Source organism: Nansenia antarctica, assembly GCF_963989245.1.
Source record: "Nansenia antarctica genome assembly, chromosome: 10".
In the NCBI taxonomy this organism is placed as follows: domain Eukaryota; kingdom Metazoa; phylum Chordata; class Actinopteri; order Argentiniformes; family Microstomatidae; genus Nansenia; species Nansenia antarctica.
In genome coordinates, this window is record NC_137680.1 from 31,360,235 (window position 1) to 31,431,150 (window position 70,916).

Here is a 70,916-nt window from a genome sequence, read left to right on the forward strand (position 1 = left end):
GATGTCTTTAACTTCCATCATTGCTGTGTAGTTAGCCATTTGACAATTGAGTTGGAAGGCAACTCATATTAGAAAGACAAAATACCATTTAATCTACTGTATGCATTTCCAGTGCGTTTCAACCATGTGTGTAGAAGAGGAAGAAAAGGTTTCTTATTATCTTCTTTTCAGATCAAGGAGATCTCTTGCCACACTCTCAACTGTTGCTTGACTGAAATGTACCTACAAAATAATGAAATAATATCTATTTCAGGTAAGGAGTTATGGTTTTATATATATATATATATATATATATATATATATATATATAAATGTGTGTTATATATATATAATATATTATTATTAATATTATATATATCTTGTGTTCTTATTCTATTAAAATGTGCTATTTGGTGCTTTCAATAAATTGAAGTATTAACCTTAAGTGAGGCATATGCAGTTCTAGGTATGACATATGTATATTCCATTCCAGGGGTCCTGAGTCACCTGACCTGTCTCAGAGTTCTCCTTCTGCACAACAACCAGATGAAGAGGCTGGAGGACTCAGTGGCTGAGCTGAAGCACATGCAGGATCTGCATACTGTTAGTGAGTGACCAATGTTAACACTGTTACTATTCACAATGTTACACAGTCATGTGAGGAAGAGTTCTGCAAATGTTATAGTTTTGATTCTGTAGTTTTGATTATGAAAGTATGAAACATTTTGTTGCAGCTTTTTTCCAGAATCCCTTCTCACAAGACCCTGAGTATCGTCAATACGTGATTCATCACTTGCCATCCGTGCAATTACTGGACAGAAGAGGTAATATACATTTCCAGCATTCGACTAAAGTAATTTACGTTCTACAAAAACGGAGTACCACTGCCCCCTCCTGGCCAGGTCGCCATTGTAAAATGGAACATGTTCTCAATAACCAACTCAGATAAACAAAGATAGCCTAATGAATAAACTGGTGTATAATCCTGTATAGCATTTCTCCTATAGAAGAATGAAACACAACTCAATAAATCTCTAATCTCTATACATCAAACTGTACATATCTACCTTAACTGTACGTAGATTACTGTTATCCATCTCTTGTATATACTACTGTACGTATCATACTGTACTTATCACTTCATAACTGTATATATCCTATTTTGTCTACAATATGTTTTGCACTATTATCTCTATTTGCACTTCTGGTTAGATGCTAAACTGTTTCGTTGTCTGGTACTTGTACTCAATGCAATGACAGTAACGTTGAATCTAATCTAATCTAATTAGCATTTCTCAGACTTGAACCTTAAGTAACTGCCTGTTTACAGAGGTGAAGCAGCAGGAGAGGAGGAGCTCATTCCAGCTGTTCAGTACGGAGCGTTATCGTGTCCTCCAGTCCTTGGCCTTTGGCAGGGGGACGGAGACTCCAGACTTGACACTGAGGGACACCAACGATGACGGTCGCCTACTGAAAGGTTTCGGTCTCATTGGTTTGCTGCCATTTTACAGTGTGTGTGTGTGTGTGTGTGTGTGTGTGTGTGTGTGTGTTGAAGCACTGGGACTCCTAGAATCTGACTGCCTTGATAATTTCACCCTGCCATACATGTGTCATGGGGGATAGGCTACTATATAGTCATCAAGTCTCAACTTGTCTCCACTATTACTACTACTACTACTACTACTACTACTACTACTACTACTACTACAGTAAGTGCCCTAATTCGATGCATGTTTATATCGTTTACATCATATACCACACTGTTTTAATTGATGATATGGCTTTTTCTTGCAGGTAACTGTGGCACAAGAAGACATTTCAACAGGTAAGTGGCTGTGATCTGTGCTCTCTGAATATTTAGTGCTATAAATCACTAAACGTGATACTAATGGTATATATAGTGTACTTCTATGTATTAGTAGTGATAATAGTGACATAGATTAATAGAAATTAGCTCTAAATGGTGCCTCTGGCTGCATTCTTTTGAATATTGAATTTAGGCACCGGAATCCGTTTGCTGAGATCTCAGACCCCAAGATGAGGAAGGCGATGCAGAGGTCCATCATGCAGTTCTCCACAGTGGACTGGAGCGCCTTCCCCACGGACCAGCAGAGACAGCTGGGAGAGTTGGACAGACGACCAGGGCCCAACCTCCGCACCGTCCAGTTCAGATGAGCGCTCTGTAGCAGCGCTCAATAGTGTAAAGTGGCTTCCTCTCTTCACCTCATTTCTTTCATCCCCGGCGACGGGGAAATGCAGGACAGGTGAAAGTAGCATCAGGCTGCCTGTTCACCAATTCAGTTTAGATGTAGAAAAGGAGATGAGTGGCAGAGAAATCCACTTTAGACTATTGAGATGCACCCACACCACGTGCACACCTCTCTGCCTGGTTTTATCAGTAAAGGATCAGCATCTTTGTTTCCTTACTGCTCTCAATTAAAAAAAATCCCATGCACGTTGAGTCCATACTACTTTATCATAAAATGCATTTAAAGTAATAATAAAAACAACGGTGCACAAAACATTAATACTGGGTGATGAGGTTTATGTTTATTTTATTGTATTGCAATCACAGTCGTTTGACATCCTTAAAACATCAGTATTCAACTTGACATACAGCAACATCAATAGAGGGGTAGCCTACTTGGCGTGAGTCATCTTTTCATCCAAGTCCTATGAGGGATGATGAGAGTATTATGGTGTAAAAGTCATTATTTTGGTGGGAATACAAACCTTAAATATACTTAACTGTATGCTCACAAATTACCTCCTTTATCAATGTGCTAACTAAGACATATACTTTATGCTAGAGTCTCTTAAGGCAGTCTTAAATGACCTGTACAATGTCAATCAAATGCACTACATACACACTCTTCACAACACACTCCCTGAAATACTGTCCATGTTCTCTAACAAAACCGGAACCCAAACATAATTACATTGGTCTATAGATATTTCAATATTTCACAGTAAATGTGGATAACTGACAAACAACCTTGAATTAAAAAAAAAAAACATTGACACTTGTGACCCATATCCTTCCCCGTGTGCAATAGTGTTGCGCTGCTTTGGTGGCAATGTCCGATCATTGATAAATAAGGGATCCTTTCCCTGTTGGATCAGTCCAGAAGCTTGTGTGCTGTCTCATACCACATCTCCTGGTTGGCTGTTGGTCTTGTGGGTAGGCCTTCCTTATAGGACCACAGTGTGAACCTGGAGTAGGAGATGTCTGGGTGTAGGTATTGTATCTCTATGGTTAACGTCCCCCTTCTCAGTTGTCGGTGGCTGGAGGAGAGTCAGGGCTCGGGGGCTCTCCCTGGGGGTCTGAGGGGGAGGAGGGATAGTCCTCACTACTCGGCTCCACAGAGAGGTCCTGCATGGAGCTAGTCACGTCCTCCGTCGCCTCACTCTCCTCTGAGAAAGCAAGAGAGCACACTGTATGACCGATGCCCAGGAGAAGGACAAGAGCCTATTTGATCAGCTAAAGACCACTTCAGAAGTTCACTGCAAAAGTGTCATTAATGAACAATCACATTGATCAGAATCAAGGTGGGTATAGATTACACCTGTCCGTTGTAAAGTGGGGCACCTTACATACCTTTACTGCGTTGTTCTATTAGCCTGGCTGACTCTTCTTCCTGTTTTTCCCTCTGCTCCTGCAGTTTCTTGCAGACCTTCTTGTGGGTGAACCAGTGCGTTTTCTGGCAGTCTTGGTCACAATATATCACCTGTACATAACAACGTATAAAAAGTTGTTTAAGTGGGGTTTGATTTGATTTGATTTATTAGGATCCCCATTACTATCCCTGGGGTCAACAGAAAACATATAACAAAGAAAAACCATTGACAAACAACAATAAATAACAGAAATGTAACAACAAATACTCAGCTAGGATTCAATGCGTATGATGTGCTGCTTCACTTGTTTTATTCTGGATACATCAATGTATTTAAATGTATTCTATATTCTGGTTGAACCATATCCAACACATTCCATATTCAATACATTCCATGAGACCACTGCTGATACTAGTCCTCTGTGGCTCAGTTGGTAGAGGATGGCACAAACAACTCTTAGATTGTGGGTTTGATTCCCGCTGGGACCATTTATACTGAAACATGTATACATACACTACACAATGTAAGTCACTTTGGATACAAGCATCGGCTAAATGGCATATATATGATTATATGACATTGATCCACAGCATGACACCTATGTGGCCTACCATGACACCTATGTGGCCTACCATGACACCTATGTGGCCTACCATGACACCTATGTGGCCTACCATTTTACAGATGGAGCATCTCTTCTCGGCTCCTTTCTCTCCACAAGTGGTACAGAACTCAGCGTCCATGAAGCCCACCTGACCTGTGATTGCCTGGGTCAGGACCGAGATAGCAGTTGGGTCGTTTCCCTGGAGGGGCAACAGCAGGACAGAGGCGAGATGAGAGGGTAGGTGCGAAAAGTAAACAATGCCAAAAAAAGACAAAATGTAAGTAGCAATACCACAAACCCTGTGTGAAAATGCCACAAACAGCAAAAAAAAAAATGTCTCTGACTCACAGGATAAAACCATCACGAGAGAGGCTTTACTCTAACAAGAGCTGACCTCTAACAATTGGATACAAAGACTGATTGAAAAGGGGTTTGAGTGACTTACTATCTCCACAGGAGCGATGCTCCTGACCAGCTGCTGCAACAGAGTGGCGTCTGAGTAGGGGAACTTGCGGATGCACTCTCGGACAAATTTCTCCTGGAACAACGGAAAGCCGTCATTCTCCCGACCCTTCAACATGCTGGGGGAGGGCAATGGGAAAGCAACGGTTTATATTCAATATGGCGGCCTAACAAAACAGGGTGTAGTATATCAGGGTATGATGACACTTCAGTGGCAGATATTCATGACAGCATATTGTGTCCATCTCCTCTACAGCTTACAAAATCGTGTTGTAGCTTTTTCAATAAAAGAAATAAAAGCAAAATATCATTAAGTTATCAAAAGTCCTGAATGTAGCTCACCAGCTACAGTGGCTAAACCTGCTGACCCAGGCCCAATTTTATCAACATAACATAAGAAACCGCATCCTGTATATGGTTAGCACGCACGCACGCACGCACGCACGCACGCACGCACGCACGCACACACACACACCTCTTGATGAGTCCATCAAGCTTGTCGTCACGGTCCTTGAGGAAGGAGCCACACTTGCTCAGCACACAGCTGATGTAGTGCATCTTCATGGCTAACACTTCGTTCATGTCCTGCTGCTTCACACACTTCTCGCAGATGAGCTCCATCACACGCCTGCACTTTTCCAGGGCCTCCACCTCCGCCAGCAGGGGGTTCTCCTTCACCAGCATCACCATCTGGGGGAGAGAGAGGGAGAAAAGGGAGGCAAAGAGAAAAAAACAAAAAGAGAGATAGAGAGAGAGAGAGAGATAGGGATGGAAAAAATTCCATCAGTAGTTTCAACAGTAGTGAAGACCTGAGGAAAGGGCTATTTCTGAGTATTGAGACAAAGAGTAAGTGGATCACTCACAGAGAGTCTAAAAGTGGTGCTCATGGTTTACCTTGACAGGGTTCAGGTTGGTGCTCATGATGATCTTATGGAGAGGTCCTGACAGTTTGAGCGGCAGCTTGGGTTCCTTCTCCAGTCCCTGGGCCTTGGTGTAGTACTCCAGCCTCGCCCGGGAGAAGAAGTTGTTGATCACCGTCACACAGTCATGCTGCCCTGAAGAGAGGATGGACGGATGGAAAAATGTGTAACTCAATCTGCACATTTAAAAGAAAAACGTTTTAGAAATATGATGAATAAATCAGAAATCTGAAGTATTCAGACGTATGTAACGTTTGGAACTTTTGTTTTTGTTTTGTTTATGCTTTTCTTTTTGCTCCTGTTTTGTTTTAAAAGATAACATGTAAAAGGGTAGGCACTATAAGCTATTTACTTCAGCCTACACCTTTTTGGTCATTTTATGTTTTTATTTTCCATTTCATTTAATGTAGTAGAAATTAACAACAACAACAACAACAACAACAACAACAACAACAACAACAACAGCTGCTGCTACTGGATAAGAAAACTTTAAATGCAGTTTAAATCTGAAAATGTATAATGTCTAAAAAAGATATATATGTTTAACTATTACAGGTGCCATCATGTCCATGCCACAGAACATGAGGATGAGGATGTTGATACACTATGTGTAAGGAGATACGCTCATGTTATAAACAACTACTGTGTGTCAACACACCGACAAACGCAGCCATCTGAGCTGCTGTGCGTCCAACAGAGTTGACCACATCTGTCTCTGCCCCTGCATCCAACATCATCCAGGTGATGTCAGTCTTCCCTACAGGTAGAGAAAAAAATAAGTCATTTCACACATTTAAAGATTTGTCTTTGGGCAAGTTAGACCCTGTTCTGTAACATGTACAATAATAATATAATATACTACTACTACTACTACTACTAATAATAATAATAATATATATATGCCATTTAGCTGACGCTTTTATTGCAGTGAGTGCATACATTTCAGTATATATGGTCCCAACAGGAATCGAACCCACAACCTAAGCATTGTTAGCACTGTACTCCAACCAACTGAGCTACAGGGATATCCCTCTCTAATTACCTGACAGCCCAGCGAACATCAGCGCTGTGTAGCCATGCTCGTGTTCATTGCAGTTCACATCTGCCCCATGTTGCAGTAGCAGTTTGCACATGTCCGCCTTGCCCTTGTATGCAGCATGCATGAGGGGCGTCATCCCATACTGAAGAAGGGAAACACACCTGTCAAAGACTTGTGTGTGACGTTTGAGAAAAGCATTTAAGAATTATAGAGACCCTGGGACTAAATTAGGCCTACGTCGCTGACAAGATATTTTAGAATAGCATTAGTGCGGTGGAATAATAATGATGAACCAAACATGCCTGTCACACACCTGATGTTGACAGACAGGCCTAAACTAGAACAACTGAAACTGCTGTTCTAAGAGAGCCACACTCAAGAGACCCTCCTTTAGCGCTTCGGCTAGATCTCTTAAGCCAGATGCACCTGTCATGATGAACAAAGGCAGCGTAAGCTCCCTGGCAGTGGGTTCAGCCCTACACAGGCCTACTGTCCAACTCGAAGGTCAATTGTGAGATAAGAAATCAACAGTGCCAGCGACAAAATGATACTCATCGAAACAGAATGAGACACGAGAGATGAGCACAGTTACATTGTTCATCTTTAAATCACTGACAGACACATCGACATTGTGGACATGTACCTCATCCAAACAGTTGACTCGTACATCCTTGCAGCCTAACAGTCTTGAGGCTTCCTGAACATTTCCTAAGAAATTGGGGATACAGTAAAGTTAGTAAAGTGCGAATTAAGCATGTATGACATTACTTTTCTGTGTGTATGATTACTTCTAACTTAAACTAATCGATAACCAAAGCTAAGCATGGCTTAAGATCAACAGTTGTCTTATACAGTACTATAGTACTAAAACAACATGAAGGTAGGTGAAGTATCCCCAGCTATGGAAGCATATAGCTGACATAATTCAAATGCCAATGCAATATGAGATTGCAATTGCATGTTCCACTTTTGCATGCATTCTGAATGCATGCAAAAGTGGAACATGTCATTGCAATCTCATATTGCATTGGCATTTGAATTATGTCAGCTATATGCTTCCATACCCAGCCAGCCTATGAGGACAAACCAGTGACCAGGCAAAGGGACACACATGAATGTCCATCACCTCCACTCTGCTGACATCACTGACTCCTGCTAGCATTGCTCGCCTAGCTGTGCATGCATAGTCCACATAGAAACAGCTAGCTACAGTTAGCTAACTCACAAAGTCATCAACTTGCAATCATTTGCAAAAAAAAAAATTAAAAATGTTGGTGACAGATTGCACATGCAAACAGCCACCACCGCGAGATGATGCATTGAGTCCATAATGATACTAAAAGTCAAGTAAAATGATCGGCAATGGAAAAGATTAGCTGTCAACATGACATTAGCATAAAAGGGTTGCTAGTAGCTAGCTAAGGAGGCTTTACCTGCAGCAATAACCTGGAATAACTCCTTCTCGGTGGAAGACAGATCCCCCTTCTTCGGTGCTGACATGTTGGTGACAAGTGTAGGTTTATAAACAATCAGATAAACACGGAGGACCGATAAGCGACACTAAACCACAACGACACGTTTGATTATTCTCATTGTGCAGTTTGCTGCTAGCTGACTAGCCGGAGGCTTAGGGTGCGTTCGTAAACACGCTCTGGAAATCTGATCAGCACTCATGGAGTGCCCTCTTGTCCAATCAAATTACTTGGTCCCTTTGTGAGGTTGAACCCAGTGTGCGCTCCGGCGCTCTCACAGAATATTTACGAACGCAGCCTTAGCTGTCACTTGGATTATACCAACATACAGTAAAGGGGTGAAGGTTGGAATATGTACACTATATATATTTTTTAATTGTATCCATTAATTCAGGTTTCTAAGTAAAATATGTAATATTATTTATATAGTTTGACTTTTATAAATTCTGAAATATGTACAATATCCTAATATAATTTGTTCGTTATAAATTCAACGTAAAAATGCAAAAATCCCTCGAATCATTCAACACGTCTTATCAGGGCCACAAGTCTAGAAAGTTCAGTCTTCCTCACGTTGGAGCACTTCGTACTTCATTATAGGGTTGATTTGATACTTTGTTGCTTAGACAGCAAACGTTATCCATGATTCACGCAGTTCACATCAATTAAATCACTAGATCAAATCATTGAATCTATAAATAAAATACAAGAACTTGCATGTACAGTGAATAGAGGCTTATTTCATAGGTAGATGTATAACATGTTTGTATTAACGTTAATGTATTGTAACGTCCCAACTTGGACAGTGGTGGAATAACAACAGATAGCTTCTCTCTTGTAACTGATTGTTTAATTGTTTAACTCGCATACCAACTTTCTCAATTAACCGGAGTTCTTCCTCTCTCCACGGTCTCAACACAACAACCCCCACACGCATGCGCCCACCTCCACCAATCACAGGGGTGCATTGGCACACATGACACAACACAGTAACAGGGTTGCTACACTGCTCCCCCCTTACAAAGGCCCTCGCCCCGAGGGCTAAACAAAGTCTCTGAGGTGACCCGGGGCCCGTCTCAGTCTCGGAGGTTGTTGTCCTGGTAGTGACACAGGCGGCTCCGCCCGTTGAGTGGGACTACCCTGCTGCATGGCAGGGACTTGGGGTGGTGAATAGGGGAAATGGGGGGTATCAATGAGGGTGGTATCAATGGGGGACATAGGCAGTGAATCTGGGGAATTGGGTTCAGGGGTACTGGGGCTCCTGCCCACTGCTGTTCTAAGGCCCGTTCTCCTTGGCCTGTGCGTGTCATTAGTGTCCCTGTCTCTCCTGGAGGGTGTCGGTGGCTCAGGATGCTGAGGGGGAAGAGAGTCCCCTCTGTATGGGGCTAACCTGTCTCTGTGAAGTACCACCCGTCTTCCCCTGGGTGGTAGCTGGACCCTGTACACTACCTCCCCCACCCTCTCCAGTACCTTACAGGGCCCCACCCAGTGACAGTCCAACTTAGGGCATCGGCCCCTCTTTCTCCGTGGACTATACACCCACACCAGGTCCCCAGCCTGGAAGTGCTTTCCTTTGGCCCTCACGTCATAATTCCTCCTCTGTCTCATACCCGCTTTCTCCAGCTGATTGCGAGCAAAGCTGTGAGCTGACTCCATCCTGTCTTGGAGTCTTCTGGCGTACTCCCGCCCCGGGGGAACAGTCGGAGTGTCCGGGGATTTGCCAAAAGCCATCTCTGCCGGCGTCCGTAGTTCTCTCCCCAACATGAGCAGGGCAGGTGTGCAGGAGGTGGAGTCCTGCACAGCAGATCTGTAGGCCATGAGGACGAGGGGAATATGCATGTCCCAGTCACGCTGGTGTTCTGCGGTGAGGATGGCGAGCTGCTGTGCTAAGGTCCTATTGAACCTTTCCACGAGTCCATCGCTCTGGGGATGTAAGGGTGTGGTCCGGGTCTTGTGCATGCCCAGACGCTCACACATAGCAGCGAACACCCGCGACTCGAAGTTCCTCCCTTGATTGCTGTGGATGGTCTCTGCTGCTCCAAACCTGGCAAACATGCCCTCTACTAGAACATCTGCCACAGTCTCTGCCTCTTGGTTGGGCAACGCGTATGCCTCTGGCCATTTTGTAAAATAGTCCATGGCCACCAGGACAAAACGATTGCCCTTGTCCGTGCGGGGAAAGGGGCCCATGACATCCACTGCTACTCTCTCCATGGGAGCGCCCACCGCCAGCTGCTGGAGCAGCGCGTGGGACTGATCCGGAGGACCCTTGTGCGCAGCACAGAGGTCACAGCGGCGACAAAAGTCTTCAACATCCCTTTGGAACTGCCCCCAGTAAAACCCTTGACGGAGGCGACGAAGGGTCTTGGAGACTCCAAAATGTCCAGCCCCTGTGGTTCCATGAGAGGTTCGGAACACGGCCTCTCTCAGCGCTCGGGGGACCACCACCTGCCACTTGCTCTCTCCTGTAGCTGGCTCTTTCCAGGCTCTTTGCAGCACCCCCTCACTCACACGCAGGGTCTCAAACTTTGCATACAGTCCCTTAGTTGCAGGTGAGCTCCCTGCTACCTCAGGCCACGGTGGTTTCTGTCCAGACTCCACCCACTGCAGCACCGGTTGTAAATCGGTATCCTGCTCCTGCTGTGCTCTCCACTCCGCTGAGCCGATAACCTGCATCTCTCTGCAGACCGGCTCACTCCCCTCGTGCATGGGACATATCCCCTCCTCTTCCCGGAGCTCTCTCTCTCACGTGCCTCTCTGCGCTCGCAGTAGCGACACCCGGCTGGCGCACAGGGGCGTCGGGACAGAGCATCGGCATTGGCGTGGCGAGCGCCGGCCCTGTACACCACTGTGACGTCGTAGGACGCCAGCTGTTCCAGCCAGCGGGCGATCTGCCCCTCCGGTTCCTTGAAGGACATCAACCACTGGAGAGCTGAGTGGTCGGTCCTGACAGTGAAGGGCAGGCCACAGAGGTAATATCGGAAGTGGCTTATTGCCATCACAATGGCCAGAATCTCTCTACGTGTGACGCAGTAGCGGCGCTCTGCCTTGTTGAACGTTTTGCTGAAATACGCCACAACTCTCTCTCCCTCCGGCCCCACCTGACTCAGCACCGCACCTGTGCCAACGTCGCTGGCGTCCGTGTCCAGGACAAATGGCAGGTTGGGGTTCGGGGGAGTGAGAGTGGGGGACTCTGTCAACGCCTTCTTGAGAGAGTTGAAGGCCTGTTCACACTCCGGCGTCCAGATGAAATCCCTGTCCTTCTGCTGCAGGCGATACAGGGGGGCAGCTAGGCAGGAGAAGCCTCGCACAAACCTTCTGTAGTATGAGGCCAAACCCAGAAAGCTTTTTAGCTCTCGCTGGGTAGTGGGGGTGGGCCAGTCTTGTACTGCATGCACCTTCTCATCCGTTGTGCTGATGCCTTCTGCCCCCAGCTTGTGCCTCAAAAACTCCACTTCTCTCCTCATGAAGCAACATTTGTCAGGGTGGAGCTTCAGACCCGCCGCTGCTATCCTCTGCAGTATCTGCCTCAGGGTCCCCAAGGTCGCCTGGAAGGAGCTCCCATGAGCCAGAATGTCATCCAGGTAGACCAGGCATTCTTGGCGGGGGATGCCAAGCAGCACCTCTTCCATCAGCCTTTCGAACGTGGCAGGGGCATTGCATAGGCCAAAGCTGAGGACACGGAACTGCCACAACCCCCTGCCCGTACAGAAGGCGGTCTTCGGCCTGGCCTCGGGGCTAAGGGGCACCTGCCAATAGCCACTGCGCAGGTCTAGTGAGGAGAACCAGGATGAGCCGGACACCAAGTCCAGTGACTCGTCGATGCGGGGCAGTGGATACGAGTCTTTCCTGGTCACGCTGTTCAGCGGTCTGTAATCCACACAGAATCTCATTTTCTGGCTCTTTTTTTTGTTGACCATTACAACCCCCGAAGCCCAGGGACTGTCAGAGGGTTCAATGATGCCTGCCCTCAGCATCTCCTCAATCGCACTGTCGGCAGCCGCCTGATATGCCATGGGAAGACGGCGGGGACGCATCTTGATGGGCCGAGCATCCCCGGTGTCTATCTCATGCTGCACCAGATGTGTCAGTCCCACTTCCTCCTCTGTCAGGGCGAAAATGTCTTTAAATTCAGACAACACCTGCCATAGCTCTTCTTGTTGCCAGGGCTCCAACGTGTCACAGTTACGTTTCCATATTTCTCTCACTGCCGACAGTCTATCCACCTCTTCCGTTGTGGACGGCTGGGTCGGGGGAAGGGGGCCCAAACCTGTAGAGGGAAGTGTTGCCGGAGATGGAGACTGTCCACCAGTGGGGGTGTGGGGCTCAACCGATGGGCTACCAAACATCGAGGGGATGGGTGAAGGGGGGGGTGGGGGGTTTGGGCGGGAGAGTGGGGCGCCATTGTCCTCAGCCGAGGGGTCAGGCCCATAACATTGCGTGTCTGTGGCTTTCACGGACAGTGGTTGTGGTCTCGGGACCAGCGAGGGGGATATCATTTTAACAGTGGGGCCCCCAGGGAAGCTCAGTGTGTCCTTCCCCAGGTCCAGCACACAGCAAGCAAACCGTAGGAAGTCCAGACCCAGTATACAGGGGTCCTGCACATCTGCCACCCATACACTAAATGTCACTGACAGACCTCCCACATTTATAGCCACCCTCCCTCTCCCCCGCATAGGGGCTAGTTCACCTGTTACTGTTCGCAGCTGCACAGCAGTTGGCTCCAATTGTGTCCCCACTGGAACGACGTCGGGCCTCATCAGTGTTGCAGTGGAGCCGGTGTCCACAAGGGCCGTACAGGGAGTCCCAGCCAGGGTGATGTGGACATGACAAAAATCCCCAGCATGAGTCCACCCTACCACCCTTGCGGACTCCGCGGTGTCATTCGCTTCTGGGGGGAGTGGAGCCCCACTCCCCCGTCTGTGCTGCTGGGCTCCTGTCAGAGGTGGGGCAGCATGGGATGCGGCGCCAGGGGCCTGTATCGTCCCATCTATACAGGCCCCGGGGCGTTTCCCTGGTCGCCAGCGAGCTTGGGGCACCGCCTGCGGATATGGCCAGCTTGGCCACACTCCCAACACACAAAAGGGCCCTGGCGAGGCCGCATGTCACCCCAGTCATTTCGATTGCGCGGGCGTGTGTCACTGCGTGATGATTGCAGCGACACAGCCCGGATCAGTTCTGTCAGCTCTGTCGCCCACGCAGGCCTCTCTTGGGTTAGGCTGTTATCAACTGCGGTTCTCACAACAGGGCTGCTGACCGCCAGACTGCTCTCTGCTGTCCCAGCTCCCACGATCTCTCTTTCCAACGCCAGCTCGAGTGCCTCTTGTAGCGTGCGGGGGTGTGCCAGTTGGGTCTGGATGCGCAGCTCCCTTGGATTTATAGCCTGGATAAACTGGTCTCTGGCGAGCTCACTCTGCACCCCGGGGGGCATGTGGGCATAGGCTCTCCTTGACAGGGTCTCAATGTCATTGGCTAACGCCCGGAGTGGCTCCCCGGGCTGCCTGCGCCTGCTACACAGTTCAGAGCGCAGGACACCAGGCTGTTCACATTGTCCAAACCGCCTCTGCAGAGCGCCAACTAAAGCCCAATAGTCCCCTCTCTCATCTGGGCTAAGTAGTAGCAAGCATGCTAATGCTTCATCTGTGAGGCATAGAGCCAGCTATAGAGCTTTATTGTCCTCAGACCAGCCCGCCGCCCGCGCTAATAGTTCAAATTGGGCACGGAAAGCCTCCCAGTCTGCCTTACCAGAGTATTTTGGTGTTTTAACAGGGACATGATTCCCGCGGGGGCCGCCATCTTTGTGTACATAGTCTCTGCTGTGCGTCGCTGCGCTGGAGGACGAGCCCAGTCCTGCATCGGCAGCTAATCTCCTGACTGTGTCCCTCAAGTGAGCCTTGTGTGCTGAAGCACTTCCACCTTCCTCCGCCAGCCTTGAAGCATAATCACCCTCCCTCCTTCTCTCCATACTTCTCCTCCTTCACTTTCGGACGCGTCCCGGTCCCGTCCCGCTGCATGGCCATTATGTCCGCGGCTGTAGCCGCTAGCTAGCTAACTGTACACTGACCAACGAAGGGTGACGAACGGTCGTTTTTTCTTTATTTTTTTACTTCTGACACCAATGTAACGTCCCAACTTGGACAGTGGTGGAATAACAACAGATAGCTTCTCTCTTGTAACTGATTGTTTAATTGTTTAACTCGCATACCAACTTTCTCAATTAACCGGAGTTCTTCCTCTCTCCACGGTCTCAACACAACAACCCCCACACGCATGCGCCCACCTCCACCAATCACAGGGGTGCATTGGCACACATGACACAACACAGTAACAGGGTTGCTACAGTATCGTGAGCTTAGAATGATAAGGTTCTATCTCCGTTTAGGGCAGTTCAGAGATATTGAGCGTCAACGTTTTTACATTCCATTACGTTTTGTGAGATGGAACCTTTGTATTTTATGAATTACTAACTCAAAAATTTCAACATTTAAAAAAACAACACCACACGGGCATTAATAAACACCTAATGGATCAGATTATGTAAAAAACAAAATGTTGACAAAAATGGAGATAGAACCTTATAATTCTAACGTCACAGTATGTTAAAGATGTGTGTCACATCATGTTATGATGCAGAACCATGTGACGCCTCCAGGTGTCAGGCTTTCACACCTGTCTCAGTCTGGGGACATTCACATCATTGTCAGGGAGAAACGTTCCAAGCAGACGACCAATCAGCGTGCAGACCTTATTTCCTCTGGGAATGTCCTATAAATCCACCTGTTGCATCGCCTCGGCCATTGTTTGCCTTTGCATAAGCAAACTGCAGTAGGCTACTTTGGAATAATTGGACATTTCTTGTGTGCGCCAGAATACTGGACAAGCGACAATGGTTTGCGGCGGATTTGTTTGCACTAAGAATTCACTCTGCGCGCTCAATATCCTTTACGTTGTGAGTACTAACGCATTGCGTTGTTTCCATATGGAACTGACTGACTGGGGTATTGTATCAATATCAATGAAGTGACGCGTAAGATATCATATAGGCGTTTGAACAAGTTATAATAGACTCGTCTCTCATTACTGTTATAATTCGTCTCTAATAGCAACGTAGATGCCCCGCAAATTGAGAAGAGAAGTGCTTGACATACCTGTCAAAATCAAATGACATGCTTATTGCCCCCCCTCCCCCATTATCTCTCAGAATATGTGGCCTTACCATAGCCTTATTAACAGTCTTTAAGACTGCACCATAGAAGAAACAACAGAATGAATATGATTTATTTTTATTTTTATATAGCCTACAATTTTTTTACTGATTTAAAAATTATAATTTATAGTCATAGGCTTTAATCAAGCTGAATGTGATGAATAACAGAGGTTGTTGACATTTCCCACATTCAAATAATCAGTATGAAAGGGTCTTTGGAGTAGATTTCCCTCCCAGTGGACTTCCGTCATCACTCTGTATTGTGTCTGTGGCCCTCAGATGGTGAGCCTGCTCCTGATCGGGGTCGCAGCCTGGGGGAAATGGTTTGGCCTGGTCTCCAGCTTTCGAGTGGTGGCAGCAGTCATTGGCGTGGGCATCTTCCTGTTCGTGGTGGCCTTCGTGGGACTCTGTGGAGCGCTGAAGCACCACCAGGTCCTGTTGTTCTTTGTATCCTTCAGTTGTTGTAATAAGGTTGGTCTTTGATATTGGTTGTTCAGATGTTGACAGTTAAACCAACCCTACATAGTTCTGTTGACTTGTCAGTGCATTACAATAGCAGTCTATAACTGTAATAACTGTTCCATTCTCATTAAGGCTCACAGAGAACACAGTTTAGTTTGTTCTCAGGAGGATGTTTCTTCCAGATGCTTCCTTAACTGGGCCCAGTACATGGTCATCCTGTTCATGGTGTTCATGGTGCAGCTCGCTGTGTCATGTGCATGTCTGGCTCTCAACAAAGACCAACAGGTATGTATGTGGTCTGAGCTATATATATACTGTAGGTCATGGGTACCGTCAGTTAGGTCATATTCTTGGCCTTGCTTTTGACAGTCGGGGCTCCCTTGTTCACGTATGATGTCTGTGCCAATGACGACGTACAATGTGGTGCTAAATAACAATGTCAGTCATCTCTTTCTGTGTCAATAGTCTCGTGATGTTTGAGTCATTTGTTTGAACATTGGGTCATTCTTGATTACATATGACGCATTCTGTGTAATTAGCATACAAGACATTGCCGTCAGTCATTTGATTGGAAATAAATTATACTCTTGATCATTTGCAAAATCTTTGGTCATAGGACATTTATCAAAATCGATCTTCAAGAATATGATTACTATGTCATGTAAACAGATAATGTAACATGGCTACTGTCTACCTTTCATATCATGAAGGGTTTTATTTTTATGACTTTTGATTGGAAATAAACTATGCTCTTGATAATGGTGGATATAGTGTTGTGGCATAAAACTCTTCCCATGAAGCCTATGTTAAATGCCTGTCTACCATTGATAATAAATTCAAGCCTCTACTCATTGATATACCCCTCCATAGGACCACCTTCTGGAGGTGGGATGGAACAGGTCTCTGGCCACTCAGAACGATGTAGAGAAGACTCTGAACTGCTGCGGCTTCAGCCACTTCAATCATAATGAGACATGTGAAGCTGTAAGATCTTGACGTTTTTATCAGCAAGAAGTGTGACAGCATCAGCTAAAATGTTATCATAGTTAGTAGACAGTATTTCCAGTGATAAACACACAAGTTTAATCTCCTTGTCCTCACACTCCCAGGACTGTTTCTCCCATGACTCCTGCGACCCCTGTGCTCCCATCATCCAAAGCAATGCTGGGGAGGTTTTACGCTTTGTGGGTGGGATTGGATTCTTCTTCAGCTTCACAGAGGTAAGCAACCTGCCATAGCACCAAAGCAAACATCCTGCAACAGGGTGGAATCTGTTCTTAGCTGTGATATGCCTATACAAATAAACATCAATAAAACAGAACACAAAAATAAGCCATATTGAGATCAGTCAGTAGTAGTAGTAGTATTTCTAGGAATTTATTCCATATCTCAAATACTGTTGTATGGGATGTTCAATCACAAATATGTGAATATTACTGCCAATGTTGTTTTTGTTTCATTTCAGATCCTGGGAGTGTGGCTTACGCACAGATACAGAAATCTGAAGGACCCTCGTTCAAACCCTGGTGCCTTTCTGTAAATACTAATACTATGTAGAAAACGTTGCACTATTATGGAACTTTTTTTTTTAGATACTTGTATTTTGGAAATCGTATATAACTTCTTTGGATTGTTTGATGTTTCCTAATGAAATATTACCATTACTGTAACCAAGAGAAAAAGAAAAATGATCCTATGTTGTATATCAATTAAGTTAATGAGAACAATTCCAGGCAATTTGATTGATCATAAACCAATGTAACTGCTTCCCTCGTCAGATTGAAACTGAGCAGTTATTTAAAGATGTTACCTAACATGGTTGATAGGAGTCGAGAGCAAATGTCATGCATCAGCAGCACACCTTAGGCAAACATAGCATAAAGCGGCACAATGTTTCCTGGGTAGCTCAATGGTTCTGGATTCCCCGTTCTCAAACCTCTCTTTCGGCGGGTACCTTAACAGTACCATCTTTGTTCCAGACAGCGTATTAGATGTCACAAGGATACAGTCAGTTCTGCAAATTCCAAAGCAGAACTGTGATGTATACCAATCCAGGCCTGTTCAGATCTTTATTCAAAAAGCATGTTGTAAAATATCTATTCAATAATAGACCATGCAGTACATGACAAATGTCACCAAGGATATCAAATTATTAAGTTAAGAAGAACATGACATTGTTTAGTGCTGCTATTATACTTATTTACAGTACAGGAAGTACGAGTGTGGTTTCAATGTTATGTTCCTATGAATCTTTCTCGTGTAACTGGTCTCCAGCTAACAGAGTACGCTCAGTGTTGGCATAGAAACTCAATTCTCGCCTTGCTAACCCCGCTCTCAGATCTGTTGTTGACCGTCTGTGGTCTTCTGACAGGAAAGGGTCACTCAATGCCACCTAGCCACTCCCACATTCCTACATCTCAAACAGGATGAGAACCAGGAACCATGCTAACTGAATTCCTCTACTTCATCAGGCTGCTCAACCAGTTAACCAAGGTGATCGTCATCCATACACATTTCTAACACAATTCCCATCGGTTAAAGCTGGGCTCAATGACAAACTAGCTCTTGTATCAGCAGCACTATAGAATCTTAAACACTCCTGCCATGTGATAGATAACCATGGGTAATCTAATGGCAATCTTAAATCTTGTCTTAATCTTGAACATACCTGGGTCAAATACATGTTCAATTCATGAACACGTGTTTAATGTGGGCTTGATTTATCTTAGCGTCTTCATTATTGGCACTATTCCAGTGGTTCCATTGCATCAGGAACTAAATCAAACACAGCTGAAGTATTTGAATGATTCTGAAACCATCTGGTAGTATTAAATGCACATTACTCATTTGAAAAGATTTCAGTAATTACTTGTATATAATTATACCGAGGATTAAAAAATAATAATAATCAGACTACAATAAGGTGCAAGTCTATGACTGATTCAGGATTCATAAAGGCACAATACTGACACTACCATCCATCTGACTTTGCTCCACTTGAGATTCAAACTAGTTCAAAAAAGTCTGCTATGCTAGTTACAGACATCATAAGCTAGTGTTCTATTAGGTCTATGATGCCAGTCTCTTCCTCTAGAACTGCCCATTCCTGTTGTCAACACCTCTGGCTTATCACATCATTGTTGTGTTAACCTTGCACAAAACTACTTTGTGTTAGTGTTGCTAGAGTACATGTTACAAAAAATGTCTCAACAATCTCAACCCCTATATTTAATAATACTGCATACAAATCACACAGTAGTCATGTATCAAGTTATTTTATTTATTCAGCACACTTACATTCATGTACCAAACAGCATTTTCATCCCATGAAAGTATACTCTTGAAATAAAAGGAATTTTAATCAAGGGAAGATAGCAAAAAAACAAACACTTACGCCTGCACAAAAATATTAACATGGCAACACAGGAATTTTGCAACACAACGATGGAGCATTGAAAATGTATGAAAGGGTAAGTACAATGTACAGAATATCCCAAAAGTAGAGGGCTGAACAGATTTGGGAACCTGAACCTGTTTTGGTGAGTGCTCGTTCCCTAACTGGGAAAAAGGAGAAACGCAGAAGGAAAAAAATAATAAAAATAAATAGGCACTGGAAACAGGAAAATCCAAAAACAAAAAAGGGGCAGGGAGGAGAGGCGTGTATGCAGATTCGGCATGGGTTAAATGTAATTATAAAATTGTTATGAGTCTGAGGAAAAGGCTCTGTGTGTGTTGGGGAAATGTTGAGAGCTGAAATCAGGATCCTCCCTCACTCGCTTCTTTATGTCTTTCTTAACCTGAAGGAGACAAAAGAAGGGGATTAAAATAGCTATTTGATATTTGTTTGCACACAGATAACATAAAAAGGGGTACATAACATAAAACACAAGGTTATGTGTAAGTGAGGTTAGGACACCAAAACAATAGGCTTATAAAATAATAAAACCTAAATAAAAGGTTCACATGAATTCACAAAACAGTGATCTGTCTGTTAGCTCAGTGGTGGTGTGATGGTGTTCTGCGTGGCCACTAGAGGTACCTGCTCTGCATAGGCTTCCTGGAGCTCAGGGCTCTCTAGCTCCTCCTGGAGGCTGTCTGGGGTAGTAACGGGCCGGACTCCAGCCGTCCGTGCAGCTCGACTCACGGCATCAGAGAGGGAGAGGAGGGCTCCATCCCCCTGTCCTGTCTGAGTGAGTAACACACACACACACCAAACTCAATTCCATACTGCTTTTAGTGTAGTCTTGCAGCATATAGAGGGCCAATCCCAATTCCCTTTTCTACCCCTATGGCTCGTTTGCGAGTGTGACTCGATTCGAAGCAAAGGCCTTCGAACAGAGCCACAAGCAAAATCTACCCCTATGAATTGGGACAGCCCTTCATGACGTCAACAACAGTGGTTTAAATAGACGCGGTACGGGTGACGCGATCTCGCAATGCCTTCTTCAGCTGTGTTTATTTCTGTTGCGTGTGCTATAAGGATCTTTTTTCGTTTGTTATCAACACACTGTAGTGTTTAGACGTTCCTTTTTTAGTCTCTTCCGTCAGCGATGTCTTTTTTGTGGACATCGCAATAATGACAATGAATGACTCCAACCAAAACACAGAGTATTAACCACAGATCTGTCAGCGCACGATGTTCCTCCAAAGATACCCGTGACTCAATCCTCAGCCACCACATACACACGAGTCCATCAGTAGTCATAAAGCGTTGTCCAAAAATCACGTTACCAAGCGCCTTTCTCAGAACAATTCGTCGTCTAGAATCCAAAAATCAATCCATCATAGTGGTGGTCAAAAACGTAGAAAGAGGATCTCTTGGGGACGCGGCCACATTTGCCCGTGAAGGAGAGATGACAAATAAGCGGAAACATTTCTCAGTAGAGTCGAACGGTGATAGATCATCATCCTTTACGCGTATCCTTAACTGTAGTTACATTTCGCGTGTCATATGCCATTAGACATGGAAATATGTCAATGCGCGGCTGTCATGCACAAATCAGCTTGTAACGTTAGACACACAGCACATCGGCATGATAACGTTTTGTTGTTGTTGTGCTTGTTATAAAGAAAAGGTCTATAATGCATTGAAATGAATGATACAACCCATTAATAATATTACCGTATTTTCCGCACTATAAGGCGCACTTAAAAGCCTTTAATTTTCAAAAAAAACGACAGTGCGCCTTATAACCCGGAGCGCCTTATATATAGGGGTGTAAATCACCAGCTTCATCACGATACGATATTATATCGATTTGTTTGTATGACGATACAATGTTTGACGATATCACAATGTCAGTCACGATACGATTTCGATTCGATTCGATTCAAGATCGATATGACGATATGATCGATATGACGCGATATCATATGCCAATCTAACACAATTATCAATTGTAATAGGTGGTAATTAACATACAGCTCATTAACATACACACACACACACACACAGGTTCAGAGAGACATCCAGTCACACACACACACACGTCCACACACGTGTCACACACGTCCAGCAGGTCTGATATTGGTCTGACTGGATTCGCCTCGAAGAGTAGATGTAAAAAAATATCTTTGGTGTCCAAAACGGTCAATGTATTCGCCCATTAGACTCCCGTTAGACGCACTCTCATTAGACGCACTCACACAAGCCGAACATTTCCGAAGATTACCGGAGATTGCCGAACGCGAGAGGAGGAGGAGCCGAGAAGTGGAGCCGAGCCAGAGTAGACAGTCACACACGGTGAATGCGAACTCATTGCGAACGCGAGTATGTTCACTTCCCTGGTTCAGAGAGATGTTCCAAAATATATATTAAAAGGGATAGACTTACTGTCTCTCATCAAAAAAGAAAAACATTCGTATCTTTTTCAAGTCTCTCTCTCTCTGCGCGCATAAGATGACGATATAGATCGATGTTTTTACATTGCGTCGATGTAATCAGATCGTTAGTCAATGAATCGATGCATCGATGTGAATCGATGTATCGTTACACCCCTACTTATATATGGATCAATTTGTTAATTGGTTGATCCATACTGGTTGTACACGGCGCTCAAGGCGCTCTGTCAAAATGTTTCAGTACGACTGGTAAACTACAAAGCCGCACCGCTTGCAGCATTACGGTAATCAGTAAACACCGGTGTTGTGCTTACTCACAGTCCCACACCACTTGTGTGTATAAAGACCCCAAGTAAAGAAGACTAAACAGAGTTTCCGAGGGAACAAAGCGAGATGGCCACAGTTAGACACAGTTAGAGGACAAACTCCAACAGTGGGTTGTTGAACAGAGAGCCGCAAGTAGAAGCGTCTCTACAGTCACTATTCGAATGAAGGCAACAGCGCGAGCACGGGACATGAACATCGATGAATTTCGAGGCGGTCCTTGTTGGTGCTTTCAACTTGAAGTTTTAAAGTACCCACTCGATATAATAAACAATAGTTTAACGATCACTAAACACTTGTGTATTGGATTCATTATTCTCGTTTGCCGGAGGCTACCGGTAAGGGCTTGTAAACATACTTTCGTTTTAGCTCGTGTTCAAAAGCAAGAACTGTGTGTTCATCTAGTTATGTGTTTTTAGCATGTCGATGTTCTCCCAGCATGTTGTCATGTTATTAAAATACAGTTTAGACCTTCGTAGCGATGTGTTTTGTTAGCAGCGTTCGTAGCTGTGGCTGCGTTCAGAGTCACAAAACTGAAAAATGACGTTGCACATTTCACCAGGAGCTGTCACATATTGGTTGTTGGTTATAATTGTATAGCCTATTGGTTGTTTTCTGGTGTTGTTTTATTGTTTTGCTCTGTTTGTAGTCTACTTGATGTTTTTTATCAGCTGTTAAATCACCACAGCGGTTAATCCACTAATAGAGATAATACCAGATTGAAAATGCTTGTAGCTAACTACTCTATATCTCGTGGTCGCAGCTATTGCGAATTGCTATTCACGCGAGTCAGCTGTGAATCACCGCAGGTCCTTGACGCTTGTTGCAAAAATGGATGACGAACGGCTGATACTTGAGGTGGAAAAATATATATTTTTGACAGTGGAACAGGTAGAACGTTGACGGTGACAACGCTCAGGTGGAGCATGGACAACGGGAAGTTGACACAACACCGATGGAGAGGTGACGCAACGCAGTAGGTGGAGCTTGGGCGTAACGCAACCCCAGTCAAACGTTTGACTGCAGTATTTTCTATTCTATGCGCTTTATAATCCGGTGCGCCTTATAATCCGGTGCGCCCTGTATATGAAAACAGTTCTAAAATAGGCCATTCATTGAAGGTGCGCCTTATAATCCGGTGCGCCTTATAGTGCGGAAAATACGGTACATAATAACAACTGCTCGGATTAGATTGCGGGTGGAAATAGGTCAAAATGCGCATCATGTACAAGTCAGCCGAACGTTTGATAGATAACTTTACATATGTGTACCATCCGCTGTCAAACGCCACAGGTAATAATTGATTTATGATTGTACATCTCTGAAATGCTCGACTGTCATGCAGCGTTGCGTTACTGTAACGTTAGACACAGCACCGACATAAAAGCAATTTTCTCAGCAGTAATTCAAATCTTTATTAATAAGTAATTACAGAGAATTAAAATGACATTTCCGCATTGAATAGAGCGACATAAGATTTCTGTAGATGATTCGCAATGCATCATGGAATCAAGGGGTACGGACTGAAAGCTAGTCTGGTCCTGAAATCGCTCGAAACGAAGTAATAGTTAGCACTCCCCCTTACCCCTAGCCCTCGATGAAATATGGATTGGGACAGCCCTCGCCCTAAACGTGAACGCGCAAATCGAGCCATAGGGGTGAAAACGAAGGGCTAGGGGTGAATTGGGACGGGGCCTAACACCTATTGCTTAGATAACAAGGTCACTGGCCATATCAGGATCGAGCTTAATGTTAGCGGTTTCAAATATAGGACCACCAAGGCCACACATGTCTTGTTTACCTTTCTGCGTTTGGCTGGCATCCCATGCAAATAGGCATCTGATAGGGGAGGTTGGGCTTTCATCTTCCTCTGGGTGATCATGTCGTGTCTGATGATGGGCACCCACTCCTACCACACAGACAGGGCATTAACAGAGTTACAGACATAAATACATGTATATTTCTTGAATAATTAAATCACAAAATGGCTTTCCTATAAAACTATCATAAGCGGTCTCATGATATAAAACTAGAGAGGAACTCCTGCACAACAGAAGAACACTCGACTTCAATGTACTTTGATGGACTGATAAACCACAAAATAACCACGTCATCATTAACAAAATACACTAAGGGCCGGTTTCACAGACAAGGCTTAAACCCTAATCCTGGACTAAAAAGCATCAACATTGAAAGTGTGGTTTGTGATTTTTTTCCAGGACTAGGCTTAAGCCTCGTCTGTGAAACCTGCCCCATGTGAACCACAGCTTTGCAAATGTCTGTGTAAAATGAAAGTCACAACTGAACAGGAAAAAGAACAGGATGTGGACAGAGAGAGTGAAGAGACTGAAGAGAAGGTGAGCCTTACAGGAGGCACAGCAGCCGCCCAGGCCTCCGAGTCCCTCCCAGACTCCTCCCTCCCGTCTGCCTCAGCCGCTGCTGCTGCCATGGCGCCACCCAATGGCGCAGCTCCTCCAGACGCTCCGGTGTCCAATGACAACGCCCTCGTCTGCCTTGAGGAAAGCATGGCCTCCTCGGCGGTGGCGGCGGGAGCAGGAGAGTGGGTGTCCTCCATCTGGAGGTGAAATGGAGAGGAGGGAGAAAAGGGTGAAGGGGTTGATACAAATACCATCATGGTCAATTCAAGACAACTGTCTGTATAGACAAGAAACATACACACCTCCATGCTCTGCGCTGGTTCTATAGACCAGAAACATACTACACACCTCCATGCTCTGTCTGTATAGACAAGAAACATACACACCTCCATGCTCTGTCTGTATAGACCAGAAACATACACACCTCCATGCTCTGTCTGTATAGACCAGAAACATACACACCTCCATGCTCTGTCTGTATAGACCAGAAACATACACACCTCCATGCTCTGTCTGTATAGACCAGAAACATACACACCTCCATGCTCTGTCTGTATAGACCAGAAACATACACACCTCCATGCTCTGTCTGTATAGACCAGAAACATACACACCTCCATGCTCTGTCTGTATAGACCAGAAACATACACACCTCCATGCTCTGTATAGACCAGAAACATACACACCTCCATGTCTGTATAGACCAGAAACATACACACCTCCATGTCTGTATAGACCAGAAACATACACACCTCCATGTCTGTATAGACCAGAAACATACACACCTCCATGCTCTGCGCTGGTTCAGGTTCCCCAGCTCCATGTGCGTTTGATTCTTCTCCCTATAACAGGCAAAATGTCATGTCATACTGTATTCCTTTAGTGATAACCAGAAACTAAATAATATATCAGGAGGGTTTCAGGTATCCAAAACTTGGGATTGGGGCCTCTTGGGGTAGGTGAATCTGGGTATAATATATATAATATATTCATTGCTTATTAAGTCAATGAGTATGTTATGTATTTGTGTGATACAAGATTTGAACTAGCCAATTAGCAGTCTGGGGACAGATGCTTTTACAGAACTGGCTGTGGAGACACCTGTCAAACTGTATCAAAAGTAGTCAGTCAGCTTCATGTAGGTATACAGTATATAGCAGTGTTTCCTCTATATGCATTTATTGGTGGCGGGCCGTCACGAATGAATTTCCTCCGCCACTAATTGATTCAGACAGTCCACTTTGATTCAGGCTGTGCAGAAAGGCAGCGAGTTATTATGACCGGAGAACAGAAAAAAAGCAGATTGAAGCTAGGTTTAGGCCGCTTCCAGACCTACATTTCGTTACGATTTAGGGCGTAGTTAGTTACAATATGTTACAATGTTGCAATTAACCTCGTTGTTTGTGTTCGCACTGCAATCGAGACTGAATCGCTCTCAACAGGCGCGCGGCGCAAGGCGACGCGCTTTCAAAACAGTTTTGTGATTGGTCCGAATTTAGCGGGACATTTGGATTTCTCTCTTCGCCCGTCGCCGGTCCCTTTAATCCCGTAAACGTATCCTAATCGAAAATGCAACATCATCAGCGACGACTGTGGGTTATTGCATTTACTGCTGTTCTCTGGTTCATGTTCTTATACCAGTGCTCAGTATAGAGTATTTTAAATGAACATTCGTAATGTATGTCTCTGATGTTCATGGTCAATTAAATCAGCCTATTTTGTGAAACAAATAATGTTCCCGCTAATGGGTTAACCGAGCATTCTCGCACCTAACGTGCAAGCACCTAGCTTCCAAAAATAATCTATTGCCTCTAAAATCACCACGAACAGAACGGCGGAGGTACGGGTAAGCAGGGCTCATGTTGGTGTCCTCAAAGGTAAGAGTTGGTTTTCTTTAACTCAACTGATAGCATTACCTTGCTGTTGTTGTTTACCGAAAGCTCCATCTGACTGTCACACTGTGATTTTACTTGTGTAAACAGTTAATGAGTAACGTTAGCCGGTTTTGTGCGTGTACTCTCATGTAGGCCTACTTCGTATTGATCTTTCTGTGTGTGTGTGTGTAATGCACGTTCCGCATGTTCCGCTGCAGCTGTAGGATATATTGGTATTTGATCACCTTCTATATAAAATCACCTGCTCGGCTTTAATGACTTAACCGCTATTTAAGAAATTATAATTGTTGCCACCCTCTAGTTTTTGGTGAAATTACATCTTTGTTTTGAGCGCCAGTGCGCGTTTAATGCGCGTGCACGCTCCGCGCGCGAAAAATTACCCCTCCGCCACTAATGTGAAAAATCCTGGTGGAAACACTGTATAGCATTTACAGTATATAGCATTTACAGGAAGACTTGCGTGTGGAAGCTTCATGTTAGTTATTAACAGTTTATAACACGTTTTACATGCAACAAAACAGATGCACCCGTCCTCCACAGGCTCTCCCCAAGGGTGCACCCTCTCTTGACTCTTGTTTACTTGTATTCTAACTGTGGACTGAGTTGTCTTTCCTCTGTCTGTATGTACGCGTCAGTCTAATTACCGTTTTACTGTAATCTGCAGCCAACAAATGTCCCTCTGAAGAAGTTGTACATTGCTTATTCTCTATTCTGTTCTACAGGTAACACTCAGGTACCAGGAATGAGCAACAGCAGGTATAAATCAACCAGCAGAGTTTATTACAAATCCAGTTGCAACAAAGAACGATGTCCAACAACGGTCTCCTGACATTCAGCTGACCTCCCTACTGACAGACACATCCTGGCCAATCACAGCAGCCGGTCAGCTAGAGATTCATAAAACCAATGATTAATCATTCTAATCATTAATTAATGCTATCATTTGAGTTATAAAGACACTATATATATATACTATATTCTCTGCTTATACATGTGATCAGGGTTCTCCCTAAAGAATGTAAGAGTGGCACTGCGCCACGCTGTGAACTTGACGGCACCACAATGTAAACACTTCGAAGCAAATTAAAACGATATATTTAGTAACAACAGAGTAACTGTCTTTGAACGCCAACAACACACTTGTTAAAACTGAAAGCATTAATAATGTGAAACCAGTGCTTCAGACGCATTTTGACATGAATGAAACGGGAGTCAGGTTTTGATAATGCAATCCAGCGCTACGCTGTTTAAAAATCCCAGGGAGAACCCTGTATGATGACAATGATGGACCTGAATATGAATCCTAGTAATAGAAATATCTAGTTACCTGTGTGTGTATGATGTAGTGTTGGATCTGCTCCTCTGTGACTGGGATGTGTTCCAGTATGACCTGGAGCCTCATGGTCATCATGCTGGTCAGCCAGTTCACCAGACTGGGGTTCATCTCCGCTGACATCCTCCTCTGTAATGGGGGGCCGTGAGAGAAATCGGTTAGGGTAAAAAAAAAAAAAATGCATGAGTTTGCATATCTTGTACGACCTGCGTCAGATGAATGTAATTTTAATTTAATTTAATGTATGTACAGCAAAGCATTCTACTACATTTAAAAAATATATATATATATAACCTTTATTTAACCAGGCAGGCCAATAAGAACAAATTCATAATATGCATAATAATATAACTTTGATTATATATTGTACAAAGACAAGCGCTTTACAAATACAAATATTATTATTATTATCATCATCATTATCATCGTATTGAATCATGTCACGCAGTGGGAAGAGTGTGTGTGTGTGTGTGTGTGTGTGTGTGTGTGTGTGTGTGTTACTGACGATGCGGTGGTTGATGACTGAGGTGAGGGCGCTCTGCTCTCCTCTCAGACAGTGCAGGTTGAGGGCCAGACACTCAAACAGACCCTGGTTACACATCTGCAACAGCCGCGGCCCAAATGTGTGGTCTGCACGGGCAAAAACACAACAATAAGAGTTGGACAAACAAATTGACTTCCTCTGTTATTTGACCACCGTTTCACAGTTGTACGAAGCCCAGGATACATGACATAAGAGAGAACAGGGACTTTAAAAGGGGGGTTTACCTGTGCAGCAGTGTAGTATGTGAGTGGCGATGCGTGTTAGCTGCTGCGTGAAGAATGACAGGTTGGTCTGCGTAATGTCCACACCCTCCAATACGGCCACTGTAGACTGAGGGAGAGAGAAAAGGGGAGATGAACATCAACTTCCCAGACTGGCCATAGATGCTGTTACAAGTTGACTTACTGTGATATTCGAGTTGAGAGAGGAGTGTAGAAAGTGTTGGTGGGCAATGAAGCACTTACAAAGCTCTCAGTGATGTACTCCTCAAGTTCACTGACGAGTCTATCAGCTGAAGTCTATCGAGTGAGAAAGAAAAGAGAGATAGACAATGAGCTATGAACAAACCAGCAAATGTTACGCCTCTGAAAAAGATTTAAGGACTATAATTCAGTGACCATCATTTTCTACTATGTGAATAATAACAGCAAAACAATCGTAAAAGCTCTCACTTCAATATTGTGGTCAGTGGGCTCCCCCCCGTTGAGGTAGTGCTGGGTGAAGAACTGGGCCAGCTGGGGCCGGATACGTCCCAGGGGCTGGTGCTGGCCGTGGAGCAGCAGAACCAGGTCCACCATGGACACATTCTGACACACTAGGGTCAAAAGGTCACCAAAGAAACCTGGAGGCGAGAGAGAGGGGGGGGGGGGGGGGGGTGGTGAGGACAACTGTGAGAGTATCGAGATGGAGTTTCCCAATTATTTTGAGAGGGGGGGGAAATAGAAACTACAGGAGACTGAGTGAAAGGTGAGATGAGAAAGGGGAAGAGAAAGCAAGAGAGGGGGGTGAGAGCGAAAGCTAGAAAACGAAAGAAAGTAAAACATTTTTTTAAAGAAATGAGAAGGAAATAGGAGGAACAGTTTACTGCCAAACACAACAGACGACAGGTCGTACGCCAGACATACCCATAGCGTCGCCGGTGCCTGGAGTGAAGATGTTGCTGGTCTGGGACAGCCTCTGGATGAACTGGGCGATGCTCTCCGTGTTGCCCTGGGGGGAGCCCAGGGATCCCATCATGGTGGACAGGACACCCTGAACGATCCCTGTGAAGAGCTCAGGGTTCAGGGCCTCTCCTGGAGCGGCCGTCCCATCGGCTGGGAGAGGGTTTGGGGTGGTCCCTGAGGGAGGGGTGGGGGTGCCGGAGGTAGGGGGAGGGGGCTGGCTGGTGGGGGGTGGAGGAAACACTGGCTGGGAAGCCTGAGTGAAAGGGGTGGACAAAAATCCCAAAAAAACATCATATGAACGAAATGCATCTAAAACTTAAAGTAAAAGTCTCAACAAACTGAGCCAGCACTGACCTGCATGAAGTCAGACACTCCCTGCATGAAGGTAGGCATGCCCGGCATCGTCACGGTGATGGATGGGGCCATTCCAGGGGCCAATCCGGGCTCCACGGCCATTCCAGGGACCATGGGGCCATTCCAGGGCTCCACTCCCCCGAAGAGAGAGCCCAGAGAGCCCAGGAGCTGGGGGAGAGAGCCCAGAGTGCCCAGGTGAGGGGGAGGTCCCTGGGCCTGGGGTTGGGGTTGAGGCTGGGTAGGGGTAGGGGTAGGGGTGGTGGTGGGGGTGGTCGCTGGCTGGCCTGGAGCAGTGGTGCCAGTAGTGAAAGTGGGGAATGGGCCGGAGGAGGAAGAGGAGGAAGAGCTGAAAGTGTGAGAGGAGGAGGAGGAGGGAGTGGATGTTTGACCAGCTGGGGGAGAAAGAGAAAGATGTTAGTGACGCCATTTGGTAAGACTCTGGCAGCAAAACAAACACGGTTATCATGGTGCACTTCCTATGGTCTCTTTGCTTGTGTCTGCTTCATGGGCCAGCTGACCCCTTATACTGGCTAAGTAACTCACCCATCTGGCCAGGCATTTGGCCAGGCATCTGGCCAGGCATCAGTAGCTGTCCCACCACGCGTATCAGCTGGGATGAAGGATCAGGATGAAGCCACAGCTGAAAGGGAGTTTGTCAAACAGATTCGTACTCGCCGTGGTAAACTTGGTGCGCTCACACGGAAGAGCAATGAAATGCAAGCAATAATGAATAAAAGCACTTATGACAATTATGAAAAGGAAACAGTTATAAGTCACCTTAGTGTGTTTAATGGCTTGTTGTCGGAATTTATGGAATATCACGTGACTGTGCAGTCATTTTTGTCTCTTGAAGACCAAGAGGCAGATCATATTGACTGGTATGAGCCTAAACTATTGCGCTTCAAGGACTTTATAACTAGCTTGAATGAGTGGTTGAATGATGATGCGTCTGCAGACAAACAATCACCCGATGTTAGTAATAAAGTTGTGCCTACAGAACAGGCACTCACTGGTGATGATGAGGATGAGGATGATGTTGGGCCAGGGGACAGTGCGTCTCAGACGGGTTCAAGTGGAACGAACAGCTCAACCACGTCCAGCGCTCTGAGGAGAGGGACAGCTGAACACGCTGCACTTAAAGCTTAAAGCTGCTGTTTTGAGCCACAAGCATGAAGTGGACATGGAATTTGCAAAGCTCGAGGCAAGGAGAGAGAGGTTGGAACTTGAAAGTGAATTGGCAGCCGCTAATGCAAGAATTCAAGTGCTGGCGGAGGGCAGCATCTCATCTTCCACAAGGAGGAAGAAAAGCGTCCCGACGTTTACAGCATCTACATCAACAGAGTACAACCCAATAACTCCAGTCCATAGCCGCGCAACCAACGTGCGCACAGCGCTACCGTCTCAGCAAACGAGACAAATTGCAAATTCGGCCTTAAGTACAAATGAATAGGGGTGTAAATCACCAGCTTCATCACGATACGATATTATATCGATTTGTTTGTATGACGATACAATGTTTGACGATATCACAATGTCAGTCACGATACGATTTCGATTCGATTCGATTCAAGCAACCAATTTCTCCAACTGCCGGATGTCTTCACCCAAAAGAACATGCCTGTTACCAAAGACAACATTCCAGAGGAAAATGACATCAGGAAATGGCCATATCTAAAAGATGTTGAAATAGCTCAAATCAGTGCAGGCGTGGAACTCCTGATTGGCGTCAATACACCAAAAGCTCTTGAACCATGGAGAATTATAAACGTTTGCCATTTGCTGTTCAGACTCTCCTCGGCTGGGTGGTCACCGGTCCACTCGGCAACAGCAGCACCAGTATGGATGGACATGGCCGTCCGTATTTGGGCACAAATAGAATCTCTATTGCAAGTTTGGAAGAGATATTGGTCAAGCAGAACAACCAGGAGTATGTCCTAGCCCACACAGAGATGCCCACCACTCTGGAGGGCGCAGAGGGAGCCATCAAGAAGCAGGAAGACTTCATGACCACCATGGACGCGAACGAGGAGAAGATCAACGCCGTGGTCGACACCGGACGCAGGCTGGTCTCCGACGGCAACATCAACGCCGACCGCATCCAGGAGAAGGTGGACACCATCGATCAGAGACATAAGAAGAACCGTGAGGCAGCCAGCGAGCTGCTTATGAAGCTGCAGTCTAACAAGGAGTGGCTGGATAAGATCGAGAAGGATGGGACCCAGCTGATAGCAGAGAAGCCAGAGACAGAGGCCATGGTGAAGGAGAAGCTAGCTGCCCTCCATCATATGTGGGAAGACCTGGAGTCGACCACCCAGACCAAGGCCAAGTGGCTGTTCGACGCCAACAAGGCCGAGCTCTTCACCCAGAGCTGCGCCGACCTCGACAAGTGGCTGGTGGGCTTGGAGGGGCAGATCCAGTCAGACGACTACGGCAAGGACCTGACCAGCGTCAACATTCTGCTCAAGAAACAACAGATGTTGGAGAGCCAGGTGGAGGTGCGTCCCCCCCCCCCCACCCCCCACCCCAATCAAGATTAACCTGGCCTGCCTGCATAGATTTGAGTGTAAACTACACCCATACAGCACTGAATGCCAAACTGCAGCCATGCTCACCTGGCCTGGCTGCTGGCCCATCATTAGGGGCACGTTGGCCCTCAGGTTAAGGGGGGACCCCCTGGGCGGCCTAGGGGCGAAGGTTGGGCGGGTGAACACCACCCTAGCCTGGGGGGCAGTGGGAGGAGGTGGAGGGGGGGCGGTAGGGGTGGTGGTGGGGGTGTTGGGGCCGGTGGTGGCGGTGGAGGAGGTGGTGGTGGAGCCGGGAGGGGTGGGCTGGCCGGGCTGGGCAGCGGCGCCTGTGGCCGCAGCCATGGCAACCGCCTCGGTGTACTGGGCGATCTGGTGCATGATGGACTGCATGAAGTCTGGGTTCATCTGGACGGGAGGTACCGTGCCTGGAGAGAGAGAGAGAGAGAGAGAGAGAGAGAGAGAGAGAGAGAGAGAGGATTTACTGCTAAAGATGCTCTGGTTAGAAACATAGACACGCCAGTTTAACGGCTAAGGAGTCTCTCTGACCTCACCATCATGACATATTGAACCGCAGAAATCTGTTCAGTTGCTGACACAGCGAGGGACCAAACAAGACACCAACACTCACCTGGCTGCCCAGTCCCAGCAGGGTTCTGCTGTCCTGCTGCTTGAGGGCCACTGCCAGAGTCTGTGTACGCACACACACACACACACACACACACACACACACACACACACACACACACACACAATAAAAAGATTAAAACAAATGTTAAGATCTTGTAGATTTGACCCATTCCAAGCCAGGAGGACCTGTCCCCTCCCCTCTCACTCTGTCGGTCAAACCTTCATGGCAAGTGCTCTTTGGTGTTACGGAGGGGATACAGTGGTCTGACAGTCATTCATTTCCAGTGGGTTATTGGTGTAAAAGAAAAGAAAAGACAACAACACACACATTTGCAATCAGTGGCAGGTAGGGGACAACACACCATCCGTGTTCATCTGTATCATGACCACCGGCATTGTCTGGTGGCTGATTCTGATGACCCGAGAGCCGGGCTGTCCCTGCCCAGCCTGCTGATTGGACAGGGGAGGCTGTGAGGGGGAGGTCTGTCCCTGACCTGCCTGCTCCGATTGGCCAGCGGGCTGACCGGTCTGAGCCTGTCCCTCGGTGGCTGGCCTCCCATTGGCCCCCATTGAGACCGTGGCTCCCATGTTCATCTGTGGACAAGTTGGCTAGCATCACTGTACAATATCACCCCTCCAATCCTTCCAACATTGTACCCCGCCCATACAACTAAATGTAGGTTGGAGACAAAGACGGAGACCTTTTTTTCCTTTTTTTTTTCTAGAAAGGTCTTGAGGTTGAAAACAATAGTTATATGAGGTTAAATAATAGTTTGTCCACAGGACCGATGCAATCGTGTGTAAACAAAAGGACAAGAGTGCTGTATTAGACAGCGGAGGTGATCAGCCACACCAGTGGCACAGACTCACATGCAGAGGGATGTGGTGGTGGTGATGCACGGCCCCAGGCATGGTGACTGGGGAGGTGTAGTGGGACATGGGCCGGATCACGTGCAGGTGCCGCGGGGCGGGGCTCAGGAGGTTGCAGCGCAGGTCACTCAGGGCGACCAGGGCGTTACCCAGGAGACGGAGGGCCTCGCCAACCAGGTTCAGAACCCGCTGGTCTTCCTCTCTCTCAAGAAGACTGCTTGGCTGTGTTTGAGTAACAGAGCTGGTTTTTGTTTCGTGTTTTTTTTTTTTTTTTACAGTAATTAATATTTCATTGAATGTGCCCAGACTGTATAAAGAACAAATCAAATAGGATTTGTGTAACTTAACTTAATAAACATTTTTTTAGTTTAACCCTCCACAGAACACGGAATGATGACATATTATGTGACACGTTCTAGTCTTTTGGTCCGCATATCGTCAACCATCCAAAATGTTCAGACTTTTCTTTTGAAATACGGAACTATGGCTACGTTCACACTGCAGTGAAATGTGACCCAAATCCGATTTGAAAAAGAAAAAAAAAATGTTTTGCCAGAGTATTTATAATCGAATAAGAGGCATAAATTGATCCATATCAATTTATAACATAATTATAATTGAATATTGGATTGCTGTGGGCAATCCAGTCAGATAATGTCATTTTGACTTTACTCTCTCACCTGAATTTTTTTTTCCAACTATAAAAAACAGACATTTCCAATGCTTCAATCAACTGTCCATGTACTGTAAATATGCCATTATGGTATTACCATGAAGCCCAACTCTAGCAGAATAAGAAAGATAGTATATCTACTTTAAGTAAAATAATAAAGTGCCTCCAGTTATCTCTTTAGCTGGCAAGTGTGCAAGGAGACTAGCTCATCTCATCACCTCTGAGCTAGCTAGCTTGCTAGTTATTTGACACTATTTACACTATGGAACTATAGTCAGACACTTTCTAGTCACGATAATAACGACCAATTTTAACCAACTTTCTCTGTCAGAACACTCAGCAATTATATTTGCTAACGTTTCAACTTGCTTACTTTCAATCTGCAGACATCACAGCCGGCAAAAACTCTCACGTCTCGCACACACACTTGCGCAAAATCTTGTATTATTTTCCAGCGCTGGCACAGCGTGAAGTGTGGAGATAGGTCTGGCTATGCGAGACTACGCGGACTAACGTTACCAACGAGCCTATGGGCTTGCCACTCGCCAGATTCGGGTTGGGTGCGTTTAAAAAACGCTGATATTTGAGCCTGCTTGTCAGATGTTTGGTGTCTCCGTCAGTAATAATGCCTCTTTCTTGGGGGGGCGGGGGGTTCCGTTGGGAGGGCGGCCCGCCCCCCAAGGCAATGGTAGGGGAAACACTGCAGAGTAGACCTGTGTCCTACAAAGAGACTTAGATTTAGATTTAGTAATCTAAAAATTAATTAGACCCCTATAGTTTCTTTTATTTCTTTTTTGTTTCTTTTTATTTTACTACTCTATCTTTTCAGTTTGTAAAGCGTCTTTGAGTGTCTAGAAAAGCGCTATATAAGTCTAATGTATTATTATTATCATCCATGGTTACTTCTGTAAACAGTGAGCTGCGCGTGACATCCTGACGTCATTGTTATTGTCCTTCTGCGCATGCCGGTCTGTTCAGGGCCGTGGAATGTTCACACTAGTCAATGTAGGTCAAATATAGGTCACATTTTAAAAGTCATGTGAACTGGCAAACAAAAAAATCGGATCCATGTAAAAATTCGGAATTGAGCATCAAGACCTGCCGTGTGTGCCGTTACTACGTTTCAACATTGTTGAGAATCACAACACAAACTCGCTCGGCAAGCCAAAACACTGCAACGCAATGTATTCGGTGAGTCATCCCCACTGCTACCTAGTTAACTAACACAATTTACATTGTTAGCAGGCTCACTAAACAAGCTGTGTTAGTTGGTTAGCGATGTGTCATTGGTTTTCAACAACGCGGAAATGTATTCCGATTTTTCGAAAGAAAAGTCTGATCATTACATCAGATCCCGATATGAGGACCAGAGCATTAGAACGTGTCACATATGAGTTTGAAAACCTTACGATGTTTGAGTATTCTGCCGTGGTGGCCGTCTCCAGGATGGAGTGTGCCCTCTGGATGAAGGGCTGCAGCCTCTCTTCCACCCTCCTCAGCTCTGACAACATCGCAACCAACTCAGTTGGGCTAGGGTGACTGGAGGGGACAGAAGAGATGGAACGGTTAGCTTACTCTGTGTTCTCACTAGAACATTTGCTTCACTTGGAATGGGAGTTTTGGATCAAATTCGCTTTGCTCTGCGTCGTTTGGAGCTGTGAGAACGTGCATTCGAAGTCACTCCCGGAGCAAACAACCGACACATGCTCCGCTTGAAAAGGGTGGTTTCGCTCCGGTTAGAAACGACGCATGCATCACTTGGCTTCGCTTCGCTTTGGTGAGAACGCTGCTCGAGGCTGTCCATAGGAAAACAACAGCGTATGCGTGTTGATCTGGACAGAGCGGGACGAATGGGCAATTTTCAATTTTTCTGACCAATCAACTACCACGTCTGTTGCTTCGATTGCGTGCTTTGATTGCTTCGATGGCGTATGTTACTTCATTTACATAAAGGGCTGTGAGAACGCAAATCAGAGAACTAATTTATGCAACAATGTTGCAATCTCATCCATTTGCTCCGGGTCATGATTAGGATTTTCATGTGAGAACATGATCTTAGTATACACCAGGGTTTCCGTTAGAAAAAATTGCCACCGGACACCGTGTCCGGGAAGATTTCGATTTACCAGACAAACGTGAGATATTCCGGTCATCATATTAAAATATAATATAGCTGTTTGTCGCGGTGATTACTGTTGTGTAGCGGCCTATATATGCCATTTAATGTCTATTTCTCATCCGATACGATTAGATGCGAGCTATATAATATATAATAATATAACATGATTCGCATGCGCGCTATGCCATTATGTCCAGCGCTGAACGGGCACCTCACTGGGAACTGAACAGACAGCATCGATCAATGAACGGACTCCACATTACGTTAACTGAAGTTTGTTAAATTGTTTGGGATTAATGTGAGTTTTCTATTTTCTCTTTCCAGTTTTACCCTTTTTTTAATCAATAAAACAACGTCATTTCTATAATCCATCAACGTCGCTAAAGGAAAATCTAGGCTTATTTCGTTAAGTCTCGCGAGACTCTTAAAAAGATCCAGGCATATCTTGATAGATCTCGCGAGACTTGTAAGCCTAGATTTTCCTTTAGCGACGTTGATGGAATACCCCCCAGGTCTCGCTGGTTGGGAAGGCATTTCGTTTAGCTGCCTGTCAAATCATACTTAATCGGACTCGGGAGTATGACAATGAGGAGAACATAACTGTTTATTGAGAAACAATTGATAGGCAGGCTGGGATACGTATATAAAGAAATACCACAATGTCTAGATGTATAACATTTTATTGAACAGTGCAAGCATGTAGGCTTCTGGCGTGACACGGCTAGCCTAATTTCCGTTCATATGCCTTTTATCAGATAAAATAAAATAGAATAAAACTCTTTGAAAATAAATAGGCTTTAAATTAACTTGCAATGCGTATAGGCTAATTTTCGTTCGATGTTACAGCGGCCTATGCCTTTTCTCAGATAGATAGGGGATAGCCCTGTAAGCTCATACGGGTCTGTATGTCGTCCTGAAGACCGGCTGTTAGATCATATTGCTGAAGTTTGTCTCCATCTTAGTGTAAATGTTGTCCGTTTCGTTTGTTATCCTTGTTATTGTGCGATAAAGTTAAGGCGCTCCGCTTCGGGACACCATTTTCAGCTGAGCACCAAACACACACACAACACTGCCCGAGAGAGAAGGACCTGCCCCCTTTAGTTAACCTATAGGCCTATAATTACCTATAATATATTACCTATAGACCGGTAATTACCGGTTAACGGAAACCCTGGTATACACGGCCACAGGTCTTCCATAACAGAGTGACCAGTAATAAGCTGGGGGGGGGTTTGCTACACATTTTAAACGATTGTCATTAGCACGCTATTGAAAAATGGTGGATCTTCTGTGCATGCCCCCATCATGAACCAAACACATGTCTTACTTGGTCATGAACCAAACACATGTCTTACTTGGTCATGAACCAAACACATGTCTTACTTGGTCATGAACCAAACACATGTCTTACTTGGGTCCGGGTTGTGAGGGTCCTGCTGGTGCCTCCGTCTGAGTTGCTGAAGTGGAGGACGGAGGGGGAGGAGATGTGTCCATGGGCTGGGTGGAGGGAGACGGGGTAGAGGAGGAAGAGGAGGGAGGAGGAGCAGCAGCAGCAGCAGCCTCCGGTTGGGATGGGGTACCACTCGGCTGACCCTGAGAGTGAGGGAGGGCAGTGAGGGGAAACAGGTTAACATTTTTACCATTTAGCAGACACTTTTATCCAAAGCGACTTACAATTAGCGATTACAGGGGACAGTCTCCCTGGAGTAATTACGGCTAACTGCCTTAAGGGCACACCTAGGCACACAAGGGCACACAAGGGCACACCTAGTGGTGGGGTTGAACCCAGGTGGGATTTGAACTCACAACCTTCTGATCATCAGTCCAAGCTAAGAGAATGACCTTACTCAACATGACATTAGAACAGACTGGCAGGAGTCCAATGGTGCTTGGTTGTGATCTCAGTCACTGATGTGATTGGTTGTTGTGATCTGAGTACGGTAAGTTGAGTGACCTCACCTCCATCCTCTGGATGAGAGCATTGGTGTCCCTCAGCAGGTTCTCAGCCAATAGCAGTCTCAGCCTGGGCTCGCTCTGCACCGATTGGTCCATATCGATGTGCACATTCATGGAACCATTGCTCTGAGACAGACAGAGAGGATTAGACGACAGCTATGCTGCAGGCTCAATTTCTGCCTACCGAGAGACCATAATCAATTCTTCTTACCCCAGGGCTGGTGCTGACTCTGGCATTCCTCCCTAAACCGGACATCATTTGCTGGACTGACATCTAGGAAGAGTGCGGGAGAAAAAATGTATCAATACCTTTCTATATCAGGGATTAATTTACAAATCACCAGTAGACTAATTGACCACCAAACTGGTAACACACACACACCAACTCAGCAGTGTCACATGCATTCATTAGCTGTACCTGGATATGTTGAGGATCCATGATATTCACAGGGAGGTTAAACGTCCCCAGCATGACGTAGCTGTTAGCGTTGCGATCGTGTGGAGGCACTTGGGAGGTTCCCTGGGAGGTGGTGGGTGGGGCTCCTGCCTCAGCTCCCCCTGAAGCCCCCCCTGACCCTGAGTCAGGCTGGGAGGGCTGAGGAGGGGCCCGCTCCACCAGGTGGATGACTTTACCAGCCACATCTGAGACAGAGAGAGAGGGTAGGGAATGAGGAGCGTCAGCTGCGATCCTCCACGAGCACTGTGGTCTATCAAGCAATCTGTGGCTGCTTAGAACTTCTTAATAGGCTAATGGACCTATCGCTAAGCCACGCCCCAAAATAGAAATTGTCCAATCATATCACAGCAAAAGTCACTACAGGCAGAAAACTCGGATAAACAACTCGCTAACATCTGATGGTGAAAAGCTTCTAGACAAAATATTCTTGTAATCTTTAAAAAAAACATATCTATTACTTGCTGTGGTAAATCAGAAATCAGAAAGTTGCCAACTCCCGCCATTGTAAGTCATTGAATGTCATTCAGTCACGGTCGGTCAGTCAGTCACTGTCAGTGAAGCGTTTGTTTGTTTCTGAGTTTTCAAAGGGGGCGTGGCTTAGCGATAGGTCCATCGTTATTATTGTCATTGGATAGAGTACTGAGACAATGAAAAGTATTTTGGCATCTAATCAGTGGCATAGAACAAAAGACATGCTATTGTAGACAGTGCATGGTATTACAGTATAAGGTATTACAGTGAGTTTAAATCAATGAATATAATAAGTGAATGTACATGAGACGAATATCAATATGATATGTACAGTTGAACAAGGGCAATAGTTCTTGAGGTATGTTACATAGATGTAAGATGTATAATTAGAGATCAATATAATAAAAATGATATGTAAACAAGCAGTAGTGCAAAAGCTAAATTCAATGCGAATCAGAATGGTTTATGGAAACGCAGCCAATGTTCCTCTTGTTGGGGGGTGGAGGGGGGGTGCTGGGCTACCGACTAGGGGTGGGACGATTAGAAAATGTCATGTCACGATTATCGTGGGCAAAATAATCGCGATCCACGATATTATCGCGAGAATTAAAAAAAAAAAAAAAAAGAACAAAATGTTATTATTTTTTAATGCCAATAAAACACACTGTAATCACTTTAACTTAGATGTTGTTGTATTTTTAGGACATTTTAAATCAGTAATTCAAATTCAGATTCTAGTGGCACATATCTCTGGCCATAATCCGGGTCCTTAATGTGGTATATGAGGTCAAAATCCTAAGTATGACAAAAATGGCTCAAATAGCCCCAGCCCTCTAAGGGTTAAGAAAGAGCAATTCCTTTTCGGCCAATCAGCACCTTTCATTAACGTACCCAAGGAAGTTTAAAGAACGCACTCCCAGTGTTGCCAACTTCCAGAGCCCCTTGGCGACTTAATTAGTCAAAAGCGACCAGCGACAAATCTAACTTTGGGGAATTATTGTAAAGCATCTAACATATCCTGTATTCCACGGTTCACGTTACAACCGAGCTCAGGAGAGACGAGTAGGGATACAGTCTATGGCGAGCGAGGGTTGCCGTCTCCTCTCTCCCTCAACACTCACTCCCGCGGCCAGTCTGATAGCAGCCGCGGTGAGCGTGCCGTTGTGCGCGCGGCTCATGTGAGGAATTGCAATTATATTACAGTAACAGTCGCTAACTTGACTGCAAAAGTAATGTAGACTAGGCTGAAAAATAGCACCAGACATTTGTTAAACACAGTTGATTCATAACATACGATTATGACGATTATTCAAATAATTAAAATTCTCCACGATTAAGTTATCGCGGGTGTTTTTAATCGCGATTAACGATAAAAACGATAATCGTCCCATCCCTACTACCGACAGGAGTTCAGTAGAGTAACACCTGCAGGGAAGAAGCTGTTCCCGAGCCTGCTGGTGCAGAAACGAAGACCCTGTACCGCCTCCCAAATGGGAGGAGGGCAAACAGTCCATGGCTGGGGTGAGAGGTGTCCCTACCGCCTGCGCTAGAGGACCTCGATGGCAGGGAGTTGGGCACCGGTGACGTACTTGGCGGTTTCAGGACCCTTACGGTCATAGACAGAGCAGCTGCCATACCACACTGTAATGCAGTTTGTCAGAATGCTCTCTATGGTGCACTAATAGAAGTTGACCAGAAACCAAGGAGATAGATGGGCTTTCTTCAGTCTCCTCAGGGAAGTATAGACGCTGCTGCGCCTTTTTGACCAGGGTGGAGGAGTGGAGGGTCCAAGAGAGGTCCTTTGAGATGTGGACACCTAGGAACTTGAAGCTGGAGACACGGTCCACCTCCATCCCATTGATATAGATGGGGGTGTGTCTGCAGCCCACAGCTTTCCTGTAGTACAGAATGAGTTCCTTGGTCTTCTCAGGGTTGAAGGCCAGGTTGTTGTCAGCACACCACACCGCTGGACCTCCATGGTCGACCTCCGAGGTGCTGACGCCAAGGTCACTGAGCTGGACCTCCATGGTCCACCTCCGAGGTGCTGACGCCAAGGTCACTGAGTTTGTCCATGGTCCACCTCCGAGGTGCTGACGCCAAGGTCACTGAGTTTGACTGGTCCACCTCCGAGGTGCTGACGCCAAGGTCACTGAGTTTGACGACACCAGCTTGGAGGGGATGATGATGTTGAATACTGAGCTGAATGAGCCCAATGAACAGCATCCTTGCATAGGTGTTGTTGTTATCCATGGAGATGGCATCCTCCGTTGACCTGTTCGGGTGGTAGGCAAACTGGTGGGAATCCAGTGTGGGGGGGTAGGTGGTCTTTAAGGTGAGCCAGGACCAACCTCTCAAAGCACTTCATGATGATGGGGTGAGTGCAACGGGGCAGAAGTTGTTCAATTGGCCGGCTGTGACTAGAGTCATCATGGTGCAGTGGTGAAATAGGTCTACATTTAGTGTTGCACGATATACCGGTACCAACGATATACCGCGGTGCCAAAATGTCACGGTGCCTACTATACCATAAGCTTTATACAACGGTACTACCGTGGAATACTATACTACCGTGTTGAACACGGTACCAGCGGGGCAATGTGTTACCTCTATTACCAAATTCACTGGTTCTGCTAATGAGGACAAGACTGGCTCGCGACACTGTCATGAGAGAAACACTTTCGGCTGCGTTCGTCAATTCGCTCCGAGAGCGCCGGAGCGCACACTGGGTGCAACGTCACAGAGCGACCGATTCGTTTGATTGGACGAGAGGCGTTCCGCGAGTGCGGGTCAGATTTCCAGAGCGAATTGACGAACGCAGTCTTTTTCGCGACTACCCATCGCGTTAGCTTTGTCGGCTAACAGGTTAGCAACCTCAAACGTTGTTCCTATGGTTCCTGCGAGCTCAGTGGGCATTAACTAGAAAATGGCAAATTAAAACCACTGAGTTTTCTTAAGTTGAGTTAAGACTTGAGCTACAGTTTGGAAGTAGCCCTCTATTTTTTTGATATGCCAGTGTTTGCTTTTACTTTTCAAGTTCGTGAAAAAGACCCCACAGACGGACAGACATACAGACACAGAAAGACAGACAGACAGACAGACAGACACACACACACAGACACACACACACACACACACACACACACACACACACCTACTTTGCTATACTCTTGCAAAAGGCCAGTTGGTCTGTTTGATGTTTCAAACTACTTATTAATAAACATGTTATTCACAAAAATATCGGTTTCAGTACTTTTACTTACCTGTAGAGTTACAGTGTAATGCATTAAATGCATGTTATTCATGCACCACTCATTAAGTTATTGTAACTTGTATAAATACATTGCATGTTCATAAAAATAAAAAGTGTTACAAAAGTGCCGCGGTATCGCGATACTACTCAGTATCGTGATACTTGGGCTGGTATAGTATCGCAGGGTAAAATATTGGTATCGTGACAACACTATCTACATTACTACTCCGTTTCAAGTTGGCATTAATACTCACTGTACTCTGTCAGCGTCCTCTCATCCTGCAGAACTCTGCCCTGGTAGATCAGCCTCTGTTTGTCTACAGGGATCCCCACTGAAGTAGCAATGGCCTCTTTGAACTCTTTCACTGTCAACTAAGAGAAAAGTGTGTGAGAGCGTTATATCTCGATAGTTACACAGTATAATGTTATATATATATATATATATAGAGAGAGAGAGAGAGAGGGAGAGAGAGAGACAGAGAGAGAGAGAGAGAGGGAGACAGAGAGAGAGACAGAGAGAGAGACAGAGAGAGAGGGAGAGAGAGAGAGGGAGACAGAGAGAGAGAGACAGAGAGAGAGAGAGAGAGACAGAGAGAGAGACAGAGAGAGAGACAGAGAGGGAGAGAGAGACAGAGAGGGAGAGAGAGACAGAGAGAGAGAGGGAGACAGAGAGAGAGGGAGGGAGACAGAGAGAGAGAGAGAGGGAGAGAGACAGAGAGAGAGAGAGACAGAGAGAGGGAGAGAGACAGAGAGGGAGAGAGAGAGAGAGGGAGACAGAGAGAGAGACAGAGAGAGGGAGACAGAGAGAGAGAGACAGACAGAGAGAGAGAGTCCATTTAGCAGAAGCTTTTATCCAAGGCGATTTTACAATTCGAGATGACAGGGACAGAGTCTCTCTCTCTCTCTCTCTCTCTCTCTCTCTCTCTCTCTCTCTCTCTCTCTCTCTCTCTCTCTCTCTCTCTCTCTCTCTCTCTCTCTCTCTCTCTCTCTCTCTCTCTCTCTCTCTCTCTCTCTCTCTCTAATGCTATAGATATAATCTATAGATGCTAAGTGCATCTATACACACACACAGATTGCAACTCTTTGGTAAAAGCAGAAGCTCACCTGAGCGCCCACGGTGTAACTGCGGCTCTGGGAGTCCAGGGTTTTCACTGTCACCTCTATCTCAGCACTGGATTCCTCCATGATAGTTACAGTTAGACCTAGGGGTTCATAGCAACAAAAACACAAAAGGACCATTCATATAACACCCAATTATGATCCTGGACATGCGGTTTAACTTTCAAGTAAAGCTAATCTTCAACTTCGATACATGAACTATGACGCTAGACAGTGAGTCTCACACTGAGAACAGCTCAAACGAGCTAAGGTAGCTTAGCGAGACACGAGCTACTCTAAAGCCAAAACCAAAAGACTTTCCCGAATGATGTCAGCGTTCACTGGCTAGAAAGCAATGTTATATTTTCTTCTAGCTAAACATAATGTGATACCGATCGACCCAACCGTTTCGGAGCGACATCTAAGGCCTAGTCACAAGACAACATGAACCTTAGCAACGCTAACGGTTGCTAGCTAGCTAGCTATCCGTGTGGTCGACACATTACTACAAGCTTTCAAGTTAGCTCGTTTTCTTGATAGAAGTCCCTCACCTTTCGACGTTAAATATGCTTTGGGTTTCACCAGAACGCTTCGCCGTTTCTTCTGTGGGTTATTTTTGTTATCTTATGACACAAAACACTGTGTTCCTATGAGACTAGCCGAGCATAGCAACTGCGACTTCAAGTAGCTAAACGTGACGTACGGAACAGCTGTGACGTTGCGAACGATACAAACAGGGGTGTGTTCAACGTCAAAAAGGGTTCTTCGACGTTCATCAATGTTTAGGAGAGTAATAATAATAATAACTTTATTTATATAGCACTTTACATCAAAGTGCTTTACAAATACAATAGGTAAAAAACAACACATTTTAAACAATATAAAAACAGCTATTTCAATTTAAAAAAACACACAATTTTGCAACACAAATATAATAGGTAAAAACAAAAATTTTAAACAAATTTACAAACAACTATTTCAATTTAAAAACACACATAATTACAACAGCACAAATAAACAGCCTATGACATGTAGACAACACAAAACAGGTGGGTCTTTAGCTTATTTTTAAACACTTTTACTGATTCTGCCTGTCTGATATCCAGAGTAGGATAGCTCTGCGATGATGATGATGCCAGGAACGACAGACGATGGTATCATTCATAATAATAATAAAAGAACAATTTCCAAAAGTGGCCTGCCCACCCCCTCCTCTCCTTTAAGCTGTACCGGTACACAGGTTATTGAATAATACATATTGAATAAGGTAGGTGTTTATAGAAATGTTTTTGGAAGAAATTACAAACATTTTAGCCAGAGTAGTGAAATAGTGGAGAACAGGCTCAGAGGCTGGAGACTTTTTTGGGACTGAAGTGTACGTAGAAGCCCAAATCTTCTATTGCCAGAAGGAAATATAATACCCCTGGGGGTCATTTAGTCGCGAACTCTCTCACGAGATGTATCAACATAAGCCTGGATTTTCTTTTAGGGACGTTGATGGAATACCCCCCGGGTATGTGTCTGTACTGTTTTTGTGTTTTTAGTTGTGTTCCTCTGTCTCCCCCAGGTGGTGTCATTGGAGTTCCTCCCCTTAGTGCAGCAGATTAAATCAATATTTCATAAGAATCGTTCACTTGGTGATACAAGCACCAAATTTGGCACAAATGATGTCCAGGATGTACTTTCTAAGAAAAGTACGGTTTCCAGCTGAAAATCCAAGATGGCTGCCACTTTTCAAGATGGCCGCCTCATCAGATGCAAAATAACGTTTTTTGGAGTAGAACTTGAATGAACAGAAATGGGTTAATGGTCCAAACATCAAAATGAATGTATCCTTACTGGAACTCAATTGTGTCAATTAAATTCCAATATGGCCCACCAGTTTTCAAGATGGTCGCTATTACGTAACTCAAAATAAGCGTTTTTGGAAGCTGTCTGATCACAGATATTGCATTAAATTGAAGGGCAGCATTCATCACCATTAATTGAGATGATGTGGTCAACCATCTGTCGACATCACTGCTGTGAAACTCACCATGGGGTTCAGTCCACCATGCAGAGAAGAAGCGAGGTCTTGAATTTGAAGTGGGCATTACCTCACTCTTGCCCCTTCTTCGTGATGAGGCACATTCTGTTGCCACGGTGAGGCATTCCATGAACAAAGTCAGGGATGCTATTGCACACCTCAACCCAAACCAGGTTCCAGTGATAACTGCAGACCAGCCTATTTATGCTCTTGCCAAACAAGTCCAGTGGCACTGGCCTGACCTGTAGCCTATGGCGAGGACAAATTTGTTGTAATGTTTGGTGGACTCCACATAGAGATGGCTGCATTCAGATCACTGGGGACCCTGCTTCAGAGTAGTGGGTGGACAGGTGCTCTTGTGGAGGCTGGGGTAGCTTCTTCTGGAAAAGCTGACTCCTTTCTTTCTGCCTCAAGTGTCACAAGAACACGCCTAATGCACCAAGTTACAGCATGTTGTCTCTACATGCTCCGAAAGGAAGCATATGAGTACCATTGTGCAGAGGAGAATGAAGGAGCCCTGAATTTCAGTGACTGGTGTGATAAACGCAGGGAGGAGAGCCCCCAGTTTCAATTCTGGGAGCTTGTGTTGTCAATGGAATTGGTGGTTTTCTCTTTGGTCAGATCTTTCAGAGAAGCTAACTTCAACTTGTATTGTCAAGCACTGTCTGCTCTAATTCCATTCTTCTTTGCAAACAACAATGTGAACTATGCTCGATGGCTCCCCATCCACCTCAGAGACATGGCGTCTTTGGAGCAAACCCATCCTCAGGTTTTCCATGAATTTCAGCTTGGAAAGTTTGTGGTCCACAAGACTCACAGGGAGTTCTCAGGCTTACCCATTGACCAAGCTCACGAGCAGGCCAATGCAGTTGTTAAAGGTGATGGTGGTGCCATTGGCCTTACAGAGGATCCATCTGCACTGAGGCGGTGGATGGTGTCTGGACCAGAAGTTAGCCAGTTAGTCAACCAGTATGAGTTGGCATCTCAAGTCAAAGAAGCAAACAAAGATGTCAGGCATCATGAGCAGACCAGTCAGTCTCAGAAGTCCTTCACTGACAAGGTCCAAAAGTTGTTTGATGTGATGAAGGATCTGGGCAATCCTTTCCAGGAAGAGTCCAAAGATCTGCTCACATTGGACACAAAAACCATCGCACATCCCAGTGCTGCTGAGCTTGTAAGAACTCACTTTGAGAAAGGTCAAGCTGCCTTCAGAGACTTTTTCAATGGTCTGGGGGATGAGGATTCCTTCTATAAGCCCATTAAAAAGAACAAAGCCGAATTCTTTCGCCAAGAGGCAGCTGCAGCTTCCAGTGACATGAATAAGCAGGTACTCAAAGATGACTGTCGTCTGTTCTCGCAGCTTTTTATATCGTGCCAATTACGAGAGTGTGACCTGCTTGAGTTCTTTAAGCATGAGAATCAACCTTTCCCTGCTGCACTGAGTGACACAGGGAAACTCCACTCTGGCCAGAAGTCTCAGCTTTAAAAAATTCTGGAAGCTACCATTTCTCCTCCTGACAAACAACCAGAATGTGATGCCATTATCATTGATGGTTCCTCTCTTGTGCATTCATTGTCTCCTACGACATCAAAGACCTTTGAGGAATATGCTGTCCAGGATGTAGTTCCAAAAATCCAGACCCACTCATCAAAGTATGAGCGAACAGATATCATTTTTGATGTCTACTGGACTTCAAGCCTGAAGGCTGAAACTAGGTCAAACAGAGGTATGGGAGGTCGACGAAGAGTGACAGACAAAAACAAACTGCCACCCAACTGGAAAAGCTTCCTGCGAGACAGCAACAACAAGACTGAGCTCTTCATGTTCCTAGCCGACAAGATAGTGACCCTGTGTCCCAACAATGTCATAGTTGTGACCAAAGGGGAGCAGGCTCTATCAAACAAGCCCATCAGCCTTGAAGGCTTTAGTCCATGTAACCATGAGGAAGCTGACCCCAGAATCTTCATACATACTCTTCATGCAGCCAAGCAACAGATGAAGTCTGTGTTGATCAAGGCATGCGACACAGATATTCTTGTTGTTGCAGTCAATGTTTTTGCGACTCTTCAGGATGCAGGCTTAGTAAGGCTTTGGGTAGAATTTGGCCAAGGTCAGTCCATTAAGTGGTTGCCTATCCATGACATGGTGCTTTCTCTTGGCCCAGAGAAATCCAGTGGCATGCTGTTCTTTCACGCCTTCACTGGCTGTGATGTTGTGTCAGCTTTTCGTGGCAAAGGCAAAAAAACGGCATGGCAAGCATGGGAGGTTTGCCCTGAAGTGAGCCCTGTCTTCAAAAAGCTCAGTCAGTACCCACCTATCATAGAAGATGCAGACCTCAACATCCTTGAGAAGTTTGTCATCACCATGTATGACAAGCAGAGCACTACAGGCAAGGTTGATGAGGCAAGACTAGAATTATTTGCGCGGAAGCAAAGGTCTTATGATGCCATTCCACCGACAAGCGCATCCCTCGTTCAGCATGTGAAACGGTCTGCCTTCCAAGCTGCCTGCATATGGGGCCAGGCAACAGTGTGCAAAATGCAAATTGAAAGCCCTGCCAACTGGGGCTGGAAAAAAGATGGTGTGGTCTGGACAACCCTTCCACCGATTGTTCAGACGTGTGAGCAGTTGACGAAATGCGGCTGCAAGACTGAATGCAGAGGACGATGCAAATGTTATTGATTCGGCCTGAAGTGTACCCAGTTGTGTGCCTGTGAATGTGAGGACTAAAAGAAGAAACAGCCATGATTGCCAGCCATGTTTTGCTCAGAATTGTACAATGCAGCCTATGCTTGGACATGTTTTCTGTGTTTCCGCTAACTACAGTATAAATAAAAAAACAAAACAAATACAAAAAAAGAAAGAAAAATAATACAAAATACAACAACAACAAAACATTGGGGGAGACAAAGACAGCCTCTACGTGGCCTTGCCTACAAGTAGCTTACAGGTCCAATAGCCAAAAGTGAAACTAATGTCTTTAATGCATCTTTTAGGAAATTGCTCAATCATTCTGGTTATTTTGTGTCCTTTTTGAAATGATAAAATAAAATAAAATTGTAGCACTGCTTAAATGCAATATGCGTATTTTGCGTATCGGAAACAACACCAAGAGAGTGTTTTTAGTTTAATTCCCATTTTATCACCATAATATTCAATCATTTTGATATTCTAAATGCAGAATTGGATTTCTCACACTCAAAAACATATTGTAACGATCCTGTATGAGGCCCCGTTAACAGCTCCTCCAAGGGAGTTAACTCTCTTGGTCTAATGGTTAGCGCGGCCGTCGGTTATGTGGGAGGTCGGGGTTCGACTCCCGCATGGGCCGAGTTACACTAGAAGATTCCCGTTCGCTACAATATATTTCAATGTATAGGCCATCAAAATAGGATTATTCTGTCAAAAACGCTGTTTGAATCCATTTCGAATGGCGGCCATCTTGAAACATGGTGGCCATTTTGTTTTTTCAAGTGGAAACCGTACTTTTCTGAGAGAGTAGGTCCCAAAGCACTTGTGTGCCAAATGTGGTGCTTGTATCACCAAGCGAACGATTATTTCATTAATCTGCTGCACTACCTGGTCTGTTGCTGTGCTGGCTGTCCTGGCAATCAACTCTGACCCAATCCACCTGTCTCCAATCCACCCCCTGCCCTGTGGTCCAATCATCCTGCTACCTGTCTCCTACTTCATGTATTTGTATTTGACCTGGCAAATAAAAGCCTTTCTCGTTAAAGGTCTAACTGACTGTTGGTGTGTTGACTTGGAGCACCACACTACTGTACACCGTTTTTCCAGCTACCTAAGTCGGGTGTTCACACAGGCTGTTACGTTCCTCCTTCTCCCTAGTTAGACCCCCTGGGGAGGATGTAACATGCACATTACGGTAGTTCTATTTATAATAAACCAGTGACAATTAGGGGTGTAACGGATCACGGATAATCCGTGATCCGTTCGGATCGCCCTCCACGGTTCGGAACGCATGTGTACCGCGGATCAATAGCAAAATCGTTTTTTTTTGTTTTTTTTCCTAACACCAGGGGAGCCACCCCTCCTAAATTTCGTTGTTTGGTACCTGTACTGTAGCAATGACAATAAAGACCATTCATTCATTCAAATGTAACCGGTAGAAAAACAATCATGTGCGCTTCATTCTCACTCTCTGCATGTGTACTGAGTTGACAACAACATTCATTCACTCATCTCTGTCCCAATTATATCACGTCATATCACCCGCTAAGCAGCCTGGGTGATTGTGTAAACACACAAAAAAAGTACTCTGTTACTTTGCAGCAGTGATGTGAGTATATGTTGTTATATATGAGTATGAGTGAGTACATATATACATACATATACATATGTACATACATAGTATGATATGAGTACATATGAGTGAGTATATGTTGTTATATATATATATGTTGTTATATATAGATGTTATATATATATGTGATATATATATCAGTTTTGACATCTTGAATGTTGTTTTTTTGTTTCACACATTAAAAGTGGTGTTTTTACAGAATTCAAGGAAAATGTTGTTTTTATTAAAAAAAATATATGTTTTGTGTTGATCCGAAAAATGATCCGATCCGTGACTCAAAATCCGTGACACGATCCGATCCGTGAGTTAGGTGATCCGTTACACCCCTAGTGACAATAATGTATCTTCATGACGTGGGCTGTGCATCTACCCTTGAGATGTGTAGATATGACACAGACCGAAACCCATCCAACAACACCAAGACGAGGGGTATGGATGGTGAGGGGAATGAGGGGGTGTAGGAGGCCCATTTCCAAAAATTGTGAAAGAGATGAAACACATGCGTGGGATGGGGGAAAGTTGTGCTAACAAACCAGTAGAGTAGTTAATGATTACCACAATCCTGAAAACGAAAACAAGTCCAGAAAAGAGGGAGAGAGTCCTGTTTCGATAAAGCCATAAACTAGTTATAACCTAGTTTGTTTTAGGCCACTATTAGACTGAACAGAAGCAATAGTTCAGGTATGTTCAGTGAGGTTTGGCCATCCGTTCTCTGTGTGTATGGGTTGTTGTATCAGATCCTCTGGCCCTGCTCTCCACCCGTCATCCTGACTACCAGCAGTCTCAATACTCAACAGGTGAGAGATATAGTGAAATATGGAGTTGTACACAAAGTGATTGCAATGTGTTTCTTTTCTTAAAAAACTAAACTAAAACTAAAACAGGATTACATGTCCTTTGTTTTGCTTTGTGATAAAAAAATGGTAGATGTTATGTTCATAGTAAGGTAGTCTGAAACACGTGAATTATTAAGTGGCTAGTGTCAACTAAAAAGTATTTTCTTCCATGCGTGTTGTAAACCAAAATGATTAAATCAATGGATGTGCTACAACAATACAACAATACAGTGTTTCTACCTTTCCCACCATAGCTGGTTAGTTTTGAGAGTATGTTGTGTATGACACTATAAATCAAATCAAATCAAATTTTATTTGTATAGCGCATTTCTTACAAGATGCAACTCAATGCGCTTCACACAATGAAAATGTTCAGTCAATCAGTCAATCAATCAATCAATACTGACAGAGCCGCGAGCAGGCAAAAGTAAAAAACCTGTATACTATGTAGCCAGGAAAAAATTCCCTTGCAGCCCTCTACCAATAGAGCGACTACTAGCCAGTTTGCTTACCAGTACCCAGCGGTCCCCCAGGGGAGGCCAGGACCACCGGCACAAAGCAAGCAAGCAAGGGCAAAAACCTGTACACCATGTATCCAGGAAAAATTCCTTGCATATTATCGGCGTACACACTGTCCATAAATTTTGTGTTGTATTTGCATCGTTCTGCATCCAGTATGGTCACAGGTCCTGCCAAAAGAGAAACTTAGGCACAGTTATAATGCAACAACACAATAGAGACAGTAAAGATGACAGCAATACAACCTGATGGTGGTCCTGGTACACTCTTGTACCGGTTCCAGTACTGCTCTAGGTGCTATTTGGAGCTGACAGTGCCTCATCAGCACCCGGGTCCATTTTCCTGTCAATACAAATCTCAAAAACACGAGTATGGTGTAGTGGCCTAGTGATCCTAGTTCTATAATGTCCAATGTCTCCCTTAGTATCAAAAGGCGACATTGAATAAGTAGGTTTTGAGGTCACGCTTAAAAATGTCCTGAGTTTTAGACAACCTCAGGCCCTCAGGTAGGGTGTTCCACAATCTAGGAGCATATATGCTAAAAGCTGATCCTCCAAATCTCTTTGTCCTAGCCTCTGGCACTATTAAAAGTTCCGTGCCACTAGACCGTAAGGGTCTAGCTGGTGTGTATCTTATGAGCATGTCCACCATGTAATTGGGTGCATCACAGTGAAGTGATTTATAAACTAGTAAAAGGATCTTGAAGTCTATTCTATGACTGACAGGGAGCCAGTGTAGTGATCTCAAGACAGGTGTGATGTGCGCTCTCCGTTTGGTCCTAGTAAGGACACGAGCAGCAGCATTTTGAACCATTTGTAGTCTATTTATCATTTTTTTGGGGAGACCTGTCAGGAGAGCATTACAGTAATCTAGCCTACTAGTAACAAACGCATGCATTAATTTTTCAGTGTCTGCCTGGGAGAGAAATGATTGTACCTTAGTGATGTTTCTTAGATGGTAGAAGGATGTTTTAATAGTGTTATTTATATGAGTTTCAAAATTTAGATCTGGGTCAATTATGACACCAAGATTCCTGGCCTGACACTTAGTGTTAAGAGCTAGTGTTTTCAAGTGTGCAGATAATTTCTCTCTCCCAGTTTTCTCGCCAATGATCAATACCTCTGTTTTTTCTTGATTGAGTTGGAGAAAGTTTTGTGTCATCCAAATATTAATATCGGCAATACAGTCTATCAGGTGGTCGATCATCTTGTAGTCGTTGGGAGTTACTGAGATATAAAGCTGAGTGTCGTCAGCATAGCTGTGGTAGTTAACGCTATGCTTCTTGATAACAGAACTGAGGGGTAGCATGTATAGGCTAAAAAGCAACGGTCCTAAAATGGACCCCTGGGGAACTCCACAGGTTGTGCTATAATTTTTTGACTTATGGTCACCAAGGGCTACAAAGTAGTCACGGTCAGCCAGGTAGGTCCTGAACCAGTTTAAGACCGGACCTGAGAGGCCAACCCACTATAGCACCTCAACCACTGGTTTCCCAGTTTTAAAAGCAGAAGAACATTATGACTCAAAGCCTATAATTTATAAAGCCTATTATAGTACAAAATGAATGTGATCTTTCCCTTATAAAATTAATATTTTTGCATGTCAGTTTCAATCATTAACTATTGGAAGACCACCAGCCCACACACAGTTTTTCATTATATCTTGAAATAGGACACCCTTTACTGTGAATAACCCCCCCTCTCCTTTCCACTTCTCTCTCTCTCCTCTCTCTCTCTCTCTCTCTCTCTCTCTCTCTCTCTCTCTCTCCAGTATCTGGGTAAATGGTACTTCATAGCAGCAGCTGGTGAGAGAGAGTCGGGTGTGAAGATGTTTAGGTTGATGGACAGCACTACGTTTTACCTGGAGGAGACCTCAGTGAAAGACACACTGTTGCTGACAGGAGCCATGCGCATGTGAGAGAAAAAAGAAATTGGACTCACTATTTGTGCCTCACCCATAAATCCCTCAATCATAAAAAAAACACAAAAAAACTCAACCATAGTGGTAGACAAACCACATCCTAACCCATCCACCATTTTACACCGTAAAAGGCTTAACCAAAACAACAAACAGACACTGTTTTATTAGCCGTACAATCAATCAAATCAACTGTATAACACACATGCACTGCACACATTCCCCCCAGGGAGAACAGAACTCCGCGCTCTGGGCACAGGGTCAGCAATCTTTGACTCCCTCTGGAGCAGTTAGGGGTTAAGTGCCTTGCTCAAGGGCACAACGGCAGTGGTAGGCACCTAGATATGATGCCGGAAACCCTCCAGGCACCAGCTCACATCCGGCTCCCTTCTGGAGTGGGGATCAAACCTACGACCAATTGCTGGCCAGCCTCACTAACCTCTAGGCCACCTGCCACCCTTTAGTGGTGCTCGTGTGCCGTAGGCTGACCTAAATGATCTGAGTATGAGAATATTGATTAACGATGACATTGTAAGTTATTGTTGGGTGATACCAGATATCATCTCTGTCTATAGGGGTGTCAATTGCATGATGAAAACGTGGACCTACAATATTCATCCTGGCAGGGATGACTTAGACCTGGAGGGTAAGCTGAACTTCCTTAACACATACACACCCCCACACACACACACACACACACACACTCAAGTTAGGACTTGACCCTTACTGAGCAAAACTAATGTCACTCCATTGACTTCCCTGTTGATGTGGCACAGGCAGTCCGGAGAGATATACTCTGGTGTGGAGTGGAGAGTGGCTGAACTGCACCCAGTGTATCCTTCTGCAGGAGACAGAGCCACAGGGTGCCATCAACAGACTCATGCTCTATGGTCAGCCATCTTTAAAACCCAGTGGCCTTTACTTTATAGGGAAATGTAATGTAACCGTGTTACATGTATGTACATGACAGTGTATGTGGGGCAAAAATGAGATGCTGTCTAGTTGCGAAAAGGTGGATAATAGAAGGAGGCAAACAATTTCTCTCCTTTCTGTCACCAGCCCGTGACCGTGATCTGGATACTGATGTGGTGAGAGAATTTCAGACCAAATCTTCTTGCCACGGAATGAAGGAATTTGTCAGTCTACCTCAAGAGAAAGGTTTGTCTTTCCACTCTATCGTCTGATAAGTCAATATTGAAGAAATAATTGACTTGTGAGATTGCTGAAACAATGAAAGTAATGCAGGAATAAACATTTTTTACAGTAATTGAGGGCATTCCTATACAAGAGTATGTGTTAATGAACATTTATTTTGTTGTTTATTGCAGAGCTTTGTGAACTAGAGAACAAGGCATAGACTTCACGTAAGAACCATTGTATTGTTGTCATTCACTTACATTTTTATGCTCTTATCACTTTTCTCCTATTTTGTGGCATAGGTCTGTACACTTTGTGAATTGATCATCTGTTATGTATTGTATTGTAATGTAATAACAATAATGTCTCATATTACAGATTCTGGCAATAAACCTGGAGCTTCAATCAATCAAGATGTCATGCCCTCTATCTATCTATCTACCTATCTACAGTATATCTATCTATCTATCTATCTATCTATCTATCTATCTATCTATCTATCTATCTATCTATCTATCTATCTATCTATGGCTACCAGTCTATCAGAGAATTGAATTCAAAATCCTCCTAATTACATACAAATTACAAAATGGTCTTGGACAAAAATACATATCAGATCTCCTCCCACCCTATATTCCCGCAAGGTCCCTAAGGTCAGCTGAGACTAATCAGCTAATCATTCCAAGAGTAAAAACAAAACACGGAGCAGTAGCTTTCAGTCACGCTGCTGCATGCTCCTGGAACAAACTCCCTGAAGAAATCAAACAGGCCCAAACCCTTAAAATATTTAAATCTAAGCTAAAAACCTTCATGTTTTGCAGCAGTTATGATTAAACACAAACACTTCTATCAATGTCTTTTTTCCATTAACTATTGTATTTTTAAATGTTTTATCTATTTACTTCTTATATTTGCTTTTATTCATTGTCATTTTTATTTTCTTATGCTCCTCTTGCTGTATTTTTAAATAATGTATGTAAAGCACTTTGAATTGCCCTTGTTGTATGAAATGTGCTATACAAATAAGCTTGCCTTGCCTTGCCTTGCCTATCTATCTATCTATCTATCTATCTATCTATCTATCTATCTATCTATCTATCTATCTATCTATCTATCGATTTAGAATGCAGTGAGAAAAGAACATTAAATGTGTAATTTTCTACTGCTCAATTTTCTACTGCACTAATTTTCTATAACTTCATAAGGACCTCCAGTCAAAAATGGACCTTGAATTTTCTCCCTATTTCTAGGACTCATGATCGACATTCCAATCTATTCTGTTTTCCATCCCTCAACCTACTCCTTGTATCTAAAACCAATTCATGATGTTAAAAGAAACGTTAAGGCTAGAAAGAAGCATAACACCTTTCTGTGCTTAGAGATCAAAGTCAACCATACTCCATGGGGTAGGAGCCACCCACGTCAGTTCCCCCACACGGGGAATGCCCATGTCATCACTGCTGACAGAGCAGAACCTCCGTGTACAGAGTTACATTGACTGCTTCTGAACAGTTCAACTACATTGATCTACTGTTCAGTATACGCAGGTTCTGTGAAACCAGAACCTAAGGAATTTAAAAGGAAGGATTCAAAAGGAAACCGCTTGACCTTTTACATGAAGTAATGGTTATTGTTTGAAGCCAGTAGTAGCCTGGCTACTATAGTAGTTATCTATTGATCACACACACAATACCCTGAACCCCATACTTCACCACAGTGTTACAAGAATGCAAACCTTTTAAAATAACATAGTTTTTTTTTTTTTTAAGAATATTAGTGGCTGATTGTCAGTATTTGCTTTTGGTAACAAACTATGTTTATGGGATACATAACTGATGATTTTTTAAACATAATTATGATCAGATACACATATAAACAACCTTTACAATGCCACCTCAATCTCAGGAGGTGGTCTGAGTTCGGTTCACTTTAGGTTTGTAGTGCTGTTCAGTGTGCAATTACCCAAGGTGCAAAGCATTCCATTGGCCTGAATTCTGGACCGAGACCTCATTACTGCTGAAATGGACCAGCAAGAAAATTAATGAAGTTCTTCATTCAAACAGAAGGGCTAGTTATAAAGAGTTCTTGTACTTTCACCTCTCCATTCACTTAAATAGGACTCAGTTCGGTTCTTTTAAAAATGACTATATGTGAAAATACTCTGAAAATGTGGGCGAACAGTTTGAGTTCAGAAAGAGCTGCTGAAAAGTGTGAAAATACCCTTCAATTTGTGGATATTAGTATGCTTCTAACGTCGCTTGTGAGCTATGTAAAAAAAAAAAAAAAATCCAGGAGAAGAGTACATAATACTAGGGAAAAACCCCAAAACACTCTCATTTGGCCAGATGGAATACAAAGTTTAACATGGGTTTCAATGGGGGAATCATGCTATTTGGTAGGTGTTGGCACTGACAGGGAAGATAATGCAAGGCTGAGTGAGGTGAGGTAACGTCAATGAGTAACCAACAATGTCACTATTCAAGTATCTTCATCACTATTCACTAAGTCAAACAAAGTTGACATTCCCGAAATGATCACTCTTCTGTATCTCTTCCTCCCACATGTTGAGGAATTCTACAGAATAGAGACATGGTCTGCGCAAACACATACCACAAATGCACCCCCTAACTCTACACTGACCTGAGAAAGTACAGAGTGTTCCAGGGTGAGGGTGAGAATTTCCCTCTTCAGGTTTGAAGTTTTCCTCTCGCCTTCCTTCCCATCTCTTTTTACTGAATGTGTTCTTCTTTTCATTTCTGAATCCTTTGGGATCTCCACACTCAACAACAGCAGTCAGCAACAATCAACAATTCAATAATAAGTAATAAAAGTGAGAAAAAGAAAGTGACAATAAAGTGTCTTTCTGATTTCATTTCTGAATCCTTTCTCAAAGGTCAGTGACAGCATTTATATAAAAGCTTCCAATGGGTACCCTAAAATAAGCAGTCCAAATGTCCCTTGCATGGTATCTCATTACCAGAGCTAAATACAAGCCAAACATTGGCACAGTAGCAATGTTTGCCAACTCTGGTCCTGCAAAGCTGCTGCTTTTATTCTTGCCCAGCAACAACATACTGGGTTGCAGAAGAAATGCAGAACCTGGACACCATGTCGCTCTCCGTGACCAGGGCTGCTAACTACTGGTATACCACAATCAGAGACATCTAAAGTAACCCCGCAGATTGGTTTCTGCTTTCAACATGCAACAGTAGTGCACTCACACCATGTACTTCTGTATTCTAGAGAAAATGTAGACACACATAATGAGGAGCCTTGTTAGTGAATTTGTTGTTCTAAACGGGGACACCACCTAAACTGCAATAACTGATTTTGTCTGTGTGCGCATGACTGTGTGTATCTGTGTGTGTGTGTGTGTGTGTGTGTGTGTGTATGTGAGTGTTTCTATAAGAAAGAGAGGGAGATAAAGAATCTGGTGACATTTAATTAGCCAAGGAAAGCACAGGCAGGTTGACTGGGGATGTCCCATGGAGCATGAAAACCAAGAACAGGAAAGTGAAATAGAAATCTACCAAGACAAACACACTCTTGGTGGATGGATTTAACAGGCATAACAAAGAAGGAACCAGTCACACAGGATTGACATGTTTACTTCATCACTCATAGTGAGAAACCAGGTTGGTTTGTGAAACCATGATGAAAACCCCCAGTCATATTTATGGGGGAGTCAAACTCACTGACACTGACCTCTAAACAAGCAGGGAAATAACAAACCACCCACACTTATTGGCGAATGCGGTGCCTTTCTCATCGGTACAGTACCTCAAAACCTTTCAGTATCTTATGATATTGGCACTTTCTCTTGCCTGCACTTATCTCCCCAAACGAATGCCTAGTTTTTAGCTTATTGGACTAAGGCGCATGTCTCACAGGAGACCCAGTTCGAACTCCAGTCATCGCACACTGTGTCATCTGTCAGAGATGAAAGAACAGATTGACAGTTTATCAACCTTGGTTCCTCTGTAGGAAGGTTTGAAATCTCAATAATATAGAACATGATAAAGTGACACATTTGGATTTAGTTTTCAGTTGTTCAATAAAATGAATGAAATATATGATACATGAATGTAATATATGAATCCAATATATTACAACTAATATCAAACGTGAACAGTGTTCATAAGGGTCCAATTTGAAGTGTGTGTTTGTTCATGATGCCGTCCCTCCCTCCTCTTTTCTTTCCAACCACAACAAAAAAATAGAATCTTCATTACAAGGTCCTGTCAAGAGGGGGAAATCCTGTCCATTGATCATGTCTCTCAAAGTCATGTAGCAGCCAGAGTTATTTGTACACGGACACTATAAGACACACTAGGTGAGTTGGAGCTTATTTTCATGTAATTCTGCTGTATTCAGTTGTGTTAGCAAACTATTGACAGTTGGTCCATTAGGCTATATGTGTATTTCCATTTTTATTTGCATGATGTGAAATTCCTAACTGAAGCTAGTATATGAGGTGCATGTGGTGAAATATGCTGCAATGAAAAATCACTAACTGTTACATCCCATTCATCATCTGATAAATGACAAATATTAAAATGACTTGAAACTTATGCTCAGACAAACAACCCTGTGCTTTATGTTGTATTAGACCTTGCACCATGATAGACAGTCCACTCATGGATATTCCAGAAACTCTCTCTCATTCACTATGCATGCCAAGATTTTATGTTAACCCAGATTGCTATTGCCATATCACTGAACTCTCTGCTAGATCGGTTGCCCCAGATCTGATATGTGCTATTAGCCAGCTCCCATTTATGTTGTTTGTCATGCCAACCAGTGTGGCCTCACGTCAATCTCAACCTTCCATCATTAATGTAATGTTGGCCTGACAACAACTGGCTATGCAGCACATGCAGATATGGGTCAAGCAGGCTTACTCAGAACGTGTGATCTATCTAGCTCTATCTCTCCCTCTCTCTCATTTTATTTATTGAACCTTTTATTCATCCAGGTTGTTAGAGAGCCTCTGATTATTAGACCAACAGAGATGCAAACCACCACTTAGATTACACTGGGCAACATTGTGGTCAAAAAGGGGAACCATGCACCAGCATAGGTGAAATCCCAAAGTAGAGGGTAGTTTGTGCTCAAATATTTGACACTCACAATGTAATCTGTTGACCTATTGGTGAGGTCCTCATAGCCAGTTGTGTGTCCCTCTGTCAGAGAATGGGGAGTCTGCAGCATTCGTCTAGATCCCTGCTGCTGATGCAGGTGTGGTGTGGGATCCTCACGGTAGCCATGGTGGTTCTGGCCGCAGTTCTCACATCAACCAAACTAAGCTCGACTGACAAGACCGACAAGGTATGTCCAGCTGGCTAACACAGTGGCTTGAGACCCGGTTACCATGGTAACGGTCTAAGATTTAACGACACACATATATGTTATGTTTTGAACTTACACGTTCGATATCAAGGGATAGTGTTTAACTTAGGTTAAATACCCCGATATGGATTTCAGGGCAAGCACACTTCACAATTTCCACAGAAATTGTACCTCTCTAGTTAATAACATTCATATGGTGATGATGATAATGATCATAATGATGATGATGATGATAACCTGTCGCTGTGTCATTTATTTTATTAAGAACATGAGATCTACATCAGAGGAGGAAAACCATAATCCTACAAGTAAGTTGTTTTGGAGGTATATTTACTGATTTACTGTATTGTATAGTATTAGTATTAGTATAGTATAGTATAAGTACTGACCACCAACATCTTGTAACACCAATTCTAAGAATATTTTGTCCACTTGATACACATCTGTGAGGCCAGTTATATTGCCCTCATTGTATCAACATGTGTATTACTATACTGGTCAAGGCAATTCACAAGACACTGGAATATTATTTGTCTTTCACAGCTGGCCCTTCTATGACTGCCATGAACTCATCAAAGGGTGAGTAAAGCATTGTGTTTGCTCTTTTCATAATGCCTTTATTAAATGATTATTCACATAAATGCGAACTTTCTATGGAGAAATCAAAACAGGAAACTAATGCAATTTGGTTTGGATTTCAGGACCACCTTTTTCATATATCCAGCTAACTACAGGTGAGCACTTCCCGTAGTAGATATTTGATTGATTGTACTTTTCAGTCAAACATCTCTTGCTTGTTGCAGTTTCCCTCTTCTGTATATATATTTCTGTATATCACAAGTTCAGCATAGGCCTATATATTTTGATACAAGGGACTTATGCATGGCCGTAGCTGTATTTTTACACTATGTACCGCAGGGGAAGTTGGTGGAATAAGGAATGGTATCAAATACACATGTTTGATATTGAGGAATGGTATCAAACACGTGTTTGATACCATTCCTCATTCCATTCCATGCGTTACAATGAACCTGTCCTCCGATTTCTACCTCCACCAGCCTCACCTGAGGTAGTTTGACATGCTCCCTCTGGTGTAAGTCTTCGGTATATGGGTTGTATAAATATTACACGGGGGAATATCAATATCAACATTACTGTAACTTACTGTATCCATCTATGACAAAGCCTCTTGGTCACTCCAAAGTAGACTAAAGATGTTTACATTTCATATTTACATACACTGTAACTAACCCTAACCCTAAAGAGTGACATACAGTAGTATGTGTTGTACAGGTTGTGTTAATATTTAGTTAATCACAGAGATTTTAAGACATTGGAGAGGTGTAATATATTGGTTTGATGGAATAACAAAAAATACCTACAATAACTCATATGTTCTGATGATGAGGGCATGCATGAATCCTCCTTTTCTTTTCTTCTGGTATAGATATAGGCTCCTCCTTATGGACGATTGACAACGAAATCCCTAACTGTGACTCTTGCTCCCTCATCCTCCGCGACAACTCTGTCCACGCCACTTCCGGGGGTCTCTATTACTTCTACGCCCATGTCACGTTCACCCAGCTGGCCAACGAGGAGTCGAAAAGGGAGGTGACTCTGTCCAGAAATGGCAACCCCAGTATTTACAGAGGGAAGAGGAGTCTTAGCCTAGCAGAGTATACAGGCAAGAACGGTGGCAGTGTGTCGATGGCTAAAATAGTTAGGCTCCAAGAAGGTGACAGTGTCAGCCTGGACATAACTTCCAAAAATCCTTTTAGGTCTCTTGGAGAGAATACCTACTGGGGAGCTTACCAGCTCCCCCAACATTGAGCAAACAGGCTTATCTGGATACAGCACTAGGTGGGTCTATACTCAGGAGGGCCCCTCCTACACAATCTTGCTTAGGGGGCCCCATGAGGTAGGACCAGCTCTCTTTGCTACTGAGAACAAGGAATGGGTGAATGGATAGGGTCTTGGTTCAAGATTTGCTATTTCAAAAACTGAGTGAGTTGGTACTGAAACTATGACAGTGTGTAAGCTTTTGACTTTTCATTGAAGTTCTAGATTAATGGTGTAAACACTGTGCTGTGACTTTTTGCATCCTGTACGCATTGTTTCTCTAAACACATTTGATTGTATAATTTATGAGAAAACAGAGTATTTTGTAACACTTTTGTGTATGCTTTTGATCCTATTTGTGGATGTACCGTTGTGAATTTGCTGATGGTAAATTAATAATTTGCCGTAGATAAAGCTGATTATACCGTAATAAACTAATTTGATATCATCTGAGTGCTTGTCAGTTCATTGACTTTTACTTTCTACTACTGACCACACGATGGCGCTATAAGTCCATTCAAGAAAATCACACGTTCCATTTGTATTCATCTCAGTATCCGCTTCTATCACAGACCTTCCTGATTCAGAGACGTATCCAAACAATAACATGCAGAAGTAGGCCTGAAAACACACGCTTTAATTGATTTATAAATCTTGCTGTTAAATGTCACTTTATTCATCCGGCTTTATTCATCCAGGATATTGAGTGTAGGGCTGAGTATAGATATTGAGTGTAGGGCTGAGTATAGATATTGAGTGTAGGGCTGAGTATAGATATTGAGTGTAGGGCTGAGTATAGATATTGAGTGTAGGGCTGAGTATAGATATTGAGTGTAGGGCTGAGTATAGATATTGAGTGTAGGGCTGAGTATAGATATTGAGTGTAGGGCTGAGTATAGATATTGAGTGTAAGGCTGAGTATAGATATTGATAGAATGTGTTCTTTATGGCAGCCTAATATAAATCATTGGCCTACAACCAGTACACCAATGCTTGCTGCAGCAGGAGCCCACATACAGTTAGGTCCATTTGGAATTCTTTTTATTTTAGCTGTTTAACTAAACGTATTCTAGTTACAGTGACTAAAGAGACAAGGGACCAAAAGTAATTGGACAATTGACTCAAAAGCTGTTTCATGGACCTGTGTGAGCTATTCTTTCATTATTTCTTTATCAATTAAACAGGTAAAAGGTCTGAGTTGATTCCAAGTGTGGCATTTGCATTTGGAGGCTGGTGCTTAATACGCACAACATGCAGTCAACGGAGCTCTCAATGCAAGTGAAACAGGCCATCCTTAGGCTGCAAAAACAGAGAGATAGCGGGAACATTGGGAGTGGCCAAATCTACAGTTTGGTACATTCTGAGAAAAAGCACTGGTGAGCACGGCACCATAAAATGGCACCATATATGGCATAAATCTAGCTAATGGGGTGCACAAAACAGGAAATTGTGTGTGTGTGTGTGTGTGCACGTCATACTAGTGAATTCCTATTTTTATCTCTCCACAGAGACCAGTAGTTCACACTCTTAACCCCTCTTGGCAAACTCAATCTCTGTCCCTCACCAGTTGGATTAGCTTCAGCCACAATAACTTTAGTTTAGTTTATTTGATCATTTAAAAACAAGATACAAACAAAAGATTAACAATTATCAAGGATAAAAGTACAATAATGTCACTTATAATGTAAACTTATTTCCATTGATGACATTAAGCAGGTTGGGCATAAATGGCAGATGAAAAATGGAGGCTACAATGGCAGATCAATTTGGTTATTCAGTCATATCAATAAACGAAATCATTATTCACACGATATACACAAATAAACACTATTGGTTTGTCTTCATTGAGCTAGGAGGGAATGTTAACAGAGGCACACTATCCATTAAAGCAGACTATTGACCTCAGAAGCTTCTGAATTTGAAAAAGTACCTTTCCCTATCAGGCTTCTGAATCTATAAACACACACATGTAGGATCGTATGTACCAGACTATAAGCCTATAGTCTGTGTGACCCTTGACTCAATGGGCAGCCAATTGATCTCCTGGAACTGGCTCCTACCTATATGAGTACACAGGCTTAGATTCAACACTGATCAACTTATTCTTATTCTAATATACACTCACCGGCCACTTTATTAGGAACACCTTGCTAGTACCCGGTTGGACCCCCTCTTTTCAGTTCAGTTCATCTCAAAAAGTACATAAGAAATTGTGTGTTGATGTGTGTGAGGTGGCGATTGTATCTTTCTGTTGCATCTTTGCTCTATGCAAGATATTGCGGTTGGCTTGTATTTGCACGTAGGAAGGAAGCAGTCAATCCAAGAGATGAAAAAAAGGTGACATGTCACAGTAACATGGTGACACCAGGGGAGGCTGGTGGAGGTAGAAATCGGAGGATGGGCTCATTGTAATGCATGGAATGGAATAAGGAAAGGTATCTAACACGTATTTGATACCATTCCTTACTCCATTCTTTACAATGAGCCTGTCCTCCGATTTCTACCTCCACCAGCCTCCCCTGGGTGACACATATCGGGGCCGGATGGCGTCCTGGGACGGGTGCTGAGAGACTGCGCCGACCAGCTGGCCGGGGTTTTCACCAACATCTTTAACCAGTCCCTGTCCCAGGCCACCGTCCCATCCTGCCTGAAAACCTCAACTATCATCCCAGTCCCGAAGAAAAGCACGGTGAGCTGCCTAAACGACTACCGCCCGGTGGCACTCACACCAATCATCATGAAGTGCTTCGAGAAACTAGTCCGGGCCCACATACTCACACGCCTCCCGCCCAACCTGGATCCATACCAGTTCGCCTACAGAGCCCACAGGTCCACAGAGGACGCCATCTCGACGACTCTCCACGCCACTCTATCCCACCTGGAGAGGGGAAACAGCTACGCGAGACTGCTCTTCGTGGACTTCAGCTCCGCCTTCAACACCATCCTTCCAGACAGGCTAGTGACCAAACTACTAGACCTGGGTCTATCACACTCTATATGTGCGTGGATCAAGGACTTCCTGACCGACCGCCCCCAGAGGGTGCGGGTGGGCCCCCACACCTCCACAGCCCTCAGACTCAGCACTGGGTCCCCCCAGGGCTGCGTGCTAAGCCCCATCCTCTACAACCTCTACACCAGGGGTCGGCAATAGGCGGCCCGCGGGCCATTGCTGGCCCATCACCAATAATATTTGGCCCAGCAGAATATTTTGAGAATCCACTTTTTTTTTTTTTTTTACAATATCGGACCGACAGTCCCACATATAGCGCCTATAATGTCGGAATAGAGAATCTACCTCTACCTGAATAATGCTTATTGTACTTTTATCCATGTTGAGAGTGAATGACACAGGGACAGACAATCAGGCAGCGGGGTGCACCGAAGCGCACTGACGCTGAACCCCTCATAGTGAATCATAAGTAGGTGGACAACGTGTAGTGCTGAAATAGCCGTGTGTGGTTTGAAAAAAATAACACCAGCTCAGTAAATAATTCAAACGTAATGTTTACGTATATGTGACTGCAACACACATATGAACAGTAACAAAGCAAATTCAGTTTAATATTCTGAAAAACATTGACAACAAAATTGGTGAAAAAAAGAAAAGAAAGAAAAGTAATCCGCTTATGCAAGGGGTGGTGGTGCATAGGCCTATGCTCCTGAAACGACAGAGCAAACACGCTATTAGGGATAATAATTACAATGAGCCATTCATTCAAAATATACAAAATACAATTAGGTTATTAAATACAATAACGACAGGCTTGGTACTCACTTAATGTGAAAAGTGGCATCTCCCATCGGTCAGTATTTGCTTGATATCTGGTTATATGGACGTCACTTTAATCCGCAGGCAGTTCTCAAGTTTTTTTTTGCATCAATCGATTCCTCTCGTGCGTCTTTATCACATTCATTGAGGAAAAGGACGACTCGCATGTATAGAAAGGGAACATTGTGAGCACGGAAGATGTGAGTCTCACAACGGCTTTGCGTTGATGAAACCAGGTAGGATGAACATTATAGTTCGCTGTCCATTCCTCTTTAAATGCCCTGTTTTCACCGTCAACTTTCCTCTTTACACCTTTGGAGAGTGACATGATGTTTCTCTTGCTAGTTAGCAGGTTAAATGTTTAGCTAACTTCACCCGGCACGCAAACAACCAATCCAATAATAATGTGACCTTGTCTGGGAGGAGGGGGGAATCATTCAGAATGAAAGTATGTTAAATAATTATTAGAATAAGCTAGGCTGCGCTACATCGTCAGTCCACACATTTATTATTCAAAACTATGGAAAAGGGTGAAACTACATTTCAACGTTGTTGAGAATCACAACACAAACTTGCTAGTTTTAGTGTTAGGAAAGGAAAAAAAAAAAAAAAAAAAAAAAAAAAAGTTCGGGCCCGCCATCTAGTGGCTCAAAAAAAATTTGGCCCGAGGCCAAACCTAATTGCCGACCCCTGCTCTACACCTACGACTTCACCCCCGTCCACCCCAGCAACTCCATCGTAAAGTTTGCAGACGACACCACCGTGGTGGGATGTATCTCGGGGGGGGACGAGGCGGCGTACAGGGATGAGGTAGAGCAACTGAGCAAGCTGTGCAAGGTTAACAACCTGCTGCTGAACAAGTCAAAGACCCAGGAAATCATCGTAGACTTCAGGAGGAAAATGTCCGAGATCCAGCCCCTGCTCATCGACGGAGAGAGCGTGGAGAGAGTCTCAACCCTCCGATTCCTGGGGACGCACATGCGGGATGACCTGACCTGGAAGGACAACACAAAAGGCACCATCAAGAGGGCACAACAGCGGCTATACACCCTGAGATGCCTCAGGAAGGAACACAGCAAGCAGGAGATACTGGTGACCTTTTACCGCGGCGCAGTGGAGAGCATCCTCACCTACGGCATCTGCAACTGGTTCTCCAGCTGCACAACAGCGGAGAGAAATGCGCTACAGAGAGTCGTGAGAACAGCACAGAAGATCACCGGCGCCCCCCTCCCCTCTCTGGAAGAGCTGTACAACACACGCTGTCTCAGGAAGGCCTCCAAGATCTCCAGGGACCCGACCCACCCTGGGTACGTACACTTTACCAGGCTGCCCTCGAAAAGGCGGTTCAGGACCCTGGCCGCTAAGACAAACAGACTGAAGAACAGCTTCTACCACAGGGCCGTCCAGGCCCTGAACACAGCAAAGACCTAAGTTCTGGGCCCTGGACAGTCTGGACGGATTGTATGGCAGCTGCTGGACTGAAAAAATCAGGTGTAGTGCTGAGGCACAAACATGTACATTTCAAGCCTGCAAACTGTGACACTTTAAATAACGTGAAACAATACTATTGTGCAATATGACAACCCTAGTCGTCTATCTGTACAGATTGTGTGACACTTTAAATAACGTGAAACAATACTATTGTGCAATATGACAACCCTAGTCGTCTATCTGTACAGTATAGTACAGTGGATTGTGTACATAGCCTTTATTTATGTAAACCAGCTCCTTTCCTTCTTGTGATTTTTTTTTTTACGTTTTTTTTTTTCCCTTTCCTAACACCAGGGGAGCCACCCCTCCTAAATTTCGTTGTTTGGTACCTGTACTGTGGCAATGACAATAAAGTCCATTCATTCATTCATATAAAGCCACAATGACAATACCAGCTGTGATACTGTGCATTGCTCTAATATCATCCATGTAAATAAAATATTGCAATATGGAAACATAGAATTTACATCCGGTATGAATGATGGAAACTCCACAATGTTTAAATGCTCCAAACTCTCTCAACCTTTTAGGAAAGAGAGTGAAATAGGGAAGCTAGATTAAGAGAGAACTGAAAACCCTGTTTGTTTGGTTTTGAGTTGGTTGCATCATGGAACAGCAGCGAAACAGAAAGAGGATTTTTTTCCTAGTTTTGGTTGTTTCATTTGCGTCCGGCTTTGTGTGAGATAGCTAACCAATGTGTTTCAATGTAGCCTACAAAGACATTGAGATATGTGCATATGATTATATATGTTGGTATAAATGAAGCATTTATGTATGCCTGATGAATTGTTTATAAATGTCTCATAGAGCCTTAAAATGTTTGGGGGGGCAACCCTACATATTAGAAATTCATAAAGTGCTTTGTAATAATCACTGTAAACTCGCATCACTGTATGTTTACACTTTCAAATGTCTGCTTATTCTCAGACTAACAAACTGCTGTTGAATGAGACTAGAATTGTATCATCAGATACTCTGCTAGCTGTTACTAGCTGTTCTTTATACGTTTATATTAGGGGTGGGCATCAATGATCGACGATCGATAATTGATCGATAAGGATCTTGGTCGATCACAAAATATTTTGCTCGATAATCGTTAATATATATATATATATTTTTTTTAAATAATAATAATAATGGAAATTAGTTTGTCCACGTGTCACCAGATTGCGTTCGTCTCTCACCCCTGAACATGTTAACATGATCATCTTTCTGAACAAGAACCAGTAGGCCTGCCGCCTACAGTCTCTCGCTGGAGTTTACATTTAAGTTAAGCTGGACGCTCTTAAGGACACTAACGTTTTCAGTCATCCTCCTATTTGTGAGTAACTGTTTTTTTACTGCTCCTATGGTGAGTTACTTATTTTCTATATTTTTATTTATAACGTAAAATGTGTTTTTAAGTTAAACAATTTAAGCTACTCACTGCCTTGTTTAAGAGGATTGTTATCTGACTGTAGTGTCTAGTTTGAATGTGAATGAATGAATGTGTGCAATAGCAACACAAATAAAGTTTTTTACCCAAGGAAAAAAAAGCTTATCGATTAATCGATCGTTAATTCTTGCGATTATCGAAAAAGAAATTTTGATCGTTTGCCCAGCCCTAGTTTATATTTGTCACACTTGAATCAACATTGCATAAGAGTTACTAACTGTGTTTCAGTAAGTGTAAGTCAGCATTATCTGTAAAATCATATATTAACCACACCTATCTAGAAATCACAAAACCAGGCTGTGGAGCCAAAGTTACACAACTGGTATTGAGTTTCTGCATTTCTGAGTTGTTGCTTTCTCTTCAACCCCCAAACACCTCTCAGACTTTTAACATAATATAGATATTCAGTCAAACATTAAGGTCAGGGCTTTTCTTTTCAAACAACAGTCAAGATTTGTTGTAGCATTCAGAGTGTTGCAGAATGGTGGGGTATACAGTGACACCAGGTGACGTGGAGAGTGAGCTTGGGGGCACACTACAGGTTGCCGCTGAGAAAAAGCCCTCCAGAAGCTGGATATGGAAGGTGTACTGGCTGGTCCTCGCAGTGGGTCTATATGTGGCTGTACTCCTGTTCTTTGCATGGTGCTGGCATGTGAGACCAACAATATTCAGTTATGATTCTTATGAATATATTGGAGTTAATAGATTTCTGTTAATGGAGGACTCAGTTATCTGACTGAATCTTTACTTACTCAGTTATTTGACCCTTTCTTTTCTTTAGTTTTCCTTACAGATGCAGGACCAGCAGATTGCAGAAATGCAAAATGCAACACCAGTCAGCTTGACTACACCACTGGGTGAGTAGCCTAGAAACATTCAGCTTGTTAAAACCTATTATTAATTTTCTTATAAATTAAGCATTTAAGTATGCCTTATGAATGGTTTATGAATGCATCATAGAGCCTTAAAATTTACATTTTTTAAAGTGGAGGCCAACCATTCATATAAGAAATGCAAGTTCTTTGTAATCACTGTAAACTCACATCACTGCTTACCCTTTCAAACGTGACACGTTCTGGTGAAAAGGTCAGCATGTCTGCACTTCTCAAGTCATACAAATGACCGAAAAGCTTTTCTTTTTTAAAAAAACATGTTTTCCGTTCCATTGAAATGTTGTATGTATGTTGATTATGTTTAAGTGTTGATTAATTCCAATTCAGAAATGCAAAATGCAACACCAGCAGATCGGTCATCAACATTCAGATTCGGAAATGCAAAAGCAGCAATCCATTTAGTGGGTGAGTAGCCTAGAAACATTCAGCTTGTTAAAACCAATGTCTGTCCTATATTCTCTTTCCAAATGTAAACTTGAACTCACGCTCTTGTGATGAGGTAGCCCTGATATGAGAATGACCTATTGGCCTAATGGTAGATGCTTAGACCCGGGTTTAAATCCGGGTAATAATAACTATGATTTGCCAATAAATAAAAAAAAGAAGAAAAAAAGACTATAGGCTACAAGGCAGTACCTAAACGGTCAGTTATTCATTGTGAGCAGCTTGGTTGATTCATGACGGCTAGACCTAGCTGCCTGTGGTGTCAAAGTTGTAACTTTGTGCGCCTTTCTCCCCTCTACCCAGGTGAATACAACTCCAAGGTCATCGTGGACGCGGTGGTGTGGCAACAAGAATCAGGCCAAGCCTTCGCCCAGGGCGGGCTCCAACTGAACAAGGATGGCCAAATCACCATCCCGGACACCGGTCTGTACTTTGTCTACAGCCAAGCTTCGTTTAGAGTCAGATGCAACGTTGCAGATGGTAGCGTGGACGAGCATCCTATTATTCACAATGTTATGCGCTTAACTAATATGTACAAGAGCAAGAGGGGGATCGAGATCAATCTTTTTAGCGGGACACGGTCAGTTTGCCAAAGGGCCGTCAGTGTGCCGTATTCGACAGAATACAATTCGGTTTACATGGGCGCCATGTTTTGGCTGCACAGAGGGGACCGGCTGTTGACAAAGACCAACCGACTGAATGATTTGGATTCAGGCCAGGGCAAAACTTTTTTTGGTGTGTTTTCATTATGAGGGCAGGGGTTGAGAGTAGGTACTTATCAGTCTGTGACTGTGACTTATAAAGTGGAAAAGTGTGTCACAATCTATAAACACATTTAAAAGAAATCTTACGGCATACATTTTTATTTTAGCATTCTCTTGCTTATTTTACCCTCTTTTACTGTGCTACAGTGGTCTCTAATGTTCTACCCTGTCTACAATATATTTTGTTTCCTATAGGCCTACTAATCATTTCCTTATATTGCCCTTTATTTTTACTGTATTGTTGTTCTTTGTAATAATCACTGTAAACTCGCATCACTTTTTCTCTAAACAGATTTTATTGCATCATTTATGAGAAAACAGAGTATTTTGAAACACTTTTGTGTATCCTTTTGATCCTATTTTTGGGTGTACTGTTGTGAATTTGCTGATGGTAAATTAATCATTTGCCGTAGATAAAGCTGATTATACCGTAATAAACTAATTTGATATCATCTGAGTGCTTGTCAGTTCATTGACTTTTACTTTCTACTACTGACCACACGATGGCGCTATAAGTCCATTCAAGAAAAT

The 70,916-nt window shown here is 44.0% G+C and overlaps 5 protein-coding genes across 7 annotated transcripts; 3 read left to right on the forward strand and 2 right to left on the reverse strand.

Annotated features, from left to right (window-relative positions):
• Positions 1 to 2,539: 2,539 nt before the first annotated feature.
• Positions 2,540 to 8,201, reverse strand: ankmy2a (ankyrin repeat and MYND domain containing 2a). The gene is made up of 10 exons (XM_080540112.1): positions 8,056 to 8,201; positions 7,266 to 7,330; positions 6,626 to 6,764; positions 6,242 to 6,340; positions 5,558 to 5,718; positions 5,139 to 5,353; positions 4,647 to 4,782; positions 4,272 to 4,400; positions 3,578 to 3,707; positions 2,540 to 3,393 (listed from the first exon to the last, which is right to left on the reverse strand). Exons 1-10 carry the CDS (start codon positions 8,120 to 8,122, stop codon positions 3,251 to 3,253), a joined length of 1,284 nt encoding a protein of 427 aa, XP_080396238.1. The 5' UTR covers positions 8,123 to 8,201; the 3' UTR covers positions 2,540 to 3,250.
• A 6,706-nt stretch (positions 8,202 to 14,907) lies between these two features.
• tspan13a (tetraspanin 13a) lies at positions 14,908 to 17,427 on the forward strand. Its single transcript, XM_080540317.1, has 6 exons — positions 14,908 to 15,043; positions 15,581 to 15,748; positions 15,968 to 16,048; positions 16,634 to 16,747; positions 16,873 to 16,983; positions 17,229 to 17,427. The coding sequence occupies exons 1-6, from the start codon at positions 14,981 to 14,983 to the stop codon at positions 17,301 to 17,303; spliced, it is 612 nt and encodes a 203-aa protein (XP_080396443.1). The 5' UTR covers positions 14,908 to 14,980; the 3' UTR covers positions 17,304 to 17,427.
• Positions 17,428 to 19,029: 1,602 nt separating this feature from the next.
• On the reverse strand, positions 19,030 to 44,320 carry bag6 (BCL2 associated athanogene 6). 3 transcript variants are annotated; one of them, XM_080540674.1, is made up of 25 exons: positions 44,193 to 44,320; positions 43,648 to 43,745; positions 42,798 to 42,915; positions 38,784 to 39,007; positions 38,577 to 38,639; positions 38,369 to 38,491; positions 37,821 to 38,002; positions 35,700 to 35,829; positions 33,618 to 33,839; positions 33,110 to 33,341; positions 32,749 to 32,808; positions 32,208 to 32,545; positions 30,139 to 30,235; positions 29,596 to 29,987; positions 29,203 to 29,494; positions 28,750 to 28,919; positions 28,543 to 28,596; positions 28,303 to 28,408; positions 28,040 to 28,164; positions 27,529 to 27,663; positions 25,092 to 25,148; positions 24,297 to 24,503; positions 23,730 to 23,834; positions 19,803 to 19,949; positions 19,030 to 19,560 (listed from the first exon to the last, which is right to left on the reverse strand). In XM_080540674.1, the coding sequence occupies exons 2-25, from the start codon at positions 43,726 to 43,728 to the stop codon at positions 19,465 to 19,467; spliced, it is 3,756 nt and encodes a 1,251-aa protein (XP_080396800.1). In that variant the 5' UTR covers positions 43,729 to 43,745; positions 44,193 to 44,320; the 3' UTR covers positions 19,030 to 19,464. The 3 variants fall into 3 exon arrangements, with proteins under 3 accessions (XP_080396800.1, XP_080396799.1, XP_080396801.1); XM_080540673.1 differs by having other exon boundaries at positions 23,730 to 23,837; XM_080540675.1 differs by lacking the exon at positions 25,092 to 25,148 and having other exon boundaries at positions 23,730 to 23,837.
• A 6,243-nt stretch (positions 44,321 to 50,563) lies between these two features.
• apom (apolipoprotein M) lies at positions 50,564 to 56,739 on the forward strand. Its single transcript, XM_080540680.1, has 7 exons — positions 50,564 to 50,789; positions 53,118 to 53,260; positions 53,840 to 53,910; positions 54,041 to 54,154; positions 54,324 to 54,422; positions 54,593 to 54,628; positions 54,780 to 56,739. Exons 1-6 carry the CDS (start codon positions 50,676 to 50,678, stop codon positions 54,619 to 54,621), a joined length of 570 nt encoding a protein of 189 aa, XP_080396806.1. The 5' UTR covers positions 50,564 to 50,675; the 3' UTR covers positions 54,622 to 54,628; positions 54,780 to 56,739.
• A 2,855-nt stretch (positions 56,740 to 59,594) lies between these two features.
• lta (lymphotoxin alpha (TNF superfamily, member 1)) lies at positions 59,595 to 61,580 on the forward strand (the record flags this gene model as incomplete). The annotated part of the gene is made up of 3 exons (XM_080541186.1): positions 59,595 to 59,729; positions 60,475 to 60,484; positions 61,198 to 61,580. 3 exons carry the CDS (start codon positions 59,595 to 59,597, stop codon positions 61,578 to 61,580), a joined length of 528 nt encoding a protein of 175 aa, XP_080397312.1.
• Positions 61,581 to 70,916: the final 9,336 nt, after the last annotated feature.

What these genes read in the sequence shown, in the direction of transcription:
- ankmy2a (XM_080540112.1), bottom strand. Translation starts at nt 8,122, where the DNA reads ATGTCAGCACCGAAGAAGGGGGATCTGTCTTCCACCGAGAAGGAGTTA. An exon ending in GATGTTCGCTGGGCTGTCAG is followed by an intron (nt 6,341 to 6,625) that starts GTAATTAGAGAG and finishes CTCTACCTGTAG; the next exon opens with GGAAGACTGACATCACCTGG. An exon ending in CCAACCTGAACCCTGTCAAG is followed by an intron (nt 5,354 to 5,557) that starts GTAAACCATGAG and finishes TCTCTCCCCCAG; the next exon opens with ATGGTGATGCTGGTGAAGGA.
- tspan13a (XM_080540317.1), top strand. Translation starts at nt 14,981, where the DNA reads ATGGTTTGCGGCGGATTTGTTTGCACTAAGAATTCACTCTGCGCGCTC. An exon ending in CGCTCAATATCCTTTACGTT is followed by an intron (nt 15,044 to 15,580) that starts GTGAGTACTAAC and finishes TGTGGCCCTCAG; the next exon opens with ATGGTGAGCCTGCTCCTGAT. An exon ending in TCTTCTTCAGCTTCACAGAG is followed by an intron (nt 16,984 to 17,228) that starts GTAAGCAACCTG and finishes GTTTCATTTCAG; the next exon opens with ATCCTGGGAGTGTGGCTTAC.
- bag6 (XM_080540673.1), bottom strand. Translation starts at nt 43,728, where the DNA reads ATGGAGGAATCCAGTGCTGAGATAGAGGTGACAGTGAAAACCCTGGAC. An exon ending in TGGATCCTCAACATATCCAG is followed by an intron (nt 38,640 to 38,783) that starts GTACAGCTAATG and finishes CACTCTTCCTAG; the next exon opens with ATGTCAGTCCAGCAAATGAT. An exon ending in TGGGCCAGCAGCCAGGCCAG is followed by an intron (nt 30,236 to 32,207) that starts GTGAGCATGGCT and finishes ACTCCCTTTCAG; the next exon opens with CTGTGGCTTCATCCTGATCC.
- apom (XM_080540680.1), top strand. Translation starts at nt 50,676, where the DNA reads ATGTTCAGTGAGGTTTGGCCATCCGTTCTCTGTGTGTATGGGTTGTTG. An exon ending in GCAGTCTCAATACTCAACAG is followed by an intron (nt 50,790 to 53,117) that starts GTGAGAGATATA and finishes CTCTCTCTCCAG; the next exon opens with TATCTGGGTAAATGGTACTT. An exon ending in CAGTCTACCTCAAGAGAAAG is followed by an intron (nt 54,423 to 54,592) that starts GTTTGTCTTTCC and finishes TGTTTATTGCAG; the next exon opens with AGCTTTGTGAACTAGAGAAC.